The sequence below is a fragment of the Salmo trutta genome, chromosome 36, assembly GCF_901001165.1.
Source record: "Salmo trutta chromosome 36, fSalTru1.1, whole genome shotgun sequence".
Classification (NCBI taxonomy): Eukaryota; Metazoa; Chordata; class Actinopteri; order Salmoniformes; family Salmonidae; genus Salmo; species Salmo trutta.
In genome coordinates this window covers 13,221,439-13,293,527 of record NC_042992.1, presented here as the reverse complement: position 1 = coordinate 13,293,527, position 72,089 = coordinate 13,221,439, and the positions used below count along the sequence as shown (strand labels likewise).

The following is a 72,089-nucleotide window of genomic DNA, read 5'->3' as shown; positions in this document are numbered from 1 at the left end:
ATCATACTTACATCAACACACACACACCCTCCTGAACAACTAACCTATCATCATACTAACATCAACACACAAACACCCTCCTGAACAACTAACCTATCATCATACTAACATCAACACACACACACCCTCCTGAACAACTAACCTATCATCATACTAACATCAACACACACACACCCTCCTGAACAACTAACCTATCATCATACTAACATCAACACACACCCTCCTGAACAACTAACCTATCATCATACTAACATCAACACACACACACCCTCCTGAACAAATAACCTATCATCATACTAACATCAACACACACACACCCTCCTGAACAACTAACCTATCATCATACTAACATCAACACACACCCTCCTGAACAACTAACCTATCATCATACTAACATCAACACACACCCTCCTGAACAACTAACCTATCATCATACTAACATCAACACACACACACCCTCCTGAACAACTAACCTACCATCATACTAACATCAACACACACACACCCTCCTGAACAACTAACCTATCATCATACTAACATCAACACACACCCTCCTGAACAACTAACCTATCATCATACTAACATCAACACACACCCTCCTGAACAACTAACCTATCATCATACTAACATCAACACACACACACCCTCCTGAACAACTAACCTATCATCATACTAACATCAACACACACACACCCTCCTGAACAACTAACCTATCATCATACTAACATCAACACACACCCTCCTGAACAACTAACCTATCATCATACTAACATCAACACACACACACCCTCCTGAACAACTAACCTATCATCATACTAACATCAACACACACACACCCTCCTGAACAACTAACCTATCATCATACTAACATTAACACACACACACCCTCCTGAACAACTAACCTATCATCATACTAACATCAACACACACACACCCTCCTGAACAACTAACCTATCATCATACTAACATCAACACACACCCTCCTGAACAACTAACCTATCATCATACTAACATCAACACACACACACCCTCCTGAACAACTAACCTATCATCATACTAACATCAACACACACACACCCTCCTGAACAACTAACCTATCATCATACTAACATCAACACACACCCTCCTGAACAACTAACCTATCATCATACTAACATCAACACACACCCTCCTGAACAACTAACCTATCATCATACTAACATCAACACACACATCATCACTTACATAGCACAGACCCCCCTGGAGCGACTCACAAACCATTACACACACATACACACACTCCTCCCTTTTGGTCCTTCCCTCCCTCTTTCTCTCTATAAGTTTATAGGTTTGGGGAGGTCTGCTCAAAGACTAACAGTGTGAGTGGCTTTTCAAAGCGTTTTCTTTAAAGACACTAAGTACAGGCTCTTAGCTGTTCACTGATGCCCTCTCTATCTGGCTACTATCTCCCCTAGTCTCTTTCCCACGGTTTAACCTTACCTTGTTCACTTACGCTGCCTTCAGAAAGTATCCATAATCCTTGACGTATTCCACATTTTGTTGTGTTACAGGCTGAGTTCAAAATGGATGAAATATACAATTTCAGTCAAAGGTTTTCACACACCTACTCATTCAAGGGGTTTTCTTATTTTTTTAAACTATTTTCTACATTGTAGAATAATATTGAAGACATGAAAATTATGAAATAACACATGGAATCATGTAGTAACCAATAAATAGTTAAACAAATCAAAATATATTTTATAATTGAGATTCTTCAAAGTAGCCAACCTTTGCCTTGATGACAACTTTGCACACTCTTGGCATTCTCTAAACCAGCTTCATGAGGTAGTCACCTAGATAGCATTTCATTTAAGAGGGGTGCCTTGTTGAAAGTTAATTTGTGGAATTTATTTTGTTCTTAATGTGTTTGAGCCAATCAGTTGTGTTGTGACAAGGTAGGGGTGGTATACAGAAGAAAGCCCTATTTGGTAAAAGACCAAGTCCATATTATGGCAAGAACACCTCAAATAAGCAAAGAGAAACGACGGTCCCTCATTACTTTAAGACATGAAGGTCAGTCAATCCAGAAAATTTCAAGAACTTTTAACGTTTTTTCAAGTGCAGTCGCAAAAACCATTCAAGCGCTATGATGAAACTGGCTCTCATGAGGACCGCCACAGGAATGGAAGACCCAGAGTTACCTCTGCTGCAGAGGATAAGTTCATTAGACTTACCAGCCTCAGAAATTGCAGCCCAAATAAATCCTTCACAGAGTTCAAGTTACAGACACATCTCAACGTCAACTGTTCAGAGGAGACTGCATGAATCAGGCCTTCGTGGTCGAATTGCTGCTAAGAAACCACTACTAAAGGACACCAATAATAAGAAGAGACTTGCTTGTCCAAGAAACATGAGCACTGGACATTAGACAGGTGGAAATTTGTCCTTTGGTCTGATGAGTCCAAATTTGAGATTTTTTGTTCTAACCGCCGTGTCTTTGTGAGACGCAGAGTAGGTGAACGGATGATCTCCGCATGTGTAGTTCCCACCGTGAAGCATGGAGGAGGAGGTGTGATGGTGTGGGGGTGCTTTGCTGGTGACACTGTCTGTGAGTTATTTGGAATTCAAGGCACATTTAACCAGCATGGCTACCACAGCATTCTGCAGCAATACGCCATCCCATCTGGTTTGCCCTTAGTGGGACTATCATTTGTTTTCCAACAAGACAATGACTCAACACTCCTCCAGGCTGTGTAAGGGCTATTTGACCAAGAAGGAGAGTGATGGAGTGCTGCATCAGATGACTTGGCCTCCACAATCACCCAACCTCAAACCAATTGAGATGGTTTGGGATGAGTTGGACCTGCAGAGTGAAGGAAAAGCAGCCATCAAGTGCTCAGCATATGTGTGAACTTCTTCAAGACTGTTGGAAAAGCATTCCAGGTGAAGCTGATTGAGAGAATGCCAAGAGTGTGCAAAGCTGTCATCAAGGCAAAGGGTGGCTACTTTGAAGAATCTAAAATATATTTTGATTGGTTTAACACTTTTTTGGTTACTACATGATTCCATATGTGTTATTTCATAGTTTTGATGTCTTCACTATTATTCTACAATGTAGAAAATAGTAAAAAATAAAGTTAATATCCCTTGAATGAGTAGGTGTGTCTTAACATTTGACTGGTACTGTATGTATTTTTCTCACCCATCTACATGACAAAGTGAAAACATGTTTTAGACATTTTTGCAAATTTATTGAAAATGAAACACAGAAATATCTCATTAACATAAGTATTCACCCCCGTGAGTCAATGCTTTCTATAAGTGTCTTCGGTAGCGATTACAGCTGTTAGTCTTTCTGGGTAAGTCTATAAGGCCGGGTCTAGACTTGACAGTTCATGCAGCTTTAGAGTTCTGATCATGGAATTCTGTCATGTATCAACATTTAAATGTGTCCAACAATGTGTCCGGATTCCCTATTCCCATACTATATATCCAAATGCCAGTAGGCATTCTACAAATGGTGGAATAGGCAAAATATTATAACACAACAACTGATGGCAGTAGCTAACTACTGTAGCTAACTAGCCAGCTAACCTTTGTAGGTTAGCATAACTCTAGCTAAACAAAAAATATTTTTTCTAAATATTAGCTAGCTGGCTAGCATTTTATGAGACCAGCAAACACGTTCCTCACACGCTTGAAATGCATTTCTTCCAACATCATAATGAAATGGTACCTCTCGGTCCAAAACACAAGTTTTCTGGAGACTTGTGGGAGGAGTGCTGATGATGTTGCCCACTGCACTTTCAGTAGCCTGATTGCGTCCAGACTGAGGAGAAATCCACACATAATGCATCCCACAGATCTGAACACAAGAACTCCACGAAGCCAGTTTTGTGCGTCTAGACCCGTCTTTTCAATGCAATCTTCGTATTCTGATAGCAGAAGTCGCATGTAGGTGTCAAGTGTAGACAGACCTAAGAGCTTTCCACACCTGGATTGTGTAACATTTGCCCATTATTCTTTTCTGAATTCTTCAAGCTCTGTCAAATTGGTTGTTGATTATTGCTAGACAACCATTTTCAGGTCTTGCCATAGATTTTCAGCAGATTTAAGTAAAACATGTTACTCAGCCACTCAGGAGCATTCGCTGTCTTCTTAGTAAGCAACTCCAGTGTAGATTTGGACTTGAGTTTCAGGTTATTGTCCTGCTGAAAGGTGAATTCATCTTCCAGGGTCTGGTGGAAAGCAGACTGAACCAGGTTTTCCTCTAGTATTTTGCTTGTGCTTAGCTTTATTCCGTTTCTTTTTTATCCTGAAAAACTCCCCAAGCATAACCATAACATGATGCAGCCACCACTATGCTTGAAAATATGGAGAGTGGTATTCAGTTATGTGTTGTATTGGATTTGCCCCAAACATAACACTTTGTATTCATGACAAAAAGTGAATTGCTTTGCCACATGTTTTGCAGGATAACTTGAGTGCCTTGTTGTAAACAGGCCTTGGAAAACCTCCCTGGTCTTTGTGGTTGAATCTGTGTTTGAAATTCACTGCTCAACTGAGGGACGTTACAGATAATTGTATGTTTGGGGTACAGAGATGAGGTAGTCATTCAAAAATAATGTTAAACACTGTTATTCCACACCGAATGAGTCCATGCAACTTATTATGTGACTTGTTAAGCACATTTTTACTCCTGAACTTATTTAGGCATGCCATAACAAAGGGGTTGAATACTTATTGACTCAAGACATTTCAGCTTTAAATTTGTAAACATTTCGAAGAACATAATTCCACTTTGACATTATGGGCTATAGTTTGTAGGACAGTGACAAAAAATCCCTATTTAATCCATTTTAAATTTAGGCTGTAACTTAACAAAATGGGGAAAAAGTGAAGGGTTGTGAGCACACTTGTAACCCCCTGAACACACACACCACACACACACTCGAATGTCTTAACTGTTCATTTTCTTTTACCTTGAAAATGAATGAATGTGAAGATTGCGAGGGTGGACTTTCACTAGTGACTTTAAGGGTGAAAATTAAATATCTGACCCTGTTCTACTGGTGGTTAAGGTCAACTCCCTTATGTTGAAATACTGGTGGTTAAGGTCAACTCCCTTATGTTCAAATACTGGTGGTTAAGGTCAACTCCCTTATGTTGAAATACTGGTGGTTAAGGTCAACTCCCTTATGTTCAAATACTGGTGGTTAAGGTCAACTCCCTTATGTTGAAATACTGGTGGTTAAGGTCAACTCCCTTATGTTGAAATACTGGTGGTTAAGGTCAACTCCCTTATGTTCAAATACTGGTGGTTAAGGTCAACTCCCTTATGTTGAAATGCTGGTGGTTAAGGTCAACTCCTTTATGTTGAAATGCTCTTACAGGATGGTCAATTAGGACTGTTGATGTCACAAACTCTGCTCATTGGTCAGCAGTCAGTGGTCAGAGCGACTCAGCAGTTCGGGCTGACCGTTGGGCGAAGGGACGAGCAGGTAGAGGGGGAAGCCCGGACATCCCAGTCCCTCTGGAGGGGTGAAGCAGGCCGAGTGTGACGGTCACGGGATGGGAAATAATGACAATGCATCACACACCCATACACACACACACACACACACACACAAAGAAACACACACACACACACACATTGAAACACACACACATAGAAACACACACACACACACACATACACAAAGCAGTACATACACAAAAGCGATACTCCCCCACACACAAACACACACACACACACACACACACGCACAAAGTGGTACACACAAACACACACACACAGGTAGCAAAGGGCAAAAGGTTGTCTATACCACCCGCCACAGAAGAGCACATTGTCAGTGTATTTTTTCATCCATATACAATATTGACCAAATACCCACCAGATAATACCGATCGATACTCAAACACAGAAAAACCACCCAAACACATTCACTGTGAGCTCTTTCTACTCAAAAACAACAGGACTATGTGGCCTCCATAACATTTGATTGACATATTTAGTGATTGATATTCACTGTCATATGGCACATTCTCACTGAGGATATCAATGTAACCCAAAGCTGTTGAGGCTTACAGAAACCAGAGTGTCAAAGACCTAGGACTCCTTCTATGGTCCACAACGACATTACTGCTCGACTGTGTGGCTGTGCACAATTTAACTGTGTGAGTATGTTACTGTTTTTTTACGTTTTCCCTCTGTGTGTGTACGTGTGTGTGTTTACGTTCTCTCTCCTTATGATGATTCTCTGGGAACGAGCGGGAAAACTTTCCCTGTCGCCATCAGGGAAGCCGTTGCCGAGCAGTAAAGCGGCCAACATGCAGTAAAATAAAATGATGTGTGGAGAGCTGGACCGATCTGCAAAGCCATTGGCTTCCCAGAGGGTCGTAAAACAATAACACTCCCCCATAAAACAAAGTGCTTATTAAATTATTTTAAACAATGTTGCATGATCTGGGTGAATTCCATAGGCTGTGTTCCACAAACAGAAGATGTGATGTATGAGTTCCACAAGCTGTGTTCCACAAACAGAAGATGTGATGTATGAGTTCCACAGGCTGTGTTCCACAAACAGAAGATGTGATGTATGAGTTCCACAGGCTGTGTTCCACAAACAGAAGATGTGATGTATGAGTTCCACAGGCTGTGTTCCACAAACAGAAGATGTGATGTATGAGTTCCACAGGCTGTGTTCCACAAACAGAAGATGTGATGTATGAGTTCCACAGGCTGTGTTCCACAAACAGAAGATGTGATGTATGAGTTCCACAGGCTGTGTTCCACAAACAGAAGATGTGATGTATGAGTTCTACAGGCTGTGTTCGACAAACAGAAGATGTGATGTATGAGTTCTACAGGCTGTGTTCCACAAACAGAAGATGTGAGGTATGAGTTCCACAGGCTGTGTTCCACAAACAGAAGATGTGATGTATGAGTTCCACAGGCTGTGTTCCACAAACAGAAGATGTGATGTATGAGTTCCACAGGCTGTGTTCCACAAACAGAAGATGTGATGGAGCAAGCTGGGGAACAATAAGATAATGATAACTATAACAACTCTCACATCATTATTAGCATGCTGACTAGGACACTTTCAGACCCTGATGTGGCCGGTAGAATGATCGGTATGGTCAGTCCTACTTACACTCCTAACTATACTACCACCTATACTCCCACCTATACTCCTACCTATACTACTACCTATACTCTTACCTATACTCTTACCTATACTCCTACCTATACTCCTACCTATACTCCTACCTATACTACCTCCTATACTACCTCCTATACTACTACCTATACTCCTTCCTATACTCCTACCTATACTCCTTCCTATACTCCTACCTATACTCCTACCTATACTCCTGCCTATACTCTTACCTATACTACTACCTATACTCCATCCTATACTCCTACCTATACTACCTCCTATACTCCCACCTATACTCCTACCTATACTCCTACCTATACTCCTACCTATACTCCTACCTATACTACCTCCTATACTACTACCTATACTCCATCCTATACTACTACCTATACTACTACCTATACTCCATCCTATACTCTTACCTATACTCCTACCTATACTCCACCCTATACTCTTACCTATACTACTACCTATACTCCATCCTATACTACTACCTATACTACTACCTATACTCCTTCCTATACTCCTACCTATACTCCTACCTATACTACCTCCTATACTACCTCCTATACTACCTCCTATACTACCTCCTATACTACTACCTATACTACTACCTATTCTACTACCTATACTCTTACCTATACTCCATCCTATACTCCTACCTATACTCCTACCTATACTACTACCTATACTACTACCTATACTACTACCTATTCTACTACCTATACTCTTACCTATACTCCATCCTATACTCCTACCTATACTCCTACCTATTCTCCATCCTATACTCTTACCTATACTACCTCCTATACTACCTCCTATACTACTACCTATACTCCATCCTATACTCCTACCTATACTCCTACCTATACTCCATCCAGGACCAGACACAGAGGAGTGGGGGGTAACAGTCAGGACCAGACACAGAGGAGTGGGGGGTTTCAGTCAGGACCAGACACAGAGGAGTGGGGGGTAACAGTCAGGACCAGACACAGGGGAGTGGGGGGTAACAGTCAGGACCAGACACAGAGGAGTGGGGGGTAACAGTCAGGACCAGACACAGAGGAGTGGGGGGTAACAGTCAGGACCAGACACAGAGGAGTGGGGGGTAACAGTCAGGACCAGACACAGAGGAGAATGGTTCAAATTTAGACCAATGTCGAGGCTGTAGGCCCATAAACCTACAGGGAAACCCATAGTTCTATAGCAGCACGTTTGTCGATGGAGCAGAGAGGTAGCCCATCTACATGTAGTAAAGGCAATCTGCCATAAAGAATGTACTTATACAGCAGTGTAGGCTACATCATGCGAAATACCAAACCCAAAAGCTTTTGCTGTTTAACTCACACCATTCTGGAGGAGTCTGGTAAGTAAGCATTATGTGATGATCATTGTAACAGTGGTCATGTGACGTCAGAGGAACGTTCAACAACGTGTGGAATTTCCACAGCAGATTTTGTAACCATTTTTTTCCACTTCGATACAGCTACAAACGGAAGCGATTTTTCCCACACACAGTGCTTTTAAAATGTGTTTTCATTTTACATAGGTCTATTTGACACATATTGTGCATTTTAATTAATACAGAAATGATTATTCGACAGTCCTCACCTGGAATTTGAATTTAAAACCTCTGGGTTTACGGTATGCTGAGATTCCTGCTATGCCACTATGGCCTTGACGACGATTGGTTAATCTGAGTTTTGTCGTCATGTTCTTATTTCAGCTAGTTAAGTGCTTTCAGTTTAGTTGACTAATGTTGGTGGGGCGTGTTAACCTGTTTTAGTGATACTCCTGAATCACTATGATCAATCAACATTTTTATTGAGTGTAATTTTAACAGAGCTAAGATTTATTTGGGGGGGATGTTGATGGAATATTCTCCTAACCCACAGAAAACTGGACACGTGAATGTTCTCGCAACGTTCTCATGAAACATGTCTAGAACATTAGTATGTTACATTCTGAGAACAACCACATTCTGGGTAGGTTCTATTTGACTTTAAGGGAAGGATCTCTTGGGAACATTCATTTCACATCACGGGAACATTTCTATGAAAATGTTAATTAATGACCCGATGAGAATCTTAAGGGAAGTGGGGACGTTTGTTGTTATCTGGCGTAGGCCTAGGTACCGACCTTGTCATGCCAAATTGGTGGTGCCTCCCTAAAGTGCTGGTGAAGAACAGTTTGAGTTAGTAAAGGCCTATTTGTTAAGGAACCATTAAGTCAGCGAATAACTCAATCATCCAATGGCGTGGCAGAAAGCATTCTGGAAACCCCTATATATTGCCAATCAGTGTTTTTCTCTTGTCTCTGGGGCTACATTGTCTATACACATATGGTGTAAACATACATAAATAAAATATTGGTCCGTTAAACTCTAGCTTAATATCCATATAGCTCTATTAGCTGAGGGAAATCGTTATGAATTGACTCACATCAACAAACGCTATAGCTAGGCTACAACCTGTTAATATTCACCTGAATAAAATACCCCCCACTCCCTCATGTCACCAGCTCTGAGCAGCCGGGCCCTTCTCCCTCCTCCCCCCTCCCTCTCCCGTAGGCCCGGTATAAAAGCCCTCTCCCGTGCACCGTAAATAATGTTGATAAAGACGCCACCGAAAACGACTTTCACACATCGCCCGATTGATTTAACGTGACCTCCGTTTCCAAATGATATTGGAAGCCTATTTAAACAGATGAAGGCTTAAATTGTCTTGCTTGTATGGAGTTAATTCCCCATTCATCATCATTACTCAGTGATTGGTCCATCCACGCCTCCCCTAGCCAGCCCAGCGCGCTATGACAAGGGCCTGTAAATTAGAATGTAATACAATTTAAACAGCAGCCGCAGCAGCCTCGGATAGAATGACTGTGTTTTTTTCTCTCTCCAGTGGACAGCTGCTCCGCACCTCCCCTATCAAGAAGCTTTGTGCTAGTCAGGGATCCGACGAGCCCTGAGCCAATTCTCACTAATAACATCTTATAAGACCGATGTAATTGCTGTTATGTCCGCAATATAGCAGCCGTTCGGTCGTAGTCTATACTGTCTTCCAGCGATTAAATTGCGTGTTGATGGTGGATTAGTCCATTGAGTATTCAACTGTAGTGAGGGAGAGCTGGGGATCCATATGGATTGTTGGTTAAATGTGGTTGTAATTTCTATCACTTTTATGTGTCTTTCCGGCACTGTGACGCGCGTTTGAAAATATGATCATATGGTGGGGGTGGCTGCTACTGTATGGATCATCAGATCCTGGCTGCTGCCCAGAACTCACACTGTCACTGTCCAATGGGACACCATTTTGAAATGGCCGAGGCATTTGAATATGTATTTCGTTTATATTTTATTTTACATTATTATTTTATTATGCAAACCAAAACCATTTTCCTTTCCGTCCTGCAACCTCCATATCAGGCTAAAATCTGGCGTGATAGCTTACATAAATCTGCCTTGTGGTTTCGCCCGACCCGGGCTGCTTAAACGGTGTATTATTCCAAACATATGCATTTTAATCAGCTCGGTCACACTTACAAGAACTCCACTTAATAAGGCGATCAATCACACCTTCGCGCGTGGGGTGGAGGGTATATGGGGGGGGGGGCCGTCTGATTAGGACGAACCTTTTACCTCGTGATACACGGATATGACCGCGGAATGGGAGAATCTAACGAATAATTAGCCTACACATAATTTTTCTACAGATACAAAAATAAATATATACTAATATATTTTAGAAACTTGTGTTTATTGGAAAGGGAAAGGAAGAGTTTGGGCCGCAGGTACCCGAGCTGTTAAGCGCGGTTGGCCAGTAACCAAAAGGCCGCTGGTTCGAATCCCCAAGCAGACTAGGTAGAACATCTGTCAATGTGCCCTTGAGCAAGGCGCTTAATCCTAATTGTTCTGGATAAGAGCATCTGCTAAATTACCTAAACTGTATCTCTATAATAAGGCTGTAGGCTATTATGTCCTAAAATGGTAGGCTAAGTAAAACCAACGGTCGTGTAATCTTGTCTCGTTTATTCGTTAGATAACGATTGGAAATCAGTTAATTAGAGAACGATCATGACTTAATTAGTCTTATTTTAGCCTCATTTTAGCCTCATAGTTATAGGGAAAATGTATTGTTACTGCGTTTTACACGCCATAGTCTATTGGAATGCTTTTATCCACCTTCCACTTAAATATCACACATTTTCACTTTTCATTTGCTGAAATAACTTCTAATCTACCCTTTCGACGATGTAAACGCCTATTAGAACCCTATTTGAGCTCGTGGTACTAGTCTTTTCCAAATGTGTCCTATTATATCCAGAAAGCTCTCGCTTACAGAGAGCGCGCGCCTCAATTTACAAGTCAAATGCAGCCAATTAAGCTCGGGCTGATTGGTGGGGCCGGTTAGATCATCGATCTTTTGCATTCCAATATCTTTTCCAGACAACTAATTCTGCTGTTGTCTATTAACCGGTGGAGAAAATATGACAGGCGTTAACGGAGCCCGGGGACCACTTAGCTGCCACACAATCTCGCGCGCACATCACAAGACGAGGCCCAGCATCTTTGTTTTGACACCGGCCACTTCAGCCAAATTAGTGCCTGTATCAGGAGCAATATTCAATGACAACGTCATACCTTAGGCCAACTGTATTATATATTTTTCCATTCCATTTGTTTAAAATAGCCTACCAATAAAGGAATTGATAGGAAGTCGCATATTTCTATTACTTTAGGCCTTACAATGAGCTATGAATTCGTTCCATATCAATAGAATATGAATAACCTTTTTGGAAGAATATTTTCATTTGATTTAGAGTAGGATTCTACATGCAGGTCTTCCTTTGATTAAAACTACTAGGTCTATAATGAGTCAGTCATGGAATAAAACATTCGATAGATGTTGTTGTTTGAAATGCTGTTTATTGCAAATATGAAGTCCAGAACAATCCAACAATTTATTCAGCAAAAATGACCAGAGTTCAGCACCTATATGAATTCGCTCTCTTGAGCCTTTTTACAGTACTATCCATAAAACATGACAGGGTTATTTCGATGAAATACTATGTCAGTAACAGTGCAAAGCGAGAAATTGACATAAAGAAATAATAGCAAATTCCCCAAAATATTTTAGAATGAGTAGGCTAATAAATATAAGGCTTATCTTTCAGAATCAGTCGTTATAAATGCATGAATCCAAGGATTCGGTATTCTGAACATTGGCTGAGGGTGAAGTAGGATGCAGTAGAAGTAGGGAGGCAGGGGGAGAGAGGGGCAAGCGTTCAGTCGAGGGTATATGGGAGAGATGGGCAGCTCGAGCAAACGAATTCGGCCTAATTTGCCTGGAGTGATTGTGCAATGGCATCTCTCTCTTCCCTTCCCCGTGTATATCCTCCTCTTCGTTTCCCCCTCGTCCTCTTCTCAGACTCCCGTCACCTCTCCTCCTCTTCCCCGTCAAGCCAGCGCGAGCTAATCCGTTCCCCTGACGCCTTGTTACGGTTTGGCAGCAATGAACCCTCCACGGCCTCCGCGCGCGCCGGTATTATCATTTATTCAACATTCAAAATCCATCCACCACGTACATATAGGTCTACATCACTTACTAATTTTACCAGCATCTGCACATTTCGGCCCCAACCCGTCAAAAAGGGAGGCTCGGGTAGGGAGATAGAGAGCCATAATGAGACGGTGCAGTCTGTTAACACATTCCCTTGTTAAAAAGGAAGTTGGAATAGACCATTCTAGTGAAAATTACAAAACAGGTCAATTTGGAAATCTGAAGAGACTATAGGCCTAAAGATAAATCGTTAACGCCATCCATCACGGAGATAAACGGTTGTCTGTAATTCCCAGTCCACCCGGGCTCTCTCTTTCCTCGCACAAAATTCATCTTCAATAAATCAAATGTGGTTTTTGTCCGATCTCATAATGTTTCATAGTCTGCATGGGGTTTTACAACTGAATTATTCTTTTTTCAGTGGATAGACTATCATGATGTGTGAGGCCGTCGCGTTGGTGCTAGAAACATATAGCTTAAAAACAAGGTAGGCAAATTGTTTGCGCCTGAGCTCGTTCATCTCTCCTTTCTGTAGTAGCAGGTGTATGTAACAGCGCGCACTGCGGTATCTGTCGTTTATGCTGCTGCTTGTATGGAGTATGCTCCACATGATCGTTGTATTCATGCTGTTTGGGTCATGTTCATGTTTTTTTTTTTAAGTTTGATAAAAGCTCTTGGTAAAAGATTATGGCCCTCTTCTGCGCTTGTTTGACCCAGTCCAATGAACACATGTGGATGTGCTCTCTTCGTTTTATCTGTTCAATGGCACCTCCTCTCTCTGGTCCAAAGTCCCCGGCGAGGACTTGCTCAGCACCGACGGAGTAAACGTCAAAAACGCGTCAGTCCTGCTCGTTGGGGAGCACGGGAAATCTGACCCGGTAGGCCTCTGTTGAAGGCCGTTTGATTGAGCGGAGTGACAGGCGAGGCAGGAGCAGGGGCTCCCCCCGGGACCGAGGCCGTGGGCCGGGCTGGGGTACAGGGGCGGGTGCCTGAACGAACACAGAAGCTCCGGCCTCTGGTAGGGGTGAGACAACATCCGGAAACTGTCAAGGGACCTGAGGGGGTTGGAGAACGGGGTGGCGGAAGAGGCCGAGCCGGCTCCGACCCCAAGGTGGGAGTAGTACGGTAATGGTAGGTGGGACGGGAAGGGGTAACCCAGGTTCCCGGTGGCGGCCGCGTGACTCATCATGTAGGTGTAGAAGGCGGGGTCGGCGGGGTGAGGCCACGTCATGGCCAGACGCTGCCGCTTGTCCTTCATCCGGCGGTTCTGGAACCACACCTATGGAACACAGACAGACAGACAGACAGACAGACAGACAGACAGACAGACAGACAGACAGACAGACAGACAGACAGACAGACAGACAGACAGACAGACAGACAGACAGACAGACAGACAGACAGACAGACAGACAGACAGACAGACAGACAGACAGACAGACAGGGTAAAATATTAACCTACATCAGTCTGTGACGAGACAGACAAGGGATTTACAGTTGTTTTTGCACTTTACGCAGGGTTCCAAATGGCCTTACAGTTGGCGAGTAGTGGCCAGACCAATAGGCATAGGCAAATTCCAATTCATGAGTCAATACTTAAGCTCGACCCTTAAATGTTTTCGGTTTAATCATTAACAAAATGAATCACCGTTTCATTTTGGTGAATGTTGCCAGCACCTGCATTTACTGTATTGTTTTGAGAACCCACATAAATATAGTCTGAGTAGCCTATAGGCATCGATTTGTCTGATATGATTTCAAGCGAACTCACATTGTTTTCTTTAAGATTCGCAATTAAACTAGGTCCTTTATATGGCCAATATGTTCTATGGGCAATAATGTAGGTTTAGATGCAGTCGAGAAATTGTATTATGTTGTTGTAATATTGTTGTTGTTATTATAGACCCTAATCTCACCTTGATAGTGGTTTCTGGTAAATTTAGTGAAGCCGCCAGTTCGCATCTCCTCGGCCTGGACACGTAATTCTCCCGGTAGAATTCTTTCTCCAACCGGCCGATTTGCTCCCGCGTAAAGGCTGTCCGGTACCGTCGCATCGCGTCAGCCCCGTAGGACAGCGAGCCCTGGCCCAAACCCATTTTACCGGGATCCATACCGCTGTCACTCGGGTGAATGGGGGAATCACCGTTTCGACCTGGAATGGGTTCAAAACATGAATCTGATTGTTTGTTATCGAAAAGCCCAAAGTAAAGATACATTTCAATATACAATAGTATCCTACAATTGTACAGTGGTTTCTTTTGTTCGTTTTGTTTTTGTATAATTGACACTGCAGCCTGTATTTTTCGTTTGATTGAGGTTGACAAAAATCGAAAGCAGAGCACCATAACTAGCCAAAATGCATCTGATGCTAAATTAGGCCTATATACAGTAAACTAAACAATCCATATCGATGAATATCATACCTGCAGAAGAGACAATTATATTCATTCATAATTGTGATAATTTTTCACTTGATATCAGTACAATATTTTCATGAAATAAATGTGTAGAGAATAGCATAGGCCTATGTATGACTTGCCTAATTAAATACAGGTTAAATAAATAAAAATACATGTATAATAATTCGTCCAACATGTACTCTACTTTTTCCCATTAATTTGAAAACACATCCTCAAAATACATATGATAATAAGCATTAGACAATTCTTTTGGAGCCTATTTTTCATAAAGACACGACCAGTTTGATGTCAGTTCTCCAGGGGTTTGGTCCCCAGACAAATCCAATCAGTCTACCAACGAATTCATAAAAACGTTTTTTTTGTATTTTTTTTTTGGTCTACCATTTTTATTTGTGGTTTGTTTAGTACTTAAAATCTCTTCTAGTAGCCTAGTTCGTGCAAATTGGTTAATTTGCTACAGTGTGTCTGGCGCCGGGTGTACTCGTTTTAAAAGAGTGACACTGTGGTTAAAAGCCTAGCTAAGGGGGTGTAACCCTAAGAGAGATCTCTCATGGGTGTGGATGTAACAATCCATGAGTTCAGCTAGAGTGAAATTCATTCATTCATGTGACATTCATTCCAAATGAACGTTGTTATAAAAACATAACAATAACGTTCCGTAAGTCGTTGTCACTCCCTTTCCATAATACAATCATATGGAATTTCTTGAATATGTTACCCCATAATTGACTTATTCATTCTGGATGCTGCATGCACATAAATAGGCTACTAGCGATGTTTACAGCGTGACATCTATTGCATTCATTTATTTACGTTGTCCAAAATCCCATCCATGCAATGTGTTGAAGAAAACGAAGAGTTCCACGCCGTTTCATGCATTACCTTTCCCGTTGGGGTAGTCCATGCTTTCTGGCGTGCAGCTCACATCAATTTCTTCATAGAAGTCTGACTCAGTGTCCGAGCTGCTAGCTTCTTTGTTGGTGTGATCTAATCGATGTCTCTCGGTTGAAGAGGACATGCCAACCGGCCTTATATCAGCGCACACGCGTCCCCGTACGCCCTTTACCTCCTCGTCCGCTCTGTCTCGCGAGTAGGGCGCAGAACCGGGGCTGGTGTAGTTCCTGTGGACCGTTTTTCCTTGTGATTCTCGCGCGGGGCTTCCAACTGCTTCCGACAAATTAGAGCCCGTCTTGCCAACTGCCGTGCCAAGTTGACCTCCTTCCGCGAGCATCACCATCTCTTTTCTGTTTTCCATTACCGACGAACGAACAAACGAAGGCGCGTGGAATAAACCAGCGCCAAATCGCTACTATGGAAAGAGCACAATCTGGCTGTGACACTACGGGTGACGAAGGGATTCAGTCGTGAGAGTGGAGAAAAGAGAAGAGGAATGAATTGAAATGAGAGAAGAGAAGAGAAGAGAGGGACGTTCTGACCCTGCGAGGCGAGTGCTCCAGAGTGCAGCACGAGCTCTGGGAGGGATCACCATTGCCCTCGCTTTCTCTCGAGCTGTCATTCTTAATAGGGCAGTCGTCATGATGGCACCCCTGATGACGCACCGCATCGATTGGATGTGGATAAACAGAGAACGAGCCATAGAATTAGGAATTAGAAATAGGATTTCTCTATGGAACGAGCAATCACGACAGTGGGTTGGGGGGGAGGGTCGAGGGCTAGTAGGGAAAACAAGCAGCTTTGGAACCGGAGTGTAGAAGCACTTACCACACGGCATGAGCTAACGAGCAAATGATTTTGTACCGGTATGATGAGTATATAGCAAGTCCACTGAACATCAATGTTCTAAAATCCTAAATTTCTTCCACAAGGAAACAAAATCATTATGATGCATTCTGACAAATCTGCATGCATGCTTTCAATGACTTGATTTGACAGGTTCTACATGTAACTCTTAGGTGGTACACAATTATTAAGATGATGAACAAGATTGATATGTAAATTATGAAGATCAATAATTGACTAATAACTTGGACACCAGGTTATGTAGTCTAATCTGTAATATAGTCATCCATATTATTAAACCAACTAGTTCCATTTTTAACAGGGGACAAATTATGTGTGTTGTTAGTTGTGACGTGGTCTGCAAATAGCCTACTGTTATATATATTTTTGGAAATATTTTTTATTGTTGAGGAAATACGATGTGTGTTTTGTCTAAAACAAAACAAAGTTATTTTAAAAGGTCTAATGTGAAGAAGAATGCATGATAATATTACATTATTCAATGCAAGCGTTTCAATCAAAAGCCTCATGGCCTCCAATGCGTATCTGACATCAAAATAATCACGTTGTTATAATACAACGTCCATGAGACCGCAATTCTAAACGGAAGTGGAAGCAGGTTCCATTACCAGTGGGGAGTAATAGAGCCGTTTAAACATGTTCCATTTGGAACAACATGCTTCATGAGCGCCACGAAGCGCCTAATGAAATGAAATTGAGATGTTCGCTCAATAGTGCCCTGTCCAAGTGTCCATAGAACGCTGCGTAATTGGAACAGAACACGCAATCTTCGTCACATTTCAATGCCTCTATCCCTCTCCCTCTCCCTCCCCCTTCTTCCCAATCTCTTTCCCTCCCTCTCTCACCCCCTCCTCCTCTCCCTCCCTCCTCCTCTAAAGTGGTGTCAAGTAAAGTGCTCAGAGGTCAAGTCCTGGTGGCCAGAGTTAAGATTACTGACCATTTTACTTGCGATTACATTTAGGCTATATTAGTCTAGAAAACCAACAGCATGGGCTACAGGACAATGTGACAAGGTTTTGATCATAACTTAGGCCTATAATTTAGGAAGCATTGTTTTACTGGAATTGCGTAGTTTTTTTCAGCTATACTATAGCCTGCATTAGGGCTATTGCATATTTGAACAGGGTAAAACTTTATAAGCATAATATATACGCCATAAAAAGGTATATTAGAAGGCTACACATTACTGGAAAAGTCAACCATTTGATTATTGTGAATTTTAAACAAAACTATTTCTGACATTCTCTGTGCACACACTGTGTTCTATGGGTGATTACGCACGCGCAGATAAAGGCGAGGCGGTGCACGTGCAGTGAATGTTTTCAGGGTGGGGGCCGTCTGTCTCCTAAACTCTCTTTGATGTATGTACTCTAGCGCAGTAAAAAGTCACTAAACACAGCGATAAAGGGCAAGGCTTTTAAGGCTATGGCCTTTGGGGGAGGTTGAACTTGATATTACCACTTTAAAGATTTCACGGGGTTTTAAGTTGAGCCCTGGAATCGTATTGGGGTCTGTTACAACTCTCTTTCTGTTTGTTTCCTGCTTACCCATTACGCATAGCATCCTCAGTAGACTATTCTGTCTATGAAGAATAGGCTATATAAGCATCCAGACCTAGCCGTTATTAGCTAATTGACGGAGATTAAGTTTACAAGGTTGTGTGCGTCCCGATTCTCCACCCTTCTCCCAATGTGTACTTGCACAAGGATTCTGTCGGTTGCTTCATAAATGGAACCTTTATAAGTTCTATATAAAACCCTCTGATCAGAACCCTGGGGGTCCTTCACTGAATCCAAATTGGCTCCATACAGAGCCCTGCATTTATTCATTATGGCTACTAATAAATATAAATATTTATATCTAAGAATATAATATACTAAACGCAACATGCAACAATTTCATTGATTTACTGAGTTACAGTTCATATGAGGAAATCAGTCAAATTTAAATAAATTCATTCTGCCGAAATCTATGGATTTAACATGACTGGGAATACAGATATGCATCTGTTGGTCACAGATACCTTGAAAAAAAATGGGCCTCAGGATCTCACCAAGGTATTTTTGTGCATTCAAATTGCCATTGATAAAATGCAATTGTGTTCGATGTCTGTAGCTTATGCCTGCCAATACCATAACCCCACCACCATTATGGTGCACTCTGTCCACAACGTTGACATCAGTAAACCGCTCACCCACAGGATGCCATACACGTGGCCTGCGGTTGTGAGGCCGGTGGGACACATTGCCAAATTCACTGAAATACTTTGGAGGCGGCTTATGGTAGAGAAATTAATATTAAATTCTATGGCAACAGCTCTGGTGGACATTCCTGCAGTCAGCATGCCAATTGCATGCTCCCTCAAAATTTGAGACATCTATGGCATTGTGTTGTGTGACAGAACTGCACATTTTAGAGTGGCCTTTTATTGCCCACAGCACAAGGTGCACCTGTGTAATTATCATGCCGTTTAATCAGCTTCTTAATATGCCACACCTGTCAGGTGGATGGATTATCTTGGCAAAGGAGAAATGCTCACTAACAGGAATGTAAACAAATTTGTGCACAAAATTTGAGAGAAATAAGTTTTTTGCGCGTATGGAACATTTCTGGGATCTTTTATTTCAGCCCATGAAACATGGGACCAAAACTTTACATGTTGTGTTTACATTTTTGTTCAGTATATTTTCTTCTAAAAAAATAACTGCCTCTCAGGAGCATGCAAACAGCTCAAGAGGTAGCCTATGCTTAGATAAGCAGAAAAATAATCTTTTTTTTTTTACATAGAATTAAGTATAATGATTATGACTCTAGATTGCAGGAAAAAGCTGTTTCAGGTGTTTGAAAAACTTATAGTCAGGGGGCCTAGCCCCCCTCCGGACCACTCCCCAGCCATCCTCACATTTTTGGGGTGCATACCGCCCCTGACCAGGAGTATTTGCTACTGTGATTCCTGAAATGCAGGTTACTGGCCCAAAGCTCTAACCGCTATGCTGACTAATAAATGATTTATAATAAGTATTGGTGATTCAATAGCCTAGTTAATCATTGCATGACTTTTAAATCACTATCTACATTTGGCTCAGAGTCTGGCAGTAACCCAGCTATCAGAGGCAGAGGATCTCTCTTTCGGCTGCTGCTGACAACAACTTCATGTCAGTTGTTCTTCTACATCATAATAATTATATGTCTGCATAGCATTTTGTCTTCGTTTTGGCAGATGAACTTATATTTATTTCGAATGATTAACTCATGTTTTTGATCCTTTTTTCTTGTCCTCAGGAACCAGCCAGGCAATATCAACATGTAAAGTGTTGGTCCCATTTTTCATGAGCTGAAATAAAAGATCCCAGAAATGTTCCATACGCACAAAAGCTTATTTCTCTCAAATTTTGTGCACACATTTGTTTACATCCCTGTTAGTGAGCATTTCTACGTTACCAAGATAATCCATCTGTCTGACAGGTGTGTCATGTCAAGAAGCTGATTAAACAGCATGATCATTACACAGGGGCACCTTGTGCTGGAGACAATACAAGGCCACTCTAAAATGTGCAGTTTTGAATGTTCATTTCCCTACCATAAGCCGCCTCCAACGTCATTTTAGAGAATTTGGCAGTACGTCCAACTGGCCTTACAACTGCAGACCCCATGTAACTACGTCAGCCCAGGACCTGTACATTCGCTTCTTTACCTGCAGGATCATCTAAGGAGGGGGGATGGGGGCTGAGGAGTATTTCTGTCTGTAATAAAGCTCTTTTGTGGGGAAAGAATCACCCTGATTGGCTGTTGGCTGGACCTGGCTAACCAGTGGGTGGACCTATGCCCTACCAGGCACACTCATAGCTTCTCCCCAGCCCAGTAATGTGAAATCCATAGATGAAGGCCTAATTCATTTATTTCAGTTGACAGATTTCCTTGTATGAACTGTAACTCAGTAAAATCTTTGAAAATGTTGCCTATTGCGTTTATATTTTTGTTCAGTATATACATGCTTCTCTGCATCTCTGCTAAAATCTGGGTAACATTTTGAAAGGAATGTAAGTCTTATTCAGTATATTTAGTTGTTGATTGCTTTTCTCAAGTCTACCAACCTTGCCAGCAGGCATGCCCAACCAGCTCTCACAGTCTCACGTCAGAATTAGACATTCGTCCATGTTTCTCAAACTTCACATTTCGAAGTTGTTCCAAACTTCACATTTCAAAGTGTATTGCTCCAAGGTTAAATTTAGGGATTAACTCTGAATTCTTAAGGTAAGGGTTCATTTTTGGGATAGGCTTAAAAGCAAAAAAAAACTAAACTTTCTATTGCTTGATTCAAACATGCTGTAACGTGCGTCGTAAGGAGTGGACCAAAACGCAGCGGGTATATTGATCATCTTCTTATTTATTGAAGGAAAAAGCACTTAAACAAAACAAACGATGAAAACAGTCCCATAAGGTGCACAGACTATACAGGAAACAACCACCCACAAACACAAGTGAAAACACATACAACTAAATATGGCCTCCAATCAGAGATAACAACAACCAGCTGCCTCTAATTGGAGGTCATTGACAAAACGAACATAGAAATAGACAAGCTAGATAAACACATAGAAATAGATAACCTAGAACATAAACCAAAAACCCCGAAACACACAAACCAAACACCCCCTGCCACGCCCTGACCAAACTACAATAACAAATAACCCCTTTTACTGGTCAGGACGTGACACATGCAACCTTTGAAACCAAAGGCAGATGCTTATGCCACAAGGCCCTAGCAAATCCAAAGCCATCTTGAAGGTAACAGCGCTCACTGTTGCCCATAGTGGCCGTTTCCACGTCATCTCCTATAGTCCTCAGACATGGATGGGCATCAAATACTGACTTGTATCACGGGTGACCTGCCTGGGCATGTCAGCTAAAGTTGTTAGACCATCTAGCTAACTTGATTGATAGCCTGAAATGACTTATTGGTAGCTAGTTATGAGGTTGGCAGATTGGGAACCTATCTGGGCTAGCTAAAGGCAACTTCATAAAATTGCTAGGTGGCTAGTAGTATTACAGAGAAACAACAACAAAAATATAAATATTATAAATATTAGTTTTATTTTTTAAACAGGGCTAATCTGAGGGGGCATGTATGTGGCCCTGTGGGCATTACTCCACTACTCCTGGTGCACTCTTCAATTATCTAACTGTTGAAACATTTCCTTTTTTAAGAAAACTCTCAGTTTTTGTCATAGCCCCCACTAGCTTTCATACAGTTTATACATGAGATTGTCCAAGGTGTAGGACTTGAAGACAGTTGCTATCAATTGGAGCACTGCGATTGGTTGACAAAAATTCTAGGGCTGACAGCGGGGCTTAGATGAGTGTCAAATTGATGGCTGGTGGCACCTTCAGAATTTTTGATCTAAGAGTGTAAGCTATGATTTTATTAAACACACAATTTCTTCTTGCTTGTAGCTAGCATTTAGTTTGCAACAGCAGAGGCTTGAATGAATCTTGCTGTTTGCCACTGACCTCGGCAACAATGTTGCGAAATATGAATTTGATCTCCCTCTGCTAGTGTTGGAAGAGACAGCTAGCCATTTTTATGACCAGGTAAAATCATGCAGCAGCATCATTAATATGAATATAAATGTCAAAGCAAAAAAGCAAAACAAATGAAAAAGCAGGTTGTTAGCTGTCATTTCAGAGTTTGACATGACTGTGTTAGCTTTTATTAGCTGTTGTTGTCTAAAATCCACATTACGCTCTGGGGTAGGGAGAGAAACCTTTTGGTTGTCTAAAATCCACATTACGCTCTGGAGTAGGGAGAGAACCCTTTTGCTTGTCTAAAATCCACATTACGCTCTGGGGTAGGGAGAGAAACCTTTTGGTTGTCTAAAATCCACATTACGCTCTGGAGTAGGGAGAGAACCCTTTTGGTTGTCTAAAATCCACATTACGCTCTGGGGTAGGGAGAGAACCCTTTTGGTTGTCTAAAATCCACATTACGCTCTGGAGTAGGGAGAGAACCCTTTTGGTTGTCTAAAATCCACATTACGCTCTGGGGTAGGGAGAGAAACCTTTTGGTTGTCTAAAATCCACATTACGCTCTGGGGTAGGGAGAGAACCCTTTTGGTTCTTTGCCTTCAGTAGGAAGTATTATAGTATAATATAACCTTTTTAAATTAATCTCGTCCAAATAACCAAAAGGCTCTATATAGAACCCCAAATAACCATTGTTTCTAAGAGTGTACCCATCATGGATTAAACAATGTAAACACCAATTAAAAGCTTTTTAATCCCTGATGGGGGTGTGCAAGTGCACACTTTAGGAGAAGGTTGGAGAATCAGGATGCAGCCACAGTAACAGTCTTCTTTCCCCACTCTTTATTGGACTATCCAGTTCTTGGGTTCTCTGATTTCCACTGCTAGATTGAGCAGGTTAGGGATGTGGCATCGCAGCAGACATGTCCTACAGTTCAGATACATTAGCCTATCATGGTACTGGGGACTAAGATGACATCAGGGGTCGTCGTGAGAAGGTGTGACGCCGGGGATGCCGCCAAGCAATCTCGCGCAGTCATCGCTGTCCTCGTGCGCCCTCGCCTGTTGAAAAAGAGGACGACACACACGAGCCCTCCTGGCAGCGGCGGTTCTAGACCATTTCAACCGGGGGGCCAAGCTGGGGCCAGTTGTACTGTCAGAGGGGCCAGTTACATTAGACGTTATTGTTGTCATATCGTTTTCTTCACTGCATTGCAGGCATTAGCAGGCAAAAGACCATGTTCATAATCATCATCGTTGCCACTGTCTAATAAAGGATGTAAAAAAAAGAATGATAGCAAAAATGAGTTATGTAAAAATGATTTCATACTCCACATTTAGGGGGGGCCACAAGGGGTCCAAAATTGTTGTCACAGGGGCACTGCCCCCCCCCCCTCCCGGATCGTCACGGCGAATCTGACTGAGTGAAATTCCTGCGCACACTCTCTTGCTCTTGCAGTGCACACAGGTCCACCTTCTCCTTCCGTTTCTTTTTATTCTCTAGATTTCCCTCGCTCTACTCTCCCCTTACAATGACAGTTCACAGTAAAGGTGTTGTTTCGGCCTGTTCTCTAACGATATTAGATGCCGTTTTCAAGGTCTTTTATCTCCTGATTCTCTGTATCCCTCTGAAACACACTACAGTATACTGTTAAAACTATACACGTTTTGGATGGATTATGCTTTGATTCTATAGTCTAAATATACTAGCTATATTCCTCAATAGGCCCTATATGTCTTTGAGTTGGTTAGGAATTGTATTCTTTATCTCTCATCTGAAGATACTCTGTCTGGCACAAGAGGTAGGCTAACTTTTTGCACAATAGTTTCGACTCTGCTACCAGCGTGGAGTACAAAAAGCGATTATATCTTTTAGATTTCCTATTCTGCCTGTCTTTTAAGTTTTTAAGAAATGTAGGCATACGTCACTTAATCACTTTTAAGCCATATTAGGCTACCGTACAATTCTTCAACTTGTGTTATAAAATTGAAGACCTTCTTGAATTGAAAATGAGTTTAAGAAAGTGTAAAAAAGTGTAATGTTATTGTCCCTCCATGAGAACGTTGGTGCTGTTAATTGATATAGTCCAGGTCAAGACAAGCTCGGGAGGCATTTATGACGTGTCCAAACCACCGAGTCACAATCGGAACCATAGTGATAGAATGTATCATTAGAACCTAACTAATATTTCACAGCAGATACAATTCCAAAGAGAGGGAAATGATTTCGGTAAGACATGACTGTGTCCAGAGGACCTGCAACACAACTAGCTCTCTGGATCAGACAACACTCCTGACAGAGTACGTTCCTCGATATTTTTAAGTTTGAGTTACCAACAAGACCTAGCATACTACGTTTTCAACCTATCGTGGGTGGTTTGACAAACTTTTTGCAATTCTGGATTTTTGGTAACACTTTGCAGTGTTGCCATTACTGTGTAACGTTCAACGTAACATGTAGGCCAATGAAATGACTTCACTGACACCATCCATGTTTGAGTGAACAATAGTAGGAGTCGGTGGGAAGAACAAAACAATAATAGGCTGTGAGTGTAGGCATACTGTAAAGCCTACCATGTTTCCCAATATGATGTTATTGATAATCGATAGAATATATGCAGTGTAACAATGAGTAATTACAATACTAAGGCTGTCATCTGAACTACGGGAGGCTTTGTCTGCTTTAAAGGCGGTAGGCCTACCATGTTTTTCCCAAAATATTATTGAGCATGTATTCATTGGGTGTTTATAACTAGTGATTAACAGTTGTATTCATAATATCGGATGAATTGATCTTTTGAAACGACTTGCATTTGATACCGTGTAAACCGAGCGTTCCATATGTTCCCTTCCAAAAACCTCTCCTACTATGTTCCTCTCTCTCAACTGTTTTTCTTCCATTCATCTGAGTTCATGGAAATATATCGAATGGTCTGAGAACTCTGAAACTGATTTATAGCCCAAGGCTACATATTTGTACAGTAGTATAATATCCACAATCACAGCCAAATGTACACACTCTGTTTTGGCAGAGAATTAAAGGATAATTTTCTCCATAGGCCTAGCTACATACACTCTGATCGGCTGATACTTTGTGGCATAAGCAGTACTTTGTACACAATAGCTGGTTCTTTACCAACTAGGTTTGAAAACAGCTATTATATATTTTACATGTCTATTTCTGCCCGTCTACACTGTACAAATAAATAGAGATGAATAGAATATATATTTTGTCAATCCGTTGTGTTGGATGAAATAAAACGAAAATAAGGAAACTGTAACGTCTATTTGAAGGCAATGTCCAATTTCCTTGGTCCATAATTGTTTCTAAACGCTATACCAAGGAGACAGACATTTCGTGATATTCATGTTTGTTTGCAATATTTCGTGTACATCACACCATTCCATTTCGTGTACATTTGGCTGCAAATGTTTTAAGTTAATTTTCTCCATAGAATTGGGTATAAAAAAATAGAAGGTAGGGAATCCTTGAAAATAATATTTAAGTTGATGTCACACGCGCTTAAATGAATAGTTGTATGTTTTTTGTTCAATCAATCCCTATAGGCTATGCTATTTTTCATATAGGCCCAATCTCATGACCTCTTGAGATATCCTTGTGTTTCACTCTATCCTTGTGCTCTAGGATACACATACGGATGGACTATAGAAGCCCTTGTGTGTCACTTGTGAGGAGTTATGCAGCTACCAGTCATGACAGATAGGCCTACTATCTTGTGATCTGTCAGCAGATAAGCTAACACTTACAATGCTCTTTTGCGCAATTCAAGGATGACCTTGTTCGTTTACAGTAGTGGCACTTTATTGTGGGTTTTAGATATGGTACTCGGAGAACACCAGATGGGGTAGGATGGCTCGCTCATTGTTGATAGTACTTTCACTCTGGTTTTCACTCAAAGTAGATTTCTAGTTGTGTTTAACGGTTTGACCCAGAAACGTACGTTCTCCGTAGGCTATTTGTGGGCATAGGTGCAAGAACCGAAAGGCAGACGGACCGCGGTGTGTTATGATTTTGCTCTGGTCTTCGCAAGTGTCTAGTACACCGGTCGAACAAAGAGGGAAGCGGCCCCCTCAGCAGACCTTGCAGATTGTGCCGTTTTGGGTTTTACTAGTGGGCACAACTTGAACTTGACCATGGAGTCTGCGCAGTGCTCGATGCAACCCTCGACTACAGGCTAGGCCATATGTCTCAGTATTTTAGTTTTGAACAAGAGTGGGCTATTCCATCAATGCCCACCATGGCAAAAAATTTAACCACGTTCAATTTCACATGGAATGGTTTTGCTTATAGAATTGTCAGTAAGAAGGATACGCCAATGGAATAATATATTGTATGCTATTCTAGCCCCTCCCCTCTCCTCTGCCACAACTTGGCCTTGAAACTGGATGACGCAGCCACCAGAGCTTTAATTGCGTTGACCTTGGAACGCGCCCGTAAATATGTCTAGAGAATGCGAGGTGACTAGAGCTGCCTGCAGATCTCTTCTGTTGTTGAGCCCCCCTTTATCGCTCCTTGCGCCTCTATTTGTTACTGCTAACCGCTCTTCTCACTAACGGAGGTCTTACCTAGGCACTGACACCTACATCACCCCATTAAACCAAAAACACCATTTGGTAGCCGTATCTTTTTACCACAATGTCAACAATAGCGTAGCAAACCAAGACACCCAGCACTCACTCAGCACTCACCTGGCGCGAACCTTTGAAACGCTAACTGTTTTCATTTGGAGCATTATAACTTGGCTCACCTTTTAACTTTAAAAGGACAGTACATCATATACACGCTATCTCCCTTGGAAGATGTACAGTTAGTTTCTAGTGTATCTTTCACCTTCTACCGCTATTCCTGTGTATGAAATCACTGTAGAATCCTGACAGATACGAGTTTTCCCTTTTAGTTGGTACAGCCTTTGTTTACGGAATACACACATCGTTCCTAACTGAAACGCCAACATACCCCACGTCTTACGGTGGAGAAGATCCACATGTTGGCTTTGGGAATCGAACATGGAGAGTGCCATGTTTCCTGCAAATGAACCCATTGACTTAGTCAGTGCATACATTGGATGCCAATATTTAGAAATATGGCCTTGAACGAATGTTCTGACTTTATCATGGCCTCAAGTTTATTTGTATTTATCCAATACAACCAGGTTAACAGAAAGCTAGTTTCACAGAAGACCAAACGTTACATCATTTGTCTTCCTGAAACTATGCGATTCCGAAATAAACAAATATTGATGAAGAAGTTGAGAGGGTATGACAATGCAGCTTAATCGAATGGGTTGTGTCATAGGATGCTCATTTGACCTTTATTTAACTTGGCAAGTAAGTTACGAACAAATTCTTATTTTCAATGATGGCCTAGGAAGAGTGGGTTCAGGGGAAGAACCACAGATATTGTACCTTGTCAGCTCGGGGATTCGATCTTCCAACCTTCCGGTTGCTGGTCCAACGCTCTAACCACTAGGCTACCTCCCGCACCTCATATGGGGGTGTACATGTGATATTGGGAGTGCTGTTTTGTCGACGACATTTTTTGGGGTAATTTAGCGGACGCTCTTATTTGATTTATGTGAAATCGAAGCTTGTTGTATAGGCTAATTTGACTTATATGAAAAGGCTGAGTTTTCGTTAGCATATTAAACAAATGTGTTTGGTCATTTCAGAGTAAAATTTTATATGATATTATATCTAGGATACACGCAAATGGAGCATTGCGTGTAACCAGTGCAGGAATTTCCTTTATATATCTAAAAAAATATTTTCCTTTCGAATAATGAAATATGTAACTAAATCACGAAGGATTAGGGGTATTTCATAACCGAGGACAACATAGGCTATAAGTCACTAATACAATGGAATTTCAAGTTCACTGGAAACAAATGTCAATGTAGTATAATCATGTTTTACATTAAAGTGAATAACGTCAATATAATATGGATTTTAAGTGGCTTTTACACAAATAATATTTATCTTTTTAAACATAAGCCTAAAAATGTTGGCTATATGTTTAGGCGAATTGGCGTTATTGTTGAACTCTTATAGGTTATAGGCTATTTTGTTGGTGTTTAGCCTAATTGTAAACACTTTGAGGTTAATTTCTGTAATTTGCAATACAGAGCTTTTTAGGAACCTTATTTTATGTTAATGCTAGTTTGAAATGATGCTTCTACTGTCGAGTTCTTTTGTTTATTGTTAATGACGAATCGTTTTGACCTTCCAAAAACGCAAGTGGCTATAGTGAAACATTTGGCCATAAGTAATGAAGTCATCAGGAAGTCGGTGGACGAACGTGTTGCCTAGTTTCCTGATGATTCGATCTGAGTCAACCTGATGGTTAGTGAGTGACTGGATATTCTTTATATAGCCTACTGCCGCCGTCTTGATAGAATTTGTGTTGAACATAATGCATTTTCCTTTGTATGTTAACTGGAAAAAGTTCCACGGCCTCGTCCTTGGGACAATAATGTTCAGGAAGAGTTCATGTCACCAGAAAGATAGTTATCCTACAGGGGCTGGCTGGCTAGCCTAATCGGTCCACTCATTGAAGATTGGTAACATTCGAAAATACAACAGATGTGGACATGGATAGTGGCTGAAGTTGAACTGCAATAATCTGTAGGCCCATATATTAACTGGGATTCCATTGTGCCAATAAATGATTTAACATGTAGCTTACATAGCTATAGTTTTATCAGCCCGTTAACAAAACGTTTAAGACTTCTACTTTGTGACACTTAGACTCAAAGCGAACAAATAAGAGAGCTGTCAGTCAGGGGCGATTCAAGAACCACCCTGTTGACTCATTTTCCAATTTCCTTTTTATTTTATCCTTTAGTGCCACATCACGTTGCAGTCCGGAGAACATGGACAAGTCATGTGCCAGGCCGCCCTGTGGTTCACTGGCTCGACCGCAGAAACACATTTCTATTCCTCTGGCTATAGTTTTTCTACCACAGTTTAGTTTCACATCACACCATGACAACTGGATAAGGCACATTTTGGTTTCACGTTAGGGATTGAATAAAATACGACTTGGAAATTGGGCCCCATCTTTGCAACGTATTGTAATAGTCATTGTTATTTGAAAATGGTAATATGATGATAGTTCATAGCTTTACAAATGGTTTTGATTTTTCTTTAAGGGGTTTAGTCTTATTTTTGTAGGCCTATTGTTACGTCGCATACAATTAAAATGTTATTATTTGCCGCGCGATGACAATGCCAGTCGAAGGAAGCTAAACATTTCCATGCTCTTGGTAATGACCTCCCAGACGGGTCTCCCTAGCCAGTAGAATGTCTGGGCCAGGTTCATGGGCATGGTGGTGGTCTGTTCCTCGCTAGGATGTCTGGTCTGGTCAGACCACTGGCTCAAAGCAGACCGCATATGCGCGCGCCGCTGTCTCCGTGACAGCTTTTTGGATTGCAGGCCCGGCGCTGGAAAACCAGGGTTTGAGAATGAACCTCGCCTTAGATTGCTATTTATTTGACTAGTTCATGTAAATATTGAATCTACTGTATTACAATTTCGAAAAGTTTGATTTTGGAACATCCTGGTGGGTCTTTAACCCATGCTAATGTCAGCAAAAAGACAAAGTAATCGCGTTGGAGCGTGATGACTCGCACCTGATTCACAAAGCCGTTATGTTTGTATCATAGCTTCTTTGTTATCGGTTAATTAGTCCACGTACACATCATGGCTACTGAACATATTAAAACAATCTCTTATGTAAAATATATTTGATAACACTGAGTCGTGTCATTTCACGATATGAATCGAGTAGCATTTTCAAATCTGTTTATGGCTTATATAAAGATAAGTTAAACACCCAATGTGGGAATCAAATGGTAAAATACCAATTTATTTGATCACATAGATTCTCGGAATGTGACTCTGATCAAACATATAGAATAATCTTAAAATACCTCGCCAAATGGGAGGATAATGAATAGTTCCTTATCGTTTTAGAACAAAGCCAATGGGATAGCTTTATGCTGTGGCACATATAAGCCTCACATATAATTGTTAGTCAACGGGTTGATAAAAAAAAAAACACTAATTTCAATATCGCAATAGTAGATTGACCCTTCACAACAAACCGGTAGGCTACAACGTCATCAATCTGTAACTATGTCTGACGAATTAAGACTGGGGATGTCGTTTTAGTTTAATCAAGTTACGGAAGATATAAGTCGTCTACTTTTTAAAGTAGGGGCCGTTAGACAATCCTAACATTTTGATTTTGGAACTGTTAAGATGCTGAGACAGACTATCCTAACAGCCTGATGTAGCCTTATTAATGCTTTTTAACATTCATTGTGAGTCCTGTTACGGCATCGCAAGGTAAACTAAATCTGAGTGGGCGACCAAATGCGTAACATAAAGCTACAGATAATGTCTGTTGTCTCTCTTTTTAGCTGACGTCTGATAGGGTACGACAGTTTATTTAACTATTCTCAAAGTCCCTCATCCATCCAGAATATTCTAATAATAGGCATACAAAGAAAGAACTGGTCTGACTTGATAATTAATGTCTACGTTTGTTATTAGGCCTACTGTTTAATGGATAATGTGGACCCTGCACGCGATCTAGCTTTAATATCGAATAGGCCTACTCAGTGTTTAGTATTTTAGCTGTGGCTGAGGGCTGAGGCACAGTTTGCTTTTATTCATATTATTATGACGTGATAATAGGTAAGAATACCTACAGAAAATGTTTTCCTGAATTCTATATGAGTGCATCACAATAATAGTATTATGACGCGATAATCGGCAAGAATGCCTATGGAAAAATGCTTGAATTCTATATGAATTAATCATTGCACACTTTATTTTTGGTCCATTTGTAGTCTGAAACTAACTTTGACATTTGACTACTTGCATCATTTCATTTAGGCCTATTTGTGATACACCGCTGAAGTTCACAAACTACAACCAATTGACCATTTTCTTTATTGCGTTATACTGCAGCGGATAAAATATGCTGTAGGATTGTGTATTTTCTCCCTACGCAATATAATTGGAAAGAGAGCCCCTGGCCGTAAACACCACCAAGCAGACAAGCCAACGACACGTCTATCCTTCTTCTGAGAGATCACATCATTTTTCACAAGTCTTCGCTAAAACTCTCCAAAACACGAGATTGGCTTGCAAATGCAACATTCCGGTTACTTTTCCAATGTGAGACACATGATGCCTAAAACGGTTTCCTTAGACACAAAGAGAATAAAACGTTTGCGAAAACAAAATGATAGTAAAAGTTTATACCCTCCAAAGCTTTCATTCGGCCAGGAATTCTCAGTCCTCTTCTGCCCTTTTCAAGAAGAGACCGCTCCTTCAAAGACTGAATAACCCAACAGACTCGTCCGCTGGACAGCAACTTTCAACTTGACCTTGGCCTCTAGCCGCGTCTACCCAGTAGGCTATGTAAAAACCAACTGCGCCAAACTTGATAGCTATTTTCTGTCTTTGCATATTGTAAAGCGAGGGGTATGGTATTAGCTGTGCACACTAACGTTATATCCGAATTCTCACTAATGTATTGAATGCTCGAACCTGTATCCATCACTCTCACTTGAGTGATAAGAAAATGGGGCGTTTTGATTGAATCACCCATGGATTTGAGCCAATATATCTTTCGTTGCAAAATGAGATGGACATTTTCCAAGTCTATATTTTCTCATCTGATTATTCTCTATCATATGCGTGTATTTTGGATGAGTCGTCCGTTTTCCCCACAGTGGTTCCGTCTGTTAAAACACTATTAGCATTAGTAGTTCATCTCCATCGTCTTTTAAGGGATATTAGGAAACGTGTCTTTGGCGAACCATTCCTTACGCTATGTACTGCTAGTGGAATTATGTGAGCTGTATTAGGGTTTCAATGGATTATACTTTGTGGAATTAATACAGGCCCACAATCTTCAAAATAATCAGCAATGACATTGTGTCATAGACATGATTACACGTTCCTTTATGTGCGTAAAAGCAACGTGTATGGATGATTTTAAGTAGGTGAAACACCGCAGTCGTTTGAAACAGTCTGGACAACTAAGTTATTTTTATTTGTCTTTCCAATTATAAAAGAGGAACCTTTTCAAACAAATGTGTCCGCCACACAGTTAGGTTTGAAGTGTAACCTTTATATAGGAGTCATAGGAGAGGATATTTGTTTGTTTTAGATTTACTCACTCGTTTTTGAGCGGCAAAAAGACAAGCCAAATCCCTTGATAGGTACGGTCATCTAACAACACCGCAGTTTTCTACATTTAATTATCTGTACTGGGAGATGTTTATCGTGCTCTTTGCATATCACGTGGGCCCTTCTTGGCCAATGAAGGCGCGACCTTGGTTTCACCAGGGCACGTCAGAGTGGTTTACTCTCTCGGAATCAGTATCTCCTTTTTTCAGTCTCTGTGCTTTTTTAAAAAGAGCCAGAAGCCTCAATGTTGGATGTCGTGCTATGACAACGTCACTGCTCCTCCGTCCTCGCTGGGTCGACCCGTCGGTAATGTTCCTCTACGACAACGTTTCCGATGAAGTGAGCAAGAACATGGACGCTAGCGGTGGAGGTTTTGCGGGAGGCAACTTTGCGGCGAACCAATGCAGGAACCTGATGGCGCACCCCGCGTCCCTCGCTCCGAGCACCGCGTACTCGTCAAGTGAGGTCCCCATCTCCGGTATGGGTGAGCCAGCCAAGCAGTGCAGCCCTTGCTCGGCTGCGCAAAGCTCCTCCAGCGCGTCCCTGCCCTATGGATACTTCGGTAGCGGCTACTACCCGTGCAGAATGTCGCACCACAGTAGCATAAAGTCGTGCGGCACGCAGCCCCCCTCTGCATACGGGGAGAAGTATATGGACACGTCCGCCTCGGGCGAAGACTTCACCTCACGGGCGAAGGAGTTCGCCTTCTATCCGAGCTATGCGTCGGGGCCATACCAGCCCGTTCCCAGTTACCTGGACGTCCCCGTGGTACCAACTATGAGCGGGCCAGCAGAACCCAGGCACGAGCCCCTGCTGCCCATGGAGAGCTATCAGCCGTGGGCTCTGACTACAAACGGGTGGAACGGACAAGTCTACTGCACCAAGGAGCAGCCTCAGCCCGGACACATGTGGAAATCCTCCATACCAGGTACAACACAAGGAGAGAGCCCTGAGGTTTTTACGCAATAAACCAGACAGTCTTTTCAGTGTGTTTTTATAGTTATATGTGCGAAATATTTTGGCCTTCATGTAATGCCTAATGTAACAACATTTTCGAAACGATGCATTTTTTGTAAAACTATCTTGTATGATAGCATATGGCTAGGCTACTGTTGTAACCTTCTTATACCATATCTATTTTGTTTTCCGTTTTGCTCCACCAGACGCAATGTCTCACATAGGAGGGGACGTGAGCTCCTTCAGACGTGGAAGAAAGAAGCGCGTGCCATACACCAAGGTGCAACTGAAGGAACTTGAGCGCGAGTACGCGGCCAATAAATTCATAACGAAGGACAAACGAAGGAGGATATCGGCCCAGACGAACCTGTCCGAGCGACAGGTCACTATCTGGTTTCAGAACAGACGCGTAAAGGAGAAGAAGGTGGTCGTCAAAGTGAAGGGTATCAGCTAGTTCTGAACGATGGGAATTGAGTACACACACACACACACACACACACACACACACACACACACACACACACACACACACACACACACACACACACACTCAAAATGCTCTTCACGCTTTTTGGTTGGAACAGTTGACTCATTATATCCCACCGATCATGATTCACAAATCTAGGCCTGCTTTGCCAAATTCGTTCCCGGACCTTTTTGGAACGAATATGCATAAAAACTGTGGACCTTCCTTCTTTCCTCCATGATGTAAAATATTGTTCGCGGTGAATGGATCCCAAAGCAGAAAGGGGCGTGTAATTTTTGCGACTGGCATGCAGTACAGGAAAACAGATACCCTTCAGAGGTGTGTGTTTTAGTTTGTCATTTTATCTGCAACTTCACCGTGTGGAGGAAAAAAAACATTTGGAAGTCCACAGGAAGTGACGGCATTTAGGATTATAGCTTCCACGGTTAAATATTAATCCGTTCCATTTCCTCTTCAACACACCACTTATCATGTGCATCTTCATTTAAAGTGAAGCTTTTTCAAATGGTTCTCCTTCTCTCACTCATAACGAATCCATGGTGCAATCCCGCTTGTAATGCATAGATAATGGTCTGTGTGCCCATATGAACCATAGGTTTTATACTGTGTGTGTATTCATGTGGTTGTATAAGTAAACTATGCAGACAAATCTATAATATTTTAAGGCATCTGTGTGTGTCTGTAAAACATGTCGGTGTAGAAGGATTGACATAAAAATCTGTCCCAATAAAATATGGACATTGTTGAATTAATCATATATATCCACGACTTCTGTTTTGAACATCCATCCAGTATATTACACAGAAATGGTTCCGTTTTTGGTGACATTTTGACTGAAAGGATCAGTAATGTTGGTTGAAGTTATGCTTAGATTCAGAGGTAGTGTGAGAGGCTCGAGTAGGTCTGTTTACGGTATGTAAGGAACGTGTCTGACCGCCGTGATTTATGCGTCACTGCGGAAGGTCCTCGTTTAGCCATACTGGGTTACTCTGGGCTCTGTCGTTTCTTGTACGTTCATTCCATGTGTCGCCTGGTTGTGATGTTATTACGAAGAGTCTGAATCTATCTATTGAGTGCATCACAAATGTCTAATTCTGGAGAAAGATCAAATAATGGAAGTGGGTTTTGAGTGTATGTGCAGGACTATAATGCCAACATCGCCATCTACTGCTGAAATTGTCTCAAGCGTTCTACCCTACTTTACCACATCAACTGGGCTATAATAATAATAATAATATAGTTACATTTATATGAGATCAATGTGGAAATATTTAGCAACAATACCTGGACAAACAGCCTATTCGACGCGATACTTGCTCCAAATGTTCTCTATTTGTTTGTCCTGTTGTGTTTACTGTTACATGTGTAGATCTCAGTTGTGAATGTTCCGTTCATTTCGATTATTCAGATTATTTTACATGCTTTCACAGGCATTTTTATCAATTTTCGCGTCATAATACTATTACTATGATGAAATCATATAGAGAATGCAGGAAGCGTTTCTTCGATAGGAATTCCTACTTATTATTACGTCATAATAATATCCGTAAAAACGTCAATTCGATGCACGTTGTCTCAGCCACAGCTAAAATATCAGAATTTCAAAAGCGTTTCCAAATAACCTCTTCAGCGTCACAGAGGTGAGCATTTTGGATTTTGAACATCAGTAGGCCCCCCCATCTGCTGCAGAAAACACCCACGCGCGGTTTAGGCTGTTGTTGTTTTTGATTTCCTTGAGGTCTTGCACTAACCTGCAAGAATATTTTCAATAATGTATTCAATGATCTCGTCATCCCAACGACAAAGTCTGTATGAAAATGTTTAGCATTTTGGCATTTCTTAATCCTATATGACTGATCATCTTTTGTTGTAACAGGTGAGCGTCTCGAGTTCATGTCTGCTGATAATATTCATATCACACCAGATCACAAAATGAGAAGCGATTTCAAATGCTGGATATTATTGCTGCAGGTCTAGAGTGATGCAGGTCTACATGTTTAATTCTAAAATAGTTTGTATTGAAAACGTGCATGGGTGGCACGTTATATTAACCGCAGTACTAGTCTAATCCGTGAAGTAACATTATAATGAGCTAGAAGCCTATACAATACCATTTTAGATGAAACGTTTTTAGATTTTCTTGGAAAATAGACTTAACAATAAAGATTTTGGTACTTAAGCTACCTGATACTTATACCTTGTTATTACATTATGCACATATGTATGCAGGCTAATATGAAGTGCTCACCCGTGAATTTAACATCGAGAGAAAAGACCGCAGCCTTTTGATTCGCTGATGCTGCGTTACCACGCCACCAGACGTAGCCTTCAACTGTTCTATTATTCCCATAAAGAAGTGGTTGAAAATGTAGAATTTATATTAGAGCGCTTTCTTAAATAATATCCTGATTTGCACCATGTACTACTCCGGTGACTTAAGATAAAAATGTATGTGTTTCTCGTTGACAGGCCGACCTCTTGATTCTATTACCGTATTAGTGGAATCATATCCGTTAAGTCTCAGTGTACTACGCTTAGGACTGTATCATGCATTTTTACTGTGGCACAGACCACTCTTCAAATATGAGAAAGAACGCGGACATGAAACTAGCAAAGCAAGCAAACATGGTGATTATATAGAGGAAAGGTTTTGCTCTTACAGAACCCGTAGCAATAACTTGTGATTTTATTGTTGTAGGTAGTCAAGAGCTCCTTGTCATTATCTTCGTGAATGCCAGGCTATGAACATTTACTACAAGCATTATCTTCGTGAATGCCAGGCTATGAACATTTACTACAAGCATTATCTTCGTGAATGCCAGGCTATGAACATTTACTACAAGCATTTCACGATTAAATAGAAACTTACTATAACTGTAAAATAATTTCTCAAATGTATCCTGCGGTAACTGAATTCTGCCAGAAAATATAAATACATATTGATCCCACGAATCAGAATGCATAGGCCTTCGCCATGTTTGGCTACATATTTCAATTTCATTGAGGTTATGTTTGTTTTCTGAATAAATATATTGAGTGTAGGCTATGTTGCATTGCAAAATCAATGTCTTCAACGCAGGAAGCAGCAAACCAAAATCATATAGTCTATACAGGTAAACATACCAGAATATTAAATGTTTTCACCCTCTACTACTTTAAGTTATCCATATATCGTAAATATATTGATTCGGTTGCTGCAGGAGGCTTTAACAGAAAAAAGATATGTTATTTAAGAAAAGCAACCGTCTGGCCTTCTCCGTGGCACAGGGAAATAACAAGACACATTATGCTTCTAGGCTGTGCCATTCTCTTTTGCTGTTTTTAATCAGTGATCTCGCACACCTGTGGTGCATGGTATTTTCCCAGCAACATCCGGAATCACACATTAATACATTTGAAATAGAAACGGTCGCGTCCTTATGTTTTTTCTGATTCAAAAAGTTGCTTCTATAATACTAATGACTAAACACCGTTGTAGATGATATGTTCAAAGTCTATAGACTGTCATGAAGGCAGTATAAATGTGCTATCACATCAAAATATAACATTATAACATATCTAACCTAGGATAGAATGTCTCTTGATTATAAACAAGTTCTCGAAATAAATTGTTTCACTATAGTACTTTTGTATTACTTTTATATTAGTAATACATGCATGGTTTAGGATGTATAATAAATTATGATTTGCAGTATAAAACAGTTTTTTAATTGGTAACAAAACATTTAGACCTAATCATATAATAACTATTTAAGCAGCATAAAGAGCTGAATTTAAAATTAAGTGTTGTCAGTAATTCGTAAAGAATTACAATGTAAAAATATGCTAATTATATATTTAACTTCTTCGTTTCTCAAAATGATGATTACACTAAATCCTCTGTCAGACAAATTGAAATCAGGGTCAAGTATGACTTAACCGAGAGCACCGTCTGCGTGCAATGTCTCCGTCCTTGCGTACACGGTTCCGACGCAAACACACGCGAACGCGCACGCCACCCATGGAGAGAGATATTCAAACTGTGGCTGGCGAGTAGAGCAGAGCAGGCTGGACTGGATTCTAAATCTGGCACACGCCCAGCGCTCTCACTGCAGCATTGCTGGAGTCTTGCTGCCACCCAAAGGCAAAGCCAGGCATGACAGCTCCTAAGTAATCCAGGCCGAAATTCAATTTGGCATTCCCTGTTGCGTAAATGAATGATATACACGCAGGTTGAGAGAGCTCCACATAATTCACTGTCTTGCTGATTCGCGCTTAATGGCAAACGGGCTAAGTGAAGTAAGAAGTACATGATCGTCTGTAAATCTTTTTTGCTGCGCTATCAAATAGTCCAGACGTTTTAAGGGCTATAGAATTTCACTATTCCATTTCATTTTCATATCTGCACTGAAATATCTGCTTTTAATGAAACGTCCACAAAAGGTCATATCTTGTTTTTTGCCTTTCTCTATGGAGAATACATTTTTTAAACAGTTGTAATGGCTGTAATGGCAAATTTAACAAAGAAAAAAAACATGATGTAGGCCGATTGTATTAACCGTATTGTTGTCTGGCTGAGGAGCAGCCTGCACTCTCACACTGCGCCCCGCTCTCCCAACTCTGTCACGCGGGGAGGAGATGAGTGTTGTGCTCTTTGCTTTGACCCTCGCTGTCTACCCGGATAATGGAGAGAGACTATGAAGAGGGCTGTAGTCTTCAACTGGCTGGCCGAGATGTACCGATGGTGTTTTCCAGAGGCCTAGCCTGCTAGCCAGGATAGCGCATACAGATGTGGTTGAAGCTCACGCAGTATAGTCTGCTAAAATACCTTAGCCCGGTAGACACCGTGGGATACGGCCGTTTTAACGGCGGTCAAGCAGAGGCACTTGACCGAGGATATGTGCGTCACACCTCCGTAGGCTGCCCTGGCCTATGCGTTTACTAGTTCGAGTAAGTCGGTGGTATTTTTCCTTCGGCCCATACAATTCAGTAGGTCTATTCTCAATTTCTACGAGGAAGGTGTATTGACACCAGTGATTTTGTAGCCCACTCCAAAATGAACCTTGTGTGTGGGCAAAGGAGTCCGGCTGCAGTGTAGTATGTTGTCTTTTTCTTCTTCAGTAGGCCTAATTATGTCATAGTTACACACTTTGTTCGTTATTTGTCTGTTTTTACACGATGCTATTGTGCTCCGATTTGCGTTGCCAGAAAAGGGACAGGCCTATAGATGGTGTGCCTTGTTATCTGGAACGGCGTAACATAGGTCATTATAAACGGAAAGATTCATGAGATTTCCATCTGAAATGAAATGGAAAAAGATTTCAATATTCTACAATGTTATTTCGTTTTTATCGATTCAAGCACACATTATATATGTTCTAATATAGACTATTGTCTCGTCATATTAACTCCAGTGAATCTACCATTATAGAGCCGCGTGGTGCATTCTGGTTTCATACCGTTCCCTATATAATTAATTTGTACTCTGAAGTTCAAAACATTACAGTAAAACAAAGTATCACTTTTGCATTTGAGATTCGCGATTTTAGTTTAGTCTAAAGCCTACAATATGATAAGTTCATGTTTAGTTCCCTAGTTGTCCACATTGACTTGTATATGAGCTATATTTTCCGTTAATATTCTAGCCTAAATAAATATAACGCAGAACACAGGGCAACAAACAGACCTAAATCATACACATGCAATTTTCCTTTAATTGTGTTATTCAGATATAGGTCCCATACCTAGAACCGGAGAAAAATAACCTGTCATCGTCGACAAATCAAAATCCTCCCTCACCCGAATCATAAACAAACAAAAATATATGTTATAGCCTGTATTTAAATATTATTCATGGGGAAAATATTATGACATTATTTTTATTGAGTTATGAGTACATTTCTATGATGAGTCCTTTAGGGGACGTATTCCTTTTACAAGGTAGAAATAATGTAGTTTCTGATTGAGCTAAATGTAGAATTGATCCAATTAAAACAGTGTACTCGTAGTCTATACATTGTTATAACAGCTTTATATGATTAACTCATGTTGTATCTCTAGCGAGCGACATCCATAAGAAAATCAAGTTCAAAAGCACGAAATGCGTCAAGAAAAAGTAGGCCTGTTTTCGTTGCTGTGTTTCCGTTGTCCTACGGTATATAGGAAAAAGATTTGGATAAGCATAGGGTGCTAATATTGGTGGGTCTACTTCACACTATATTACATGCCCAACACTTCCGTGACTCCTACAGAAGGCTTTAAAATGGAGAGAGAAAAAAAACGCAGTTTTGTTTCACAATTTATTAAGCTATAGCCATTGCAACATTGTGTACACAAGTCAAAGGTCCTGGTGAAATTTTTGAAATGTGTCTTTTGCATTATGAAGATATTTTCTCGCCAATTTTTTGCTATATCGGGAATGATTATAATCCATATTCCATGCAACACAAGGTTAATTGTTATGTTGTTGCGGTTGTCCACTCCGTCGCTGAGGTCATTTTACTCGTTTTGTGCCACTCTGTCCTTGGGAGTTCAATGCGAGACTGATGTCAGCCGTTTCCCTTGAATTGATGCAAGAGATAGTAAGGCTAAAGCCACGTCCTCCCATTGACCAGGGAGATGAATAGGGTTCCCGCTGTGGCCGCTGTTTTTCCGCGTGGCCCCTCCTCGGTTCCTCTTTCGTCGCCGTCGCCCTCTCCTCACATTTCTGTCACCTGTGGATAAATAAACAGTTCTTTACTGATTAAAAAAAAGTTCACGCCTCCTGGTATCTTCGTGTTTGTTAATTCGTATTAAAGTATATGTCTGGGCTTTTTGGTCATGTTTCATATGACTATATCTGTGTAGAATTAATCGCCCTCGTCCGCGCCCTCTTCGCTTATAGACTTGATTACCGCCTACAACTCAACAGCCAAGATGGGATATCATTAAAGTTCAAAAACACACTTTTTTTCTCACAACTGGGCATAAAATAATCGCAAGATAAATATTTAGTTCTAGTCTACTTTTGACGAATCAACATATGGAAATGAAGTACATGTTTTGTGTGGAAATGCCGAGCAGTCTCGTCTATCGTAAAGGCGATGCGTTTCGTGTTGGGGCTTTGCGTAATTGACTATAAGCCTATGCAATTTAGCATCACGACTTTTCGTGGAATACTCACGCTTTAGCAAGATTAGAAAAATATTTATTGAACACGAAACGAAATGTATTTATTTTGTATATTGGAGGTTTTCCAGCAGGCCTAAAGCTTTTTTTCTGTCTTGGGGTTAGAATGAATGTTATTGAAACGTGAGAATAGGTTGCTATGCTATAGGCCTATATAGCCCCATTGGTAACTTATTCGATGTTTATGTTGAACATGTAAATACCAATTCAGTTGACATTGTTGAAGACGTGTAAGACATCACCCACGTTTTTCTTTTGAAAACAATAGACTTTACGCAAAAGTGCAAGGTTCATTTAAGTAGCCTAGGCCTACGCCATTTTGTTTCCCATTCATTGGCTTTATGCTGAATAAATAAACAATACACAAAACATGGTACACGCCAATAATAAATTGGACACATCACTTTCTGAATGGTAAAATCGGATCACTTTCTGAATGGTAAAATCGTACTGTAGTCAACAACAACAGTTTAATTAATTTTTGTATATCAATAATCCTTGGGCTTTAGTAGTAAGTCTAACGGTAATTGAAGATCAAAGAAACAATCAATGGAAAAATAAAGGACATTTTAAAGACATATCCCCAGACAGCAAAGTTGAATTGTTTCGTTTTGTAAAAATACTTGTGCTATGTGTGCCTATTTGCACTGACCAATATTCCATAATAACGTATTGACTTGATAAGTCTAAAGAGTTAGTGTTGGACTTTTACCTTTAATCATCCTTAATGTGGCAGCCCTATCGCCTTTATTACCATCAGTGGGACTATATCAATGCCTATTTGCGTCCCTTTGTTGAGAACAGATCTAGTGAAGTGAACATTTTACTGTGCGTAAAGTTAATTGTTTAATGTACCAAATGGAGAGGACTATAATCCATGGGTTTTTGGTCATTATTTTTTAAATCTTTTTTTTTATTTCACCTTTATTTAACCAGGTAGGCTAGAACAACATTACAGTTCTACGATGTAATATCAGTGTAAGCTTACTGGTGTCTAGGGCTCAAATGAAAACTACACCAGCAAATCTGCTATTCCAAAGTCTAGAAAGCAGGCCACGAAGGTTAAGTTCATTTTTAGACGTCACTTCACACATGCAGAAATCGATCTGTCTTGTAACCTAAAGCCACCTTCTCTTTTCCTTAACTCACAGTGTTGTTGCCAGAAGCTGAAAATGAATTTGTAATTAGGGAAACTTCATCCGGGGCATACTGTGCCCTTAAATGGCGTCTGCACTCCCTAATGTAAGGGCCTACCCCGCAAGGGTGACCATCTCCCTCCGCCGAACTTGAAGTCGACCGCACAGACAACGCTATGGCGTGGGGGGCTTTTACGCAGAGATGCCGTCTTGTTTTTTGGCCACCGAAGAAAACTCACAAGACCTTATTAAGAGAGATGTCGTAGGGTCGACATGAATCAAGTGTGTTATGAAGCGTCTTCCTCGAACATAAAACTGTTTACATGTTGAAACTTAAATGTCTCTCTTAGCTTGTTTCTAACTTTAGTGAATGATTTAAAACCTTTGAGTCAGTATAGACAAATAGTTTACGTAGAAAACACGTTTTTGCACCTCATGCATTTTTTATAAGAGTAAGTATGAATCTTACCTGTCTTTGTTAAGTTTTAGAATGTCTAGTTTTCTTTTGTCGCTGGACTGCTTCGGCTCCTGACTTTGTCCGTGTAGGTGGCGACTTCCTATCACGCCTGGTCGGTTTGATGGTGTCTGGCCGAGAGAAATAAACGCAGTAGAATACTATAGGAGCTATAAAAACTCAGGTCTGTGGCTTTGGTATTCCTGGGCACCCTGTGCTCAATTACGGCTTAAAAGCTCTAGCTCAAGTCGTAGAATTTGTCTGGATTGACGAAGAGGCGGAGCGTGTGGTTGCGAAGGCATAGGGTTTGTTTGTGTCCCCACAATCATTTGAATAGGAGGCGATGCATGAACGGATGACCCGAGATATTCTAATGCTTCTATTTGTTTCTATTTTGGAACAGGGGTTTAGCTCATAGCCTACTTACCGTTTCTTAATGCGTTTCTTATGTTTTAGAGGTCATATTACAGTACGTGTCACGTTGGCGCGTTCTGAAGCTCGGTGTGTGTGGAGGTTAGGCCGGGCGGATCTGGGTAAAGCGAGTCCCCGCGGTCCTAATCCGTCCTCACGTCGCTCGTTTACAGAACATTAGAGTTAGGTTCCACCAGCTCACAACACGCAAAACCCACCACTGTGGTCTATCTATAGGCAAAGAGACGGATATCTTCATTGTCTTATTTATAGTAAAAATGATAATACCCTACTATCCTACATAATATAATAGAACACGTATCATCACATGTAGCATACTCAAAATGTATCATCCAAAAACAAACTCGAAAAGGATTAATCTAAATATATGTTATTTTGTATTTCAATACAACAAGTAAATTGTATAACCTAATACACTTTATTGAGTTGTTAATAATTCATAGGCCTATGTGTTTGTAATTCTATTCAATAGATGTGAAATGGGTCCAACACTCGTGAGGAAAATGCACTCTATAGTATTTAGCCTAATTATGAGATATAACGATATACACTTTTTTAATGTTTAAGCATTAACCTTTTTTGACTGGTGTTCCACCTTTGGTTAGATTGTCTATACATCATGTACTAATAAGGAAATAAATGTTTACCCAACATAATCTTTAGAATGAATAATGGTTTAGAACATAATTATTGCTCATGGAGCCCATAAAAGTTATTTCAACGTTTCTCGTGGAGTTGGGTTTAAACGAGGACAATGTCTGGAGAAATCTTTCAAAACAAATCGGCTATTGATTCAACATCAATGTATTCCACAACGCTGATAGTTGTAGTGTGTTGACGCTATTTCAAATATTGTCTGGACTATTGTCTGGACTATTGTCTGGGCCGCTGAAGGGGTGCTCAGTCTGTTAAACGGAATTGGACTGTAAAACTGAATTGCATTGTAGTTCACAATGTCTTGTAGGTCATAGAAATAGATGTCTATTTCCTCATTCCATCTAGAAATAGGCCTATCTGTGCGTAAAACGGTACTTTACGCATTGTGCAATCTGGATTCATATTGCTATTTACAGGCGGTGAGACCTATTTTCGTATATTATTCATAAATCACGGAGTTCAAGTTGAAAACAAAACTAATTTTGCAGTAGAGGCCTAATTATGCAACCTAACTAGTAACGAACTACAATTAGTTTAACATAGGCCTATTATGATTCAACAAACATCCATTTTTAATTAGCCTATTGTTGGTCTAGCGCTGGGTGTTTATAATATCCCAACTCATATCCAGACAGACACCTACAATCAATTCATGGTCATTTCTCTCTATCTCTATATCTACTGCGCTCAAATATGAAGTATTGATCCGGTGCTCCTCGGTTATCGCTGTCGTAAACAACATTGTGCAATATAGGCAACTTTTTTAAACCGCTTACGAAACGTCCGTCTTTTTTTATGTTGCAAATTTTAGGTGATGTACGGGTTTGGAGTATTTTAACAGCCAAGCGTCGATATAAGCTGTCTGTTGGTGTTGTCTAAGTGTTGCATGGCCTAAAATGTCTGTTTGGTCGCTGAAACCTGACTGGAGGCAGGGCCAAACATCAAGGCTTACTTGAACATGACCCTGATTGACAAATGTTGCCGTGAAGCCAAACGGTCATGATATAATGTTGTAAATTATGAGCACACACCTCAGTGACAAACATCAAACATAGCATGGAAATATGTTATTGTTATGTCTTTGTCTTTGCGAAAGCATAATGACGAGTCTTGGATTTTACTGTTGAATGAAATGTACTTACACGTTTAGAGGATACAGATATTGTTGGCACGCCTCAAATGTGTAATATTTCTAAAGACATCTTCAAAGCCTCGGGGATATCATAAAGCCTACAAGACGAGTACCCCCCTCCCCCCAGATTACATGTCGAAAGGCGCATAGCATATGTGAAATTGATATTGAATCAGGTTAGTTATTCGATAGAAATATGTCATTTCCCAACATTTTAACAACCAATGCAATTCTAGTTTTCCCTCTGACATGCTGCATGTAAGGGAATTCATTTTAGACCGACATGACGATAAACCACCAATGTCAAGCTTCAGGACAACTAGCAGTATGTCTCTCACTCACTCACTCACTCACTCACTCATTCACCCTCCATGATGCTCGCGCACGCGCGTGCACTCTCTCTCTCTCTCACTCTCACTCTCACTCTCTCTCTCACTCTCACTCTCTCAATTCAATTCAAAGGGCTTTATTGGCATGGGAAACATGTTTACATTGCTAAAGCAAGTGAAATAGACAATAAACAACAGCTAAATAAAAAATAAACAGTTAACACACTTGCTCTCTCTCTCCCTCGCTCTCTCTCTCCCTCTCTCACACACATACACACACACACACACACACACACACGCACAGGAAATCTGTCAATTTCTGCTGCTTGTCACGTGACCCACGCCTCCCCGGAATGGATGGAGTTGGCTCTCCACGTCAGCTTACGTCTCAAAATTTCTGCCTAGCGAACCAGCTTCAAAGAGGCACGAGCCAGGGCGCTCCAGAGCCATGTTTAAGGGCGGCTATAGAGGCATGACCCAGATTGTGGTAGAGTGAAGGAATTATGGATTTTGACGAGCTGGTCCCTGTCGGTTCGAACATGTATTTGCCCAGTTGCACCTACTACGTCTCGGCAGGGGCAGACTTCTCCGGTCTACCCTCATTTTTGTCCCAGACCCCGTCTACTCGCCCCATAACATATTCGTACTCCTCTAACCTGCCGCAAGTCCAGCCTGTGAGAGAGGTGACGTTCAGGGACTATGCTGCCATTGACGCGTCTGGTAAATGGACACACCGGGGGAACCTGCCCCAGTGCTACCCCACCACGGAGGACATGGTTCACCGGGACTGTCTGTCGTCGCAGCCCACCATGGGGGAAATGTTTGCCAAAAACAACCCTGCCGCAGCTGCCGCGTACCACCACCACTCCGGCGCGGGCTCTGCAGCGTCCAATTTCTACGGAAACGTTGGCAGGAATGGGGTGCTTCCCCAAGCCTTCGACCAGTTTTTCGAGACAGCATATGGCAACGCCTCGGAAACGCCGTCGTCTAACGACTACTCAGGGAACACAACGGCCACCAAACAAACAAGCTCCGTGGCAGAGCACGCTCCACCGTGCCGGGACACTGAGGGGAAGGAGCCACGCGAGGAGACCAGCAGTCCAGAGTCCTCTTCCGGCAACAATGAGGAGAAATCGAGCAGCAGCAGTACGTATTAAGTCAGCACCCTGGTTATGAGAGAAAGTTTGCAATCTAGCGCGCTGCTGTTAAATTCTTTATATGGTGTTTTATAAGCGTATAAGGTTTATAGAGGGCCTGTAGATTTCCCCAACAAAACTTTGTTATAAACTTCAGGATCACGTGCTTGGAATTGAAATTGGCAGTGAAAGAAATCAGAACTAGTGATTTTTCTTAAAACTGCCTAAAGTTTTTAAAAAGCACGTTGTTATTACTGTGAATTGTAACGTAGACCTAATATTCCCGGTCATACATTAATCATAAATGTAGCCTTGTTTCACGGTTTCTTAGCGTTAAAAGAGCACTTACTTGCGTGTAATGAGAGGGGTGCCTCTGGTTTAGGGGTTAGCACATAGGAGCTCGTGCGTTAAAGCAATCTGGCAGTGTGTGCGTTGCACTAGTATGCTATTTGTCATGTTCCTGATGGAGAAATCATGAAGCTTATCAAATGTAATCAATTCATGTGTTATTACTGTTGATGTTATTTTATGATTGATTACATTTCGTCTATAGCCTTACATGCACGCTGAAAACGGTCAGTTATCATGTATAGTAGTGTTCGTATCCACAACACTGCATATGCTATTTAATGGCTTCATATTGTAATTGAAATGACTGCATAATTAATACATAGAAATTAAGAGGCAATAACAATATTTTTCGTCGTATTGATTTGGACCACATGCGTAATTATAGAGTGTCCAAAAGCCTATAACAATGCCTATAAATCCTAGAACATAGTCATGGATAATATTAGCTATTTGTATTTTTTGTGACCGACATTCTCTCCTCTCTTCTAGATGGACAGAGGACTCGTAAAAAAAGATGTCCTTATACAAAACATCAGATCCGGGAACTGGAGCGGGAATTCTTTTTCAGTGTGTATATCAACAAAGAGAAGAGACTGCAGCTCTCTCGTATGCTGAACCTCACCGACCGCCAAGTGAAAATCTGGTTTCAGAACCGAAGAATGAAGGAAAAGAAATTAAGCAGAGACAGATTACAGTATTACACCACGAACCCGCTGCTTTAGGAGTGACTTGTCATATGCGTTTACAGACTTATTGACTCGCTGTGGTCTCTTTCCCCTGACGTTTGTGGCAGCAGTAGCAACAACACAACAACAACAACACAACAACACAACAACAACACAACAACAACAACACAACAACAACAATGCCTGCAGCTGCAACACGATGCTCAACTGTTCATTTCAAGTTCGAGGACAGGCAGCAGAAGCTCTCCTGATATCCGACAGTTTGAGAACGAGCATGATTTAAGTTGACACACTGACGGCATTTTGGCCATCAGACTTTGTTTAAAATATATATTTCTGCGGATTTTGTCCTCAGCAAGACTATGTTTCTTGTGTATCCTAATAATATTGTGACACAGTAGGCCTATTGCCTTCATTTTCGCCTCACAGCGCCGACAGCCTTGCCAGTCTAACAATGACTGAACCGGGTTCATTTTGTAATCGAAAAGCCTCTGGTAAATTAAGTTTTCTGTTAGTAAAATCGTACGAATGGTGACGTGGTATAGGTTTTTTGTTGGCAGACAATATGTGATGTTGTGCATTTCATAAATGAAGCTATGACTTTAATTAATTAATTGGTGTGACCAAATAATGAGACTTGTAAATTGTCTCTGTTTGTAAGGTTATTTATTTTGCAGCCACTGATTTTCTATCACTTTTAAATACCAGCTGCAAAGCTCTATCAGCAAAATAATAAGGACTCGGTGTTAAATGGTGTTGACCCCAAACCGTGACTAGGCCATTGCGACCATTGTAATAGTTTCAACACAACACATGTAGTATCATCTGTTTATATTTTGTATACTTGATTACCACGCCTAATTTGGCTTTGAATTTGATGTTAATGCACGGACAAACCCAATGAGGAGAATATTAACCCTATACAGACAGAACCTGATATAAGCTTGTTCAGCCTCATTGTAGCCTACGAATTGTTGCATTGCGACACGCCTGTTAATATAGGTCATGTATGCAACAAGGCCGCAATGTTTCGATACCCATATTCAGCCAATATGCATCCAGGTTTTGTTCAATAGGACGAAATATTTGTTTCTATTATTCACAGGTCTTTTTGTTTTCTGTTGCAGTAACATGAACGTGAAAAACGTTTTGAAATGTATTGTCAGGGACATAATCTTGGATTAACTGCTTGGTATGCCCCAAATATTCTGTATTATCCTATATTTCGAAATTAAAAATGAAAAGATTTTGAAGGAATGTACAAATGTGACTGGTTATTTTCCTCAGACTGGAAACCATTTTGAAAGCTGTTTAACCTTCACACGGGCCTTTTACGCACAACTCTAAACATTTTACGCACAAAGAAACAAGACAAGAAAATCCTATTTAGGTATTTCAAACTGTTTTGTTAATTCATGGAACTGGTAGATTATACATTCAACATTTGAGAGTTATTTACTCGAATGTGAAACGTTATTCGTGTAAACGATATTTGTGTGAGCGATGGATTGATTCATACCAATATTTCATGAAGCTACCAATCGTAAATGTTGATATGCACCTAAATGTTAGGCTTCTATTTCTTATTTGTGTCAGGTTGTATTTTCTAATGACCTTTGCTCATTGCAATTGTATTGGGTGACATGAACATCTAGGTAATATTTGTTTTGAACTCACTGACGTATAGGCTACCATCATTCAGGCTTATCATTCAATGGAGTTCATTTATTGGCTTTGAACTTTGAATATGTTTGTCTCAATGACCCACAACACTGTGGTAAACAAGCCGAATACAGTCACCATGCGCATCTCCTTTTCAATCACCTACTTGTGTCTCTCATGGATTGGATTAAAATCATCCCTTCTTCCACAACATCCTCCTAAACGAGCATCGCCATATTTGCTGCTATTATCACTCTGTTTATGAGCGCCAGGCGCAGCGCAATGGCGTTCATATATGACAGTCAAAAGGGCCATAAACGCAGGGAGAGAGAGGCTGAAGTTTATGGTTGCCTCTCTCCGCCATAGTCCGGCCTTGCTTCGCCTGGCGCATCCTTTACTGCGCGCTGGAATTCCCGTCCCTAATTACTGGACAACCTCCCCGTTGCCGCAGCAACGCGGCCATAAAATCTGTCTCAGAGTCTGGAGCATTTGTACAATTGGAGTGCAGTGCAATAAACCGTCTGAGACCCAAGGTTATCAACTCTGTTACCAAGGAGGCGAGAGCGAAGACAGGGGAGAGGGCGGATAGGGAAAGCCTCTGCTCACTGGCCGCTTCGACTTCATTTGAGAAGGTTTTTCCCCCTTCGCAAGTTGTCCTCCTTGGATCAGAGTAGCGGCCATGGGGCTTGTGCTCAGTTGGAGACGCTTCTTCCTGCCACAGTGCGGCGCTGTTGAGATCAATGTCATTGTCGTAGATCTTTTTGTTTCCAAGAACTCGAACCCAGCACAAGAAACCTTCAAGATTCTCGAGGGATACAATACCTTTCAATGCAGGTAAATTTTCTCGAACAAAGAACAAAACCTCATACTCTGTTAGAGAGCTGGCTTTTCCTGTTTTCAGAAGTAGATTATTTGAACAGTTTATTTAAGTACAACTGTATTGTAACGTTTCTTTCCTTTAGCTGTTTTGATCATTAGGTTGCACATTCAATATGGTGGTCAGTAGTAGAGCATGATGGGCAGTATAATTGTAGAGGGCCTAGCTAAGATATTACATGTAGTAGCCTAGCAACACATGTGCGAGACTGAAAGCCTTCTTTTGTGCTCTGCTACATTTGTTAAGCTTGTATATTTTACATGTATAAGCATGAGCCAAAAATATATCGCTAAATATCTGTCCCAAATATCCAATAGAACAGGCCTACTTTAAGATGTCAAGGTTATTACAGGCTGAAAGTATTTGTTCACAATCATGGAAAGTGGGGAGTGAATGTGTTATCTAAAGTAGTTTATCATTAAATATTAATTTCAGTGTGTTTAATTTGTTTTATATATAATTTTTTTTTGATGATCTGGATTAGTAGGCCCTTCTAAATCACAACAATCACTTGTGAAATCACCACTCTCACCCATAACTGGGCTTTTTGGAATCAATCTGCATTTGGTGTCCTTCCAGAAGTCATTACTCTATGGGTCGTGCCAAAAGTATAAATGATGTGATTGAAAAAGTAGGTTTGATTGTGATACGCCAGAAACGTGTGTCCCTTTCCTTCTTGTTCTAGACGCTAGAGGGGGGGGGGGGGGGGGGGGTATTCGGTATCATTCCAAGGCGCGGATGGGGTTCGCCACGGCTCTTGAATGCGCGTGGACACCCCTCTACTACTCCTTTGTCTCGTGAAAAATAAATGCTTCCGCTGGATGTAATAAAACTGTGCATTATTGTTCATAACTGCACTCGCGACGAACATGATCCGTCCGAAACGGCCTCCCCGGCCACCATCATATGAGGTTGATCAAAGCGTTGTTCAGAGTAAACTGTTTTGGGGGAAATGATAGCTGGACAGCTGTGAAATGAAGATTTAATAGCCGCAATTAGGCTAATAACTGTAACACGGAGATATAAGTGATAGGCCTAGGTTACACGTCAATACGGGAGCGTGGGGCGTGTGCTGACTAGAACTGTTTCAAAGCTGCATGTGCACAGAACTAATTAACGTCAACATTATTAAGTACTGAATTTCGAATGGCTGATATTTTATAAGATCATATATAGATTTGCTGATGGTGTTTTTGCTGATTTGTCTGGTAGTTAAGTTCACTTGTAATGGAATGCAAAATTCACTGTTCAGTTTCTAGAACAGGCAAATAAATGTTAGCTGCATGGATCATATATACAGTATATATATAGTATATATAGTCAATCCCAGTTATACACCATATAAACATGTTATTTCCTTATACTTTAGAATTGATCTAACTATTACCAGTCTCGCTTCTATGTTTGATTGGGAGATATAATGAATAAGATGTCATTTTTCGTGTCAGTGCAATGTTTTGTTTTTACCATCTGACTATTATCCCACTAGACATAAAGCACAACTATAAGCCTATAGTAACGAGGCAGAAATTGGTTTTAAGTCTACATTTAAGGCCACGTTTGTGTTTTGGGGGGTTAAATCACCGTGTTGACTTACTTGCTCAGGTTATTCCCATTGTCTCGTTGGGGTATTATAGGGCCACAACTGGTCTCCCTCCATTTGGTTGCGTCCATTCCTCTCTCTCTCTCTCCAGGTTGAAGTTAATCTCGGTCAGTTTTGACTATTACCCGGGCCAGGTGGCTTGTGGCCCTCAGGCTCTGTTTTCCCCCTGTGGTGTCCATCTCAATGCAAAATGGAGAAAAATGTATTGTTATTGTTGAAACAGCATGTCAATTAGATGCCCACAAAGGTATTTTACACGTGTGGTGAATTGCGTGAATAAGAAATGCGTAGGTTCATATAGGACATGACACACCTTTATATTTGATGAACGCATAATGATTATCTGCATCCATAGTTTGCTTTTACAATGCCTCTGTAACACGCTACTAGGCAGCACATCGAGGCTACACACAGGCAGCACATCGAGGCTACACATAGGCAGCACATCGAGGCTACACATAGGCAGCACATCGAGGCTACACATAGGCAGCACATCGAGGCTACACATAGGCAGCACATCGAGGCTACACATAGGCCTATTTGTAGCCAAAAACATCTAGTGCTGCTATTTGAGTCGGATATACAGTCTGTTTTGATGTTCCCGTATGTATATCTTATATAATAAATAGATCTAGAAGAAAGAAATCCTTTGAACACGGAGAAAATTGCTGTACGTAAAGCGTATAATGTTCCTGTCAATTAGGCCTACTGCCTTCATCGGTGTTTTATTTCTCTACAATCCATTTACTTGTCAATGAATTAGACCTACGCAGTGATCTATTTTATATTAAATCACTGTAAAAGAAAGTGTAGCCGTCTTGTTACGCCCTGTTTACCATACCTGTTTAAACCTGAAGGAAACCTTAATGTTGGCTTAAAGTTGTCACTTACAGTGCGGGAGAATTGTTGACAATGTGTGCGCATGAAAAGGTCTAGGCTATAGGCGCGAATGACTTGCGAAGGGGTTGTTTTTTGATTTGGTTTAATATGAACTAATGTGCTGGTATTATTTTTCCAACGTTCATTTTAAATTAGCTTTATAAGGTGTACATGTGGCCTAGTTGTATGTAGTCTAGTGTCGATTAAACAGCATCTGAGGGCTGTTAAACCTTGTAAACCTCTCATTTTAGTACAGCAACAACGCATAGCCTTATCTGCAGTTGAAGGATGGAACACTTGAAGTCTCTAAACTTTTGCAAAGTCATCTTTAAAGGTCACTAACCTACAGTGTAAAATAGGGTTTCAAATACTTTTTATAATTTTTATTTCATATTAATTGTGTTATAATGACGAGGTGAACACGTCATTATTTAGTAGCTTATAGGCTTTCCTTTATTGGTCCTGTTGTTGCGTCTGTGTAGGTCTTATTTGAAACGAATATGGTTTCCATTTTGTCTTCTTGTGTGATATTTACGCATATAAAGTATCAACTATAGGGAGCCATAGGGCTTAAGACAAATGAATCATTTGATTAAACCTTATGCTTATTTTATTTTACGCACAGTTCAAAATAATAGGGAATAAGACGCACTTCTCTTAATGCTGAAAACCGAATTGGTAGTTGATATGGAACATATGCTGCAGAAGTCCCCTTTGCGCATGCATGGGTGCGCATAGACTACTTTTTATTTTCGAATGTTTGCATTCTGCACATAGGGCCTCGCCCCGTCGGCGCTATGGTGGTGCATTAAAGCGAGATGAGAGAAACGCACTGATTGCTGTGCTTTCTCCTTTCTATTCCTCAGACCTACGATGGCCCCGGCTGCTACGTGGTCGTGGATGGGGAGGGGCCCTGCGTATCCGAGCATTCCCATTGGCTCCAGAGTCTGCACGGTGGAGAGGGGGGTACATCTAATCATATCCAGCATGTTTTGCACAAGAAATGTCAGCCAGAAAGGGCTATCTTCTCCCCTCGCCAAAATACACTACAATCATGTCATGTTCGGACAGCCCCGCAGGAAACGCGTTTTTTGTGGATTCTCTGATCAGCGGTCGGACCGAGGGTGCAGGGGGACACTACTACCCGGGCAGCAGCGTGTGTCTGCCCCATAACACCGCCTCAGAGGTTCCTTACGGACTACAGAACTGTGGATACTTCCCTGGCATAGGCAAGCGGAGCAACGCAGGTCCCCAAAACATGATGTCTGCCGCGTCAGGCGCGTATATGTCAGGCATGGAGATGTGGATGGACGCGCAGAGGTCGTGCAGAATGGACCGAATGGACCAGCAACAAACTGTTGGTCCCCAGGTCGCGCCCTGCTCGTTCCCGCAGAGCATTAAGGAGGAGAGCGCGTACTGTCTCTATGAACCGCAGAAGTGCCCCAAAGCCTCCACAGCCGAAGACCTGACATACTCGAGGCTAACCACAACAGGCTCCGGTTCAGGCTCGTGTACAGTCACCGACGGCGGTGGTGGGGGTACTGTACCCGTGCCTGGCTACTTCCGCTTGTCTCAGACGCACGCACGCTCTCATAAAGTTTACCACGGTGCCCAATCGAACCCCTCTCATTCTCACTTTGGCCTACACCCCCCTGCACCGACTCGTTTCCACACCTCGACACCCCAGCTGTCCTCAGCTTTAGCCTGCTCAGCCACGGCGGAGCACGAGAGGAGAGACACCGAGGAGGCTCTGCCCTCCGGTAACGCGCCCAAGCCCCAGCAGACGAACGCCCTACTGGGGAACGAGGAGACGCCAGCGTCCTCTGAAGGGGAACCTTCCTCTCCCGAGAAAGCTGAGGTGGAGCTCGAGAAGGAAAAGTCCGTGAAAACGACTAAAGGTGAGCTGAGATCATTAAAGGTGTCGTCACTCACTCTGCCACGGTTGGTTTTATCTCATGCTGTATCGTGAAGCAGGTATGGCGACAAATAAAAAGATTATAACACTTGCAGAGAGACGGATTTCTGCTTTAGCATTCAGAGGTCATTTAGGGGTTTGTTTTTATTCAGGGATAATATGGTCTATATGAGGCGACACCATGCTTTAGTTGAGAATATTTTAATGCCTTAATATCAAACGGGCATGAAAGGTTTGGAAAAATAATAGAAGCAATTCAGTAAAAATGCTGTGGGGAAAAAAGCAATGTTATTATAAAAAAATACATTTAATTATTTGTTTTGGCTATAGGTTTATCATAGATTTTCCATTATAGGCCCTTGTTTATTTGGACAAAAAAATACTTCACTGTCGCTCAAAATAGGCCTAACATTCGTAGGCTATGTCTATTCACTATCTACTAAAAACGTATTTTTATTGTTGTCTGTTGATATTTGTTCTTATTATAGTAGGTCTAAAATAATAGAAAATGTTATACATTTCATAAAATATCTTTCAAGTATTACCTGCACATGTTTTAAGTTCAAGCAAAGTACACAAGGCCGTTGAACCTTCCTTATGGAAAGGCCTATATCAACCCATTGACCTGCACACACACACACACACACACACACACACACACACACACACACACACACACACACACACACACACACACACACACACACACACACACATATACACACACACACACATACACACACACACACACACACACACACACACACACACACACACACACACACACACACACACACACACACATATACACACACACACACATACACACACACACACACACACACACACACACACACACACACACACACACACACACACACATATACACACACACACACATACACACACACACACACACACACACAAGCGTGCGCGCGGCCTATCTTACATCCCAAGCTGTCAGCCTAAAAGCATGTATCTACCATTTCCTTTAGGAGACTCAAAAAGTGAGAGCACCGCCAACTGGCTAACAGCAAAAAGCGGCCGGAAGAAACGTTGCCCATACAGCAAACACCAGACACTGGAGCTCGAGAAGGAGTTCCTCTTCAACATGTACCTGACTCGCGAGCGTCGCCTAGAGATCAGTAGGAGCGTGCACCTGACGGACAGGCAGGTCAAAATATGGTTCCAGAATCGCAGAATGAAACTGAAGAAAATGACCCGGGAAAACAGGATTCGGGAGCTCACGTCAAATTTCGGTTTTTCGTGATAACACTGAATGTTTTTAATACGCTTTGTATTAAACGAGCTTTAGTTATAACGCAAGTTGAAAAGGGCACATCTTTGTTAGGCCTACAGGCAAGCCTTGGCATCGTCCTGTATAGCTACTGGTAAAACAACGGGAATGTTCTCGCTTGTTTCTTATTTCTTCAGATTTTTGTTTCATTGTTCGTTGATTCGGTTCTGTTATTGCTGTCACATCTTGGAATAGGTGTCTTGTGGTTGACATTTTATCTAAATTGGAGCTATAATATATTGCATATATTGTGGAGTTTCTTTAAAATGTAGATTGCATGAAACAACATGATTCAGGCCCCCGTTTCCCTGCATTTTGCCGTGTGGATCACACAAGGCCTATCAGCAGTGAGGCATTAAGATGAGTCGCCCTATAAATGTATTGTTCCGATATTATATGATGAGTTGAGGATCATTTTGTTGTGTAGACTCCAACTAAGGGAAATGTACATGAGCAGTCTACATTGTGAAAATGTTTTTATTGTGTATAACATTATGTACATATGAGATTGTGTTTTGTGTAATGCGTAATAAATTATCAGTTCACATATACTGGATTAGACTGGTTTTTGAAGTCCGTGTTTATACTTCTGTATTTCTCGCTATTGTTTTTCTGTAAAATAGTATAGGCATTTTGGACAGGCTATGGAACCCCATTTGAGGTTGTAGGTACTCTTTGGGTTGTACATTGCTTGGCTTGTGCCTGTCCGTTCAGAAATGTTTTAGGATCCATGGAATAGCTCTCGGAAACGATGTAAATGTTACACCAGACATAATGTGTCTAGGCGGTACAGGCACAGGCCTATAACGCTGCAAGGCGGCATTTGTAGTTTTATGACTGGCTCGTATAGAGCGATTCTCGCTCTCCCCAAAGACTGATTTCAGTCGAGAGAGAGAGACGTTTAGCCGGAGAGGAGACAATAGACAGTGGTAGAAAGTTATACTGCGTTTTGGCATTTTTGGACAAAGTCATCCATTAATTTTGTGATTGGAATAGTGGAATAACTTCGATGAATGGGTAAGTCAATTTGTTGTTTGCGATTTGTGTTTTCTGGACTCAACATGTAAAAAGAAAGACAGTTTCCACTGCAAAGATTTGATAATGAACATTAAAGAACATGGTACCTTCAACACAGGCTCGTTATGAACAGCATTGGTGTTTGAAATCGATATGAAAACCGAAGAAGACGTGGCGGTATACATTGGCTGCTGTGCGTCGTGAGACCTGGAGCGGACTGCGGAGTGGTTTAGGTAGTTTCATGTTGTTGGGATCTATTTTCTACCACTGCAACACGAAACTGTCTGAATTGGCCCAGTTTAATACATCGAAACTTCAGTCAACTTAGTCGGGGACACGTGCAATCTGATTGAATTGTATGAATTAGGATGGAGTGTTATTTGTTTTTCCATAAATATATGAATAAACAATAGGACATTTCTTATTTCCTTTAGCTGTTGAGAAATACTTGCTGGCGTGTATTTCTCTTAACATATCGTCAGTAATATTTATACAAACTCTACTTGTTATTTTCGTCATTAAATTAAGCCCCTGAATTACCTGCGTCCTATATTTATCTTGGTAAAAGCTCAGCCATAGGCGAGTTGGACTTGGATTTAGCGTATAGATAAGCATGTTTTCTGTCCGTCGTGACGCAATGACGCCAGACAAGGCCTCGGTTACGACCACTGCATTAGAGTGGAAGGGGAAGTTGAGTGGGCAACAGCGACCTCAGCGGCGCGCCGGTGGGCAATTGAACCGGATGCTTCCGCTGCGCAATACAGCCCGGACACAAAAGAGGGGAAGGGCTTTATGGTGATATTTAGATCCGCCAGACAAGCTGTTATCTGCGGGAAAAATAAGTGAATAACCCCTGCGGTATACTGGGTCCGTGTTAAAAACACCCTGATTTAGTTTACAGCCTTAAAGTGCCATTGCATTCACTTGTGTGTCCTTTTTTTCTTTTGAAGGTGCCTGTCTGTGCTGTGTTTAAGTACGCATAGCCTTTATTTATCCACTAGCCTCTTTATTTTCTTCTAAGGTCTCTAACTTATTTTCACCTAGCGTTATCTGATTATACACAGTGGTAGGCCCTGGAACGCTCCAGGTAGATGAACGCCAATCTGTTCAGTTATTGGTGTGAGTTATACCGTTTTTAAATGCAGAATGGGAAACAGCCTGGAGTGGATTATTTAGCAGTAGTCAATCGCCTGTGGCCTGTAAGGTGTTGGCCTAGCTTTCAGTTTTATTTGACGGTAATAAATAGAACACGTAATTCTGTGGGCTATACTATCCCGGTTCTCTAAAGCTATGGTAGGGCAAGGTTCGTGTCTGTGAAGTGTTACAACGTGTTACGCCGTCATTTCCTCTCTTCCTACGAGTTCAGATTGGATCATATTGTATCCAGACTTGGGTTTGCATGTTCAGTAAGCTTCTCCTCGGCTATTGTTGAATTACATGTGTTGGTTTGTATTTAATTTGCGTGTCCATTGAGCGTTGTTCGGTTTCTGAAAACGAGTTTTATTTCTGCTTTCAAATTTGATTAGAACGTGATCTATGTGTCTGAATGATGGAATAAACAACCCCTACTATCTATTAAATTATCTATTAATTGCATGTTTTTCTCACGAGGTATCTCACACTTTTATGAGGAAAACTCCTAAACTCAACGGCTTCTGTACATTATGCTGTATTTGTTAGCGTATTATTTTCTATTTAATAGTGTGTTCTTTTTTTCTTTAGCCATAGTGGCTTCCATAATTGCCACTGTTTTGCTGGTAGCCTATTTGTAATAGTGCTAATGGTAATTATGGTTAGGGGCCTGTGTTTTGGTTGATCATGTCAAATTACCTGGATTTTAACATTTATTTGAAGCCTTTTCCAGAAATGAGAATTAGAACCAAAATAAAAGCAATTGTCTGAGGATGATTCTGGACCATCTGACATAAAAATAAAAGGTTAAAGGTTGATAATATATATATTTTCAATAAAGGTTAAAATCCAGGTAAACCAAAACACAGGGTCTTAATTATGATAGTGGCCTCCTAATAGCCTAATATATATCCTAGTAATAGTTGGATGTAAACAATATGTGTAGGCTAATTCTTAGTAATAGTGGTAAAGTATTTGTATTTGAAAAAGAAGCCAGCTAGTCTATAGGTCGACGTGCACTACTATGTGCATACTATTTTCTATGACGAATATCCATAATTGTCGCTTATTTTGTTGAATCTTAATTGTTTAAATATGCCACAATTAGGCCTATTTCCATGTAGGTTATTGATTGAATGAATATATTTTCTGTAATAGAACATTGTTGTTTAATTAATCGGTTTTGTTTAATATCCAGAATATAGGCTATCCTGGATATTCATGGATATAGAATACAATATTAGACTAGAACAGTAAAATGATTCTTTACATTTTTTGTATTTTTTAAGGCAGCAGTAAATACATGAACTTAACCGGGTAGATCTACTACTATGCCAACACACATTTCTATCCTATATAGACATTTGTTTTCTATAAAAAATAACTATATGAATTTACATTTTTCCATATTTTGCTGCTGAAAATAATATTACTTTTACTGAGAAATTATATTTTTTCCAAATAGGCAATATAATAACAATGTCATAGGATGTTAATGAAATAACACATGAAACTAGTCATATATTATTATTCTCAGCAGGCTTGTGGTTCTATTAGGCTTTAATCTTATATTATATTAGGGTATTACTGTATAATACCAAACTAAGGCTTCACAAAATAGCATGATATAGCACACCTTTGAAAGCTTATGTTTAATGGGGTGTGTGTGTAAAAGCTTTTTCATTTTGGAACATTTCCTGACAATGAAAATATGAACGGTTTGAACATTTTGACAGAAGATGAAAGAGGTCACATACTACGATGGAAAGCTACCCAGAGCATTAGTTGTAAGAAAGAATATCTGAATAATTTACGTTCCTTGGCGCCGTAGAAAGAATGCAGTTTATTTGGTTTCGTTAATAAGCCCCAATATGGCGGCGCCATCCTGGTTATGTTCAGCCCCTGTATGTTTTGTTGTGAGTATCATTGGTAATGCTTATTACCCTATAACATATGTGTAAATATACTCGTTAAATGCGTGTTTTGGGATAATTATTTATTGGACTTAACTGACCTATGCTAAATGGACAAATACTTCCAATGGTATTTCAGTTTAGCCTACTCTCCCTTTCCATAGCCCTACATTTATATCAGCAGTAATTGTATAAAATAATTAGAATTTGCTTTTAAACCTAGACATTGTTACGTTTTAAGACAGAGACCCGCGAGCATTTAATAGCCAAAGGGATTGATTTATACTTTATTGTTCAGCCTTTATGATCACGTGCGCTCGTCACCCAATCGAATGGCAGTCCTGCTACCCAACTATTAGTCGACTGTAGATCTTTGTGGTGCCAAGTTGCTATACTTGATTTCTTCAGATTGTTATTTTGTTGAAAGTCGGGTTAGTGCGTGTGTATGTGTGTGTGGTGTGTGTGGCACGCTTGTTTTTGTATGTATCTGTGTATGTGTGGGTACATGTGAAAGTCTCTTTTGCCATGTCGACATCTGGAACGTTGACTAGCTACTACGTCGACTCCCTCATCTTGCCCGAGAGCGAGGAGCTGTCCGCGCCCAGATACACCTCCGGTCCGGGGGGGCTCCAGCATGCAAGGCAACTTACCTCGCTCACCGATCACACCGAGTTTGGAGCCTGCACCTTCCCGACGAAAGCTCCGGTCTTCAGCCCGTCCTGGGGCCATGTATCGACCCAGTTTCCAGGTGCCGTGTCATCCGTGTACCACCACCCGTATGGGCATCACCAAGGCCCGGCTTCAGGCGACGTGGAGGGTCGCTACATGCAGTCCTGGCTGCTTGAGCCCATTTCAGGGTCCTTGCCTTTGACCGGATTACCGACGAGTCATCATTACGGGATCAAACCGGAGAGCCTGGGCGCACGAGTGGACAGCGCGCTGCCTGGATCCCACACCGCACTGCTCCTGTCCGACTTCACCAACGGGACAGTTGCGACGGCGTCCCCGGTGGACAAGAACACACTACCTGGCCAGACCGCAAACCTGAACGGGGAGATAGAGGAGAAACCGGCCCTCGATCCAAGTAAGTGCTGCTTCATCCTTTGACATTTGGTAGTGTTATGTTCTGTAAAGCTGCGGGGATGCAGGTAGACATGTGTGAGTAGCAGAGGGGGCGCGTGTTTGATAATAGGCTAGCTTTCTCTCACCCGTTTCCATGTTCTGATACTATGGGTTTCAGATTTTAAACAGCAGCGACAGTCAGGTATAGGAGTGCATTGCTACTTTGGATTGCATTTAGATTTTTATATCCAGAATTGATTTCCAGAGCTTTTGTTATCAGCCTCGTCCCTTGTGGGTCATGTGTTTTTATTACATTTGGGCCAGCAGCACCGGGCTCACACCACTCTCGTCTCGCACCCCCTCTCTCCAGATAACCCGGTATCTAACTGGCTCCACGCAAGCGCCACGAGAAAAAAGCGCTGTCCATACTCCAAGCACCAGATCCTTGAGCTGGAGAAAGAGTTCCTCTTTAACACGTACCTCACGCGGGACCGTAGGTTCGAGGTCGCGAGGCAGCTCAACCTTACCGAGAGACAGGTCAAAATCTGGTTTCAGAACCGCAGAATGAAGATGAAGAAATTTAATAAAGATTGTGGACCAAAACATGATTTATAGGTACCTATGATTCATTGAACGAGAACGTAAGCAAATATCCCAAATAAGGGATATCTGTGAAAAGACAGTATTTTTTAGAAGTCGTTGTCTTATTGTTTTATTCCAAACAGAAGCTGTTATGTGTCTTGTAAAAAGCATGTCCGGCTCTACTCGTCGGTTTGATGCAACTTCCTTTATATCGCACAATTTAATAACAGTGCGCATCATTTGTTGTTATTGTTATTAGGATGTTAATTAATGAAGGCCTCGGCTGCAAGTGTCATTGTGTAAGACGAGTATTAGTAGGCCTGTTCTCTGTGCTCGTTTGTGTATGGATGTTTGTAGCTATGTGTGTGTTCTCTGGTTTGTAGATGTGTATTTCCGGTTCAACTGAATTTAGTTTTAAATGTGATTACGTTTTTTTTTGTTGTTGTCATTATTTCAATTACTGGTAACGTTTATTCATGATCTAACGTTGGAGTGATAGGCTAACGTCTGGCTGCTAACGTCATGGTAGCATTTTGAAGTGGGTGCATGAGTATCAAAAGCCTTTTTAAAATGCTTATAAGCCTATTGATAATATTAATAGAAGGTACATAACAATTATTTTGTGTTGACTACCTAGACGTCTCTCAACTACCTATAATTGCAAGACCTATAATTGCAAGAGCCTATTTCATTTTTACCTGACTCCGTTGTGAAGAAACATAACGCTTGTATAGGAAACTATGTCTGAATTTCAGGGAGTAACATTTTAGAGGACATATTGGTTAGAAAGAGAGAGAGAGGACATTTTAAAAACACTGTAGGCTACGTAATGAATACCTCGTGGTCTGGAGACGTTCCGACGTTTGGTTCTCAAATGTCATTTGTACTTTATTTATTGAATAAAACAAATTATATCTGCGAATGCAGCCACATTGAATTCTTATCATTTGTTGTGCTTTTACATTTCACTGTAATCTAAGAATTAATTCAATAAATGATCAAATTCATAAATATATTGACATTCAAATGTATTGCATCCTACCAAATGTCTTGTGTAGCCGATATGCCTACACTCACATTCGTTTGCACTTATATTTTCTCTCCAACAAAATATTGTAATAATACTCTAATAGAAAAGTATTCATGGAGTAATGTAAAGTATTCATGGAGTAATGTAAAGCAGGTAGTAATGACAGGCGACCATTTATTTCATTTTCCGTGAGGAAATTCGAGTCTTTGACTTTGAAATGTCAATGGCTTATCAAATAATGTCAACGCGCACTTGGCATTCTTTCTTCAACCCCGCGCGCAAAACACACGCGCACACACACTGTATTTGTGTGTGTGTGTGTGTGTGTGTGTGTGTGAGTGTGAGTGTGTGTGTGTGTGTGTGTGTGTGTGAGTGTGTGTGTGTGTGTGTGTGTGTGTGTGTGTGAGTGTGTGTGTGTGTGTGTGTGAGTGTGTGTGTGTGTGTGTGTGTGTGTGTGTGTGTGTGTGTGTGTGTGTGTGTGTGTGTGTGTGTGTGTGTGTGTGTGTGTGTGTGTGTGTGTGTGTGTGTGTGTGTGTGTATGTGTGGGTGTGTGTGTGGGGGGGGGGCTCTGCCTGATGTCTCTGTATCAGGGTAAACAGACAAGCCCCGAGCGTCGCTCCGTGCTTGCAGCTCTGCTGTGTTCCGCGCGCCTTGGCAGAGGACATTGTTAGTTGTATACAGCCATAAAATATAATTACCGCTATAGCCGTTTATGGGGTGCAAAGCGCTGCAAGGCGAGAGGATACAACACAAGAAACATGTCGAAATCTTCGACAGCTGGGGCCTGTAGGATATGTGTTCTTCAGCTATGATATGACACCACCGCTCAGTTTAGACCCCGTGCTTCTGGACACGTCCTGGCCGCCATGTTTTAAAACCTGCAACATGTGCAGGGGAGAGAGGACAAAGGTATTGAGCGTTCAACGAGGGACTGTACTATATTGAATTTAGCTGTGGTAATCAAATTACAATCTATTTGATCTGAACTTGTAGTTGGAATGAGTGGTTGAGGTGGACCTGCTTCCACAAGCCCCTGGCCTAAAGGCCTGCAGGAGATCTTAAATCTCTTAAATCTGCGGTGTACCAAATAATAATAACAGTTGAAATTATAGAGACATGTGGAATAGGCTACAACTGGACCTGGGCAAAACTACAGAATTACAGAATCCCAGAACCACACTTCTTTTATCAGACAACATCATTCAGATAATGCATGCACATATATTTGAACACACACAGGCCTGTAGTAGTTGTATGGAGCCATATAGTGGTGTTGTGACGCGCTCGGCCTCGAGGACGCAGATGGACCCCAAACATCAAAGGCTGGGCCAGAGAAAGAGCAATAAAACGCCTGGTCTGCTATACTGTCTGGCATTCCACTTTTAATGGCTTTATGGCCGTCCAGACACAATTAGGCCGTTTTCAGAACTCGGCACCCATTTGTTTTCTGTCTTTCTGTGGGACTGCAGCATGGACAAAAGGCCTAGCGGAAATGATCAGCTTTATTGGCGTCTCCCCGACTGTTGCTCGCGGGACTCATGGTCATCTCGAGCGCCCCTTTGTTTCTACCTGGCCTGGGAAACGTTCTCGCTCGGTTTCTCTGGCGGTAGCTAGTGTTCTGTTCACGTGCTGGAGGGACAGGAAGGGCAATAAAGCAACAGCATTATATGAGGCAAGACCTAGTCTCAGTGTATATGAGGCCAACATGGACATTTTAGATATACTATTCTCGATGCTAATCATTGGACCTCTAAATCTGCATTCCGTGTGGAAATAGTACCGCGCGCAGTGAATGCCACAGTTCCTACATTAATCACATTCCTTTATGGGATTTTTTTCTATTTGGCCACTAAGGGGGTGGCTGTGATTGCAGTTCTGTGCGCATTGCACCTTTTCCACCCTGCAACTTTGTGTAGTGACCAGAGGATGGCGCTGATGTTCCATAACAAGCCTCAGAATGGCCTCTTTTGAACGCTTTCCCTTTGTGTTTACTCTCGCAGGAACATAACAGTTTAAGAGTGCAACAAAGTGATTTCACACCCTGCCTACGGGTTTACAATGCAAGTCTAATACCACGTTAAGGAATGTTTACGAATACAGTGCGCTCACCAGGAATACAACGTTTAGACATGTTTAGGCCTAGTATGTTGGTGCATCCTTTTCCTGCATAATTTGGGTTCTATAACATTGTAATTCTAATTGTTCTTATGCAGATTATTTTACTTTATTTAACTAGGCAAGTCAGTTAAGAACAAATTCTTATTTTCAATGACAGCCTAGGAACAGTGCGTTAACTGCCTTATTCAGGGGCAGAACGACAGATTTTTAACTTGTCAGCTCAGGGATTCGATCTTGCAACCAGTTACTAGTCCAACGCTCTAACCACTAGGCTACCTGCCGCCCCAATATTATTAGCTATTGTGGTCGTAAGCACATTCAGGGCAGTATTTAATAATATAAAGATTTATAAAAATAGACGAAATAGTAGTCCTTAGTCTAGTTATACACAACATGTTGTAGATGGGTATCTTTACATTTTCTACACTGAGAAACCTAAAACTTTCTACATGTCAAATGAATTGATAATCAAGATATTTGGGTACATTTTACTGGGCAAATAACGTTGCGTGTTTTCAAAGAAAACAGGCTTTTAGTAGGCCTAATTATTATAGTTAGAATGCATTTCTTTTTTATCTTTAGGTTAGGCCTATAGGAAAACTTAACATAAGTAGTGTTTAATAAACAGAATTATCATGCAATATCAACATATGATTCATAGTACAAGGTGCAATTACTTTTTGTAAAGTCAGTGGAAAACTATTTTCCCCATTTTTCTGAAGTATAATTCATATTCAACATTTGCAATATGGTCCAACACAAGTGTCTTTTTGGTCTGATTTGCGTTCAATTTGCTTTCGTTTAATCCATTTAAGAATATTATTATATGGCATATTGTAAAATGTCATAGGCTTTGCGTTTTAGAGTATGTTTGGTGATACTTAGATTTAGCCTAAGTGTTTATATGATCAATAACTCTACACACAGAATTGCATTTTTTTGTTGATCCCTCCTGTGTTTATTTCCAGATAAAATTGTGGAATACGAAAGAATATACATAAACTTGACCAAATTAGGCCATAGCCTATTGCAGATAAAACATAATCAATTCATTCAATTTTTTTATTTCCAAACAGGCCTACCGCCAAGAAAGCTAGATAACACAAACGTAGTAGAGGTCTAAATGTAGGCCTACAAATAATGTGACTTATTTTGAGTATTCAAATTGACTTACTTAATTTGCTTACCTAACTTTTATGTTTTTAATGAATCACTTGCTTCATCTAGCATTGGGTTACCACTCAAAATAATTTTCTCAAATATTTCAATAACACTTGCTTCTTGTACTCATTACAACAATTCATTTTATATTTAAGTAATAAGGCCCGAGGAGGTATGTGGCCAATATACCACGGCTAAGGGCTGTTCTTAACTACGACGCAACGCAGAGTGCCTGGATACAACCATTAGCCGTGTTATACTGGCCATATACCACAAACCCCCGAGGCGCCTTATTGCTATTATAAACTGTCTACCAACATAAATAGAGCAGTACAAAGCAATGGTCTTTCAGCCAATCAGCATTAAGGGCTCGAACCACCCAGTTTATAATATCTTTTTGGAAACAACGAGTTACACAACAACAGTAACTCAAATAGGATACAACTCAAATAGGATACAGCTCAAATAGGATACAGCTCAAATAGGATACAGCTCAAATAGGATACAACTCAAATAGGATACAGCTCAAATAGGATACAACTCAAATAGGATACAGCTCAAATAGGATACAGCTCAAATAGGATACAGCTCAAATAGGATACAGCTCAAATAGGATACAACTCAAATAGGATACAGCTCAAATAGGATACAGCTCAAATAGGATACAGCTCAAATAGGATACAACTCAAATAGGATACAGCTCAAATAGGATACAATTGATAGTGGTTACATTTGTAAATGGTATTATTTTAATCACAGTAATATAAAATAAACTGTTGTAAAGTTGATTATGACAAGCAATCAAATGTAGTCCACCTATATTCAGACTATATGTTGAATGTATAAAAAAATGAACTCTGTAGAAATGTAGTGCTCTGCCCTTTGTATACTATAATCATAATGTTTTGATGTTTGTTGTAGACTATCACATGTAGTTCCGTTTTAGCAAGGAGACATGCAGCTAATTGAAGGAATTTAAGAAAAGCTTTTAAAGAAATACACAATGCGGTTTTATATTCTTACTTGTGTATAAATGACAGCTGTTATGAGGGTGTATTGCTGTATTATGAAAAGTAAAATATAATTGCAACAGGACAGCCGTTGTATTTTGAACCAATGACATTGTATTTTGTGTCATTTCATATGTTCCCACAGTGTTTATGAGAGGGTGTGTGTCCGTGTGTGTTAATCCTACCCTGCAGTCTGTGCGCCATAAGTATATTTCTGGCCCTGCTGGAGATTGGCTACAGCGGTCACAGGGCTGGATCACGTGGTTTGGTGTAAATCTAGGGTGTATTGCTGTCATTTATCACACTACCTCGTAAAAACGACACTGAAGATTCTGGCCCAACAAATCACAAGGAAAAAATATGAGCTCTTTTTATGTGGATGGTCTTTTTAGCAAATATACGGCGACCGGTTCTTTCTTCCCAAACACCGACCGGGGTTCGTGCGCTCTTCGACCCAGTGGAGAAGGACCCGCATCTGTTCACAGTGCCGCAGCCTCTGCCTTCCCAACGTCCTTGTCCGGACTTTACAACGTCAACAATGCTATTTACCAGAGTCCCCCGATGTTTACTCCTGCTTATGACCAGGGGCCGGACGTGCACAGTCTGCACTGCAGCTCTTTCGACCAGAGCCGTCTGTTCGGGGACAGCTGCATCCAGCCGGTGCCGGGTCCACTCACCTCGCCAGAGGACAAACATTACCGGATGTACCCCTGGATGAGAACATCAGGTATGATCTTACATGGACAACTTACTGTTGTCTTAATTAATGGTGCACGTAATTCCGTGAAGCCATTGGTATTGCATGGAAATAATCAGAAAAATGTTTCATTTATTAGTTCTGTGACCATAAATTAATTATCCCTCCGCTTCTGTAGTGTTCATCGCGCAGGGACATTGGCGCTGTTTTTATTGTTGTTGCTCTTCTACCCTTTGTGGCAGTAAAATACCAGGCTATAAGTTGTAGTGTAAATCATTGCTCTGCAGTTCGCCCTTTTGATTGGGCTCAGAATGGCAGTTGTGATTGACAAAATCAGTTTCAGAAACCTATTTGTACACAGGGACATAACTAAACTATAGTGGTGGCTGCAAACAATATCACTAGACTAGTTGGAGCAGTGGTATTGATAGTAGTGTCTGATTAGTACGGAACTGGTAGGCAGGACGGTGTCTAATAAAGACCAATGAAATAGCAGTAGTAATTGCTTATGGGCTGTGGGTATGACCTACTAACGGTGGACTAACACATGCTTCTAATTGGAGAGGCATGCAGTGCATTAGCAATAGGCTACAGGCTATAATCCCTGCTGGAATATTTGTAACGGAAGGAAGTCTGAGCCAAAACAGCACTGAAAACATTTTGAGAAAGAAATCTTAGCAAAAATGGCACAGAATGACAGACTGTGGCACGTTTTTTTTATTTCATTATTTTCTATAGAAAAAAATAAAACAATCCAAGATCACATAATTGTCATTATCAGTATCAAGTTATTATCGGAGTTATTACATATGGCATGCTTGTGAAGAACATGGTTTTAGAGCAATTTGCAGTATTTTTTATTCGTGGGCCTAGTGGGAAAATGCTATGTACAAATGCAGGATCTTAATTTGAGCCAGTTTCCAACAGCAGGAAAATATTCCTGCAGCAACAGGAAATGTGAATTATTATGTGGATTATAGTAAATGGACATTTCTTGTAGGGCTTTATACATTTTTCGTTAGGGCAAATCAAACCTGGCTTTTTAAAGTGGAAATGACCAACTTTAGAAGCCTTTTAAAATCTCAAATACCCTAGAAGTTTCAATTTCCTGCTGCGTAGGACAATTCTCAACAACAAGAGTGATCAAATTTAGATCCTGCATCTGTACATCGATTAAAACCATTCTCTCTTTCAGATCCAAACAGAAAGCGTGGACGTCAGACGTACTCCCGGTACCAGACACTGGAGCTGGAGAAAGAATTCCACTTTAACCGGTACCTGAACCGCCGGAGGCGCGTGGAGATAGCGCACGTGCTATGCCTGACCGAACGCCAGATCAAAATCTGGTTCCAGAACCGGAGGATGAAGTGGAAGAAAGATCACAAGGACGAGTCTTCGAGCTCAAACCTCAGTGCCAACTCAGAGAACGTAAACAAGGATGGTGATGGTAATCCGGTAACCAACGGACAGTCCAATGCCCAGGAGGCAGAGCAAGGAGACTCCCCGTCTGCGGGTGTGGCGTCAGAAACCCCTGCAAGAGAAGGAGATGGCGACGTAGAGCCTATTAATGAAAGAAACACGCCATAAATGTTTGTATTTGTCAAATGTTAAAGATGTATACTCTCATAGAATCGACACACTCTGTTCATCATGTTTGTTTATCAATTTAGAAATTAGTAATAATTGGTGAAACGACTTGCAGGGCTGAATTTGAGAAGCACTTATTTATTGTACTGTATACAAGCTAACACTGTCTCTAGCAACAAAAGGCATACGTCTATATGTACATGAAAAGGAACGGATACTACCTATTTACACTATAGTATTCTTATGAAAACTCAATTTGATCTTTGAATGTAGAAAAGGCCTACTGTAAATGTTATTTAATAATAAATATTATTGTTTGGGAACTATTAGATAGTTTACTACTGAAATAACATTCCTGAACAGAGAACTACCTAATGCGACAGTTTAGCCTACCTGCAATTTCAATTGACTTAGACAAAGGGACCGTTTTCGCATTCTATTTGTTTCTATTTGAAATGGAAATAAATGCAAATGTTGCGTAAAAGTGCCGTTGTTGAATCAACTGGCGAATACGGCTTTAACGTTTTACTGTCCCTTATTCTCGTTATATTGCACTGCTGTAGCTTTTATGGTTTGGCATATTCCTATATGTTAAATTTGTGAGAATGTATCTTTTGGGGCCATGTAGAGATTGTAATACATATTCGCATGATTCCAATACCCTACCTCAGAGACTACAGACCTATTCGGCTACTACTGTATCACTGAATTGCAATACTGTATAACTTCTTGTATATGTGTGAAATTGATGTCTTTGTATACACTGTGACGTCGTGTTGTTAGTGTATTTTTGCATCCTCTATACGTCAATCCCATTTTTGGTGGACGTGAGTGTGTCTGCTTGCATGTGTTTGTAGGCTATTTGTAAATTAGGGAAATAGTGTGTTTTGTTTTAACTCCTGAAATGAATACAAGAGAACTGCTCCAATGTTCAGAAATAACCTATATGCTCCATCCACATCTGTTTTGACTCGGAGGTATTCGTATTTTGACATTATGCAAGACACAATATTAATCCAATAAAAACAAAAGCCTTCAGTTTTGAAAATAGCTTCGTAACGAATTTCCTGTAAGCCAACCATACATTTCTAAGAACTTTAGACAAAATGTTAAGAAAGCACGTATAGTCAACATGCCAAAATAGATGGTATTAGCTTAAATTATGCATGGATGAAAATACTTCATGTTCATTTAGTTCTACATTTCTTTTTATATGACAATAAATATTGACAACACTAAGCCTACAAATGGTGCTATTACATAACACACTGCCTATCTGGCTCATTCAGCAGGAAAAGTGAAAAGAGCTGATGAAACCCATAACACGTGTTTAAAGAAGTAGTCCAGTATTTTACAACTTCATTTGAGATGGTTCCTCACCCTGAAAATAGAAACTGTAATCAATGGTTCAGTTTCCTGTAAACAGCTCGCTACACACACCACAAGCTAACAATCATTGGAAGTGACAGGGGCATGTGAGCATGTTTTTTTTAAATAGCCAAAGCACCTTTAATTAACATCAAACTAAATTATGGAATTGATTTGAATTGATTTCAGGTGATTTTGACCTTCTTTTTTTTAACATGCTCGCATGCTCCTATCACTTCCATAGACTTTTTGCTTGTGGTGGCTAAGGTTAGCTGAATTTTGTAGTGGCTGTTCAAAGAAAATTGAACCATGGATTACAGTTTCTCTTTGCCCATAGACTACTTTCAGGGTGAGGAACCATCTAACATCAAGTTGTAAAATAGTGAACTTCTCCTTTAATAAAGAGGCTAAAGCAGTGTTTCCAAAACTCGGTCCTGAGGACCCCAAGAGGTGCATGTTTTGTTTTTTTGCTCCAGCACTACACAGTTGATTCAAATAATCAAAGCTTAATAATGACTTGATTATTTGAATCAGCTGTGAGCGCAAAAAAACAAAATCAGCGCCGCTTGGGGTCCTCCGACTGAGATTGGGAAACAATGGGCAAAAGTATGCTCACTATGAGGACATGAGACTGGACAGGCTGTGTATGTGTAGCCTACTGTGTAGGGGAAATGAATGTTGAATGTTTAACTGTGTATTCCCCCTCTTTCCGGTAAGATGGCGTCTAGCTCTGACCTGCCTCTTCCTCTCTCTCTCCATCTCCCCACCCGCTTTCCCCCTCTCTCCCCCTCTCTCCCCTTGCTCTCCCCCTCTCTCCCCCTCTCTCCCCTTGCTCTCCCCCTCTCTCCCCTTGCTCTCCCCTTGCTCTCCCCCTCTCTCCCCTTGCTCTCCCCCTCTCTCCCCCTCTCTCCCCTTGCTCTCCCCTTCTCTCCCCCTCTCTCCCCTTGCTCTCCCCCTCTCTCCCCCCTCTCTCCCCCTCTCTCCCCTTGCTCTCCCCCTCTCTCCCCTTGCTCTCTCCCTCTCTCCCCCTCTCTCCCCCTCTCTCCCCTTGCTCTCCCACTCTCTCCCCCTCTCTCCCCTTACTCTCCCCCTCTCTCCCCCTCTCTCCCCCTCTCTCCCCTTGCTCTCCCTCTCTCACTAGGTCATAAATCTGTTGTTGTTTATGAAAATAGCAATACAGCTTTAAGAGGCTCCTCCTTTCCCATTGGTCCACACTGGTCACATGGCATGGAGCGGTGAACATTAACTTTTTTATATATCATTTTCCAGAAGAGAACGTGTCTCATTTAACAGCCTGTGTCTGCCACACAACCGTTTCTGTACTGTAAAAGCTTTTGCTCCTCAATGTCATTGTTTATGTATTTTCGTCATGGGTAATGCTGTTTCGCTTTTGAGTTGAGTTTTGTATTATGCAGTGGCAAGGAGCAGTGTCCCTTTCTTGGAACCGGACGGTTTGGATTCATTACCGTCGTTCTTGTGACGCTTTGGCACAATGGACGGATTGAGTGGGAGCGCGTCGTCGCCTGACCCCGGGAGCTCGTGGATTCGTCCAGGGACACAACTGGCACAACAAGGGATCTTTCCCGGTCTACCTTCGGCCAACTGCACCTGTCCGTCCTCTTCTCGTAACATCCCCACGCACCAT

At 41.1% G+C, this 72,089-nt stretch overlaps 6 protein-coding genes and 1 long non-coding RNA gene across 9 annotated transcripts in view; 5 read left to right on the top strand and 2 right to left on the bottom strand.

Moving 5' to 3' along the window:
- Window positions 1-12,049: 12,049 nt before the first annotated feature.
- On the bottom strand, window positions 12,050-16,587 carry LOC115175460 (homeobox protein XHOX-3-like). Its single transcript, XM_029734694.1, has 3 exons — window positions 16,006-16,587; window positions 14,620-14,855; window positions 12,050-13,982 (listed from the first exon to the last, which is right to left on the bottom strand). The coding sequence occupies exons 1-3, from the start codon at window positions 16,376-16,378 to the stop codon at window positions 13,455-13,457; spliced, it is 1,137 nt and encodes a 378-aa protein (XP_029590554.1). The 5' UTR covers window positions 16,379-16,587; the 3' UTR covers window positions 12,050-13,454.
- Window positions 16,588-32,823: 16,236 nt separating this feature from the next.
- LOC115175456 (homeobox protein Hox-A13a) lies at window positions 32,824-34,829 on the top strand. The gene is made up of 2 exons (XM_029734690.1): window positions 32,824-33,560; window positions 33,796-34,829. The coding sequence occupies exons 1-2, from the start codon at window positions 32,894-32,896 to the stop codon at window positions 34,041-34,043; spliced, it is 915 nt and encodes a 304-aa protein (XP_029590550.1). The 5' UTR covers window positions 32,824-32,893; the 3' UTR covers window positions 34,044-34,829.
- Window positions 34,830-40,340: 5,511 nt separating this feature from the next.
- On the bottom strand, window positions 40,341-43,233 carry LOC115175454 (uncharacterized). Its single transcript, XR_003872041.1, has 2 exons — window positions 42,828-43,233; window positions 40,341-40,768 (listed from the first exon to the last, which is right to left on the bottom strand). It is a non-coding gene; the product is annotated as an uncharacterized LOC115175454 (long non-coding RNA).
- A 2,417-nt stretch (window positions 43,234-45,650) lies between these two features.
- LOC115175453 (homeobox protein Hox-A11a) lies at window positions 45,651-48,800 on the top strand. Its single transcript, XM_029734687.1, has 2 exons — window positions 45,651-46,508; window positions 47,339-48,800. The coding sequence occupies exons 1-2, from the start codon at window positions 45,866-45,868 to the stop codon at window positions 47,569-47,571; spliced, it is 876 nt and encodes a 291-aa protein (XP_029590547.1). The 5' UTR covers window positions 45,651-45,865; the 3' UTR covers window positions 47,572-48,800.
- Window positions 48,801-49,739: 939 nt separating this feature from the next.
- Window positions 49,740-56,317, top strand: LOC115175451 (homeobox protein Hox-A10). 2 transcript variants are annotated; one of them, XM_029734683.1, is made up of 3 exons: window positions 49,740-50,031; window positions 53,423-54,454; window positions 55,467-56,317. In XM_029734683.1, the coding sequence occupies exons 2-3, from the start codon at window positions 53,560-53,562 to the stop codon at window positions 55,739-55,741; spliced, it is 1,170 nt and encodes a 389-aa protein (XP_029590543.1). In that variant the 5' UTR covers window positions 49,740-50,031; window positions 53,423-53,559; the 3' UTR covers window positions 55,742-56,317. The 2 variants fall into 2 exon arrangements, with proteins under 2 accessions (XP_029590543.1, XP_029590544.1); XM_029734684.1 differs by lacking the exon at window positions 49,740-50,031 and having other exon boundaries at window positions 53,319-54,454.
- Window positions 56,318-60,026: 3,709 nt separating this feature from the next.
- LOC115175452 (homeobox protein Hox-A9) lies at window positions 60,027-70,315 on the top strand. Of its 2 annotated transcripts, none has more exons than XM_029734685.1 (2): window positions 60,027-60,913; window positions 68,685-70,315. In XM_029734685.1, the coding sequence occupies exons 1-2, from the start codon at window positions 60,355-60,357 to the stop codon at window positions 69,074-69,076; spliced, it is 951 nt and encodes a 316-aa protein (XP_029590545.1). In that variant the 5' UTR covers window positions 60,027-60,354; the 3' UTR covers window positions 69,077-70,315. The 2 variants fall into 2 exon arrangements, with proteins under 2 accessions (XP_029590545.1, XP_029590546.1); XM_029734686.1 differs by lacking the exon at window positions 68,685-70,315 and adding an exon at window positions 61,262-62,405.
- A 1,225-nt stretch (window positions 70,316-71,540) lies between these two features.
- Window positions 71,541-72,089, top strand: part of LOC115175443 (homeobox protein Hox-A3a-like) — a 35,870-nt gene continuing 35,321 nt past the window's right edge. The window contains exon 1 of the mRNA XM_029734671.1: window positions 71,541-72,089. This exon is cut by the window's right edge and continues 14 nt beyond it. The gene's annotated coding sequence lies outside the window, so the exon portion shown is untranslated.

Bases quoted from the DNA above. Each gene is read 5' to 3' on its own strand.
- LOC115175460 (XM_029734694.1), bottom strand. From the start codon at position 16,378: ATGGAAAACAGAAAAGAGATGGTGATGCTCGCGGAAGGAGGTCAACTT. The intron at 14,856-16,005 runs GTAATGCATGAA...AACCCATTCCAG, and splicing joins GGACTACCCCAACGGGAAAG to GTCGAAACGGTGATTCCCCC. The intron at 13,983-14,619 runs GTGAGATTAGGG...TGTGTTCCATAG, and splicing joins TACCAGAAACCACTATCAAG to GTGTGGTTCCAGAACCGCCG.
- LOC115175456 (XM_029734690.1), top strand. From the start codon at position 32,894: ATGACAACGTCACTGCTCCTCCGTCCTCGCTGGGTCGACCCGTCGGTA. The intron at 33,561-33,795 runs GTACAACACAAG...TTGCTCCACCAG, and splicing joins GTGGAAATCCTCCATACCAG to ACGCAATGTCTCACATAGGA.
- LOC115175453 (XM_029734687.1), top strand. From the start codon at position 45,866: ATGGATTTTGACGAGCTGGTCCCTGTCGGTTCGAACATGTATTTGCCC. The intron at 46,509-47,338 runs GTACGTATTAAG...CCTCTCTTCTAG, and splicing joins GGAGAAATCGAGCAGCAGCA to ATGGACAGAGGACTCGTAAA.
- LOC115175451 (XM_029734683.1), top strand. From the start codon at position 53,560: ATGTCAGCCAGAAAGGGCTATCTTCTCCCCTCGCCAAAATACACTACA. The intron at 54,455-55,466 runs GTGAGCTGAGAT...CATTTCCTTTAG, and splicing joins GTCCGTGAAAACGACTAAAG to GAGACTCAAAAAGTGAGAGC.
- LOC115175452 (XM_029734685.1), top strand. From the start codon at position 60,355: ATGTCGACATCTGGAACGTTGACTAGCTACTACGTCGACTCCCTCATC. The intron at 60,914-68,684 runs GTAAGTGCTGCT...TCTCTCTTTCAG, and splicing joins GAAACCGGCCCTCGATCCAA to ATCCAAACAGAAAGCGTGGA.